We start from the raw sequence: 72,089 nt of genomic DNA, 5'->3' as shown, positions 1-72,089 counted from the left end.
AAAATATCAACCAACCAACCAACCCAAAAGCAAAAACCCAAAACCTAGGAAACAATATTCCAGACAAGATTAATTCAAGTTATAGGAAACAGGCAAACCCATAGAATCAGAAAGTGAGTGGTTATTGCCAGGGCCTAGAGAGAGAAATGGTAGTGTATATTTAATGGATTTTGGGTGGGTGATGAAAATGGTTTGAAACAAAAAAGACAGCTGTATTCGTTGTCCAATGGTGAGATATATTAAATGCCACTGGAGTGTATATTTACTTTTATGATATATACATTTATTCCAAGTATAAAAAGATTGTTTATTTTATGTGTATGGATTTTGCATGTCTCTGACATGAACTGACTGCCCTGCTCTTTGATCACCTCCCCTTTAGGGAGCAGCCTTACCAGGCCACAGAGGAAGACAGTGCAGCCAGTCCTTATGAGACCTGATAGACTAGGATCAGAATGAAGGGGAGGAAAACCACCCCTATCAGTGGACTGGCAGAGGGGCATGGGTGGAGAAGGGAGAGGGTGAGTGGGATTGGGAGAGGAGGAGGGAGGGAGCTACAGGGGGGATACAAAGTGAATAAATTGTAACTAATGAAAATTAAAAAAAATAAAAAAAGAAATAAAAAATAAACTCAATCGACTAGGATAATCTCTAGACTGGACAAAGAGCCCCATGAATTTATCTGATTGCACTTTTGCAATAGAGCAACTTGGAAGTTAATACCTGTTTCAGCTACCAGAGCTTTGAAACAAAAAAGCAGTGAAATTCAGGTGAGCAGGGCTCCCTGGGAAGCGACAGGACCATTTCAGGAGGATCCCTGGGATGCCCTGTTCTTAGGTGGAATCCAACTCTCTTGGGCACTCAGAGGAAAGCCCAAGGTGAACGCTCCCAGCCCAGGAATCCCAGAAACCATAGGTGTCTCTGAAGATTGCGCAAGTCTTTTCCTCCCCCGCCAGCTCGGTGGCATGTTTCTAAAATCCCAATCTGCACAACATAAACAGAAAACGTTCAGCCAGAAAGCCTCGGTGGTGCAAATTAAAAGCTTCCAGCAGAGGGCGGGAGAATCTTTGCTGTGCGGCCAGTGGCAAGCAGGCAGCAGAGAAGAGCAAGCTTTCCAGTGACCTCACGACCCTCCATGCCCTTCTCCCCCCACTGCAAAAGGGAGAGAGAAGGCGGAAGGAAAGACCCCTGATAGAGGAAAATAAAGAATAGGGGAGGGGGGCGTTGAGGCAGAGGGCGGCCTCTAAGAGCTCCCCCTCGGAGCAGCCGCCCACTTCCTGAGCCGAGGGTCCAAGCCGCCTCGGGGGAACCCGAAGGCCGAGCCCTCGCAGATGGGGCGGGGAAGGGGCTTGCCAGGCCCAGCGCAGGCGCAGTGCGCGCCTCCATTGTCGAGCGTGACGTAAGCGCCATTGCTATGGCAACAGCCGCCAAAGGGAAAGGGAAAATCCGTTTGGGTTGCGGCGGCGGCGGCGAGGGTTGGCGACTGGAACCCGCTTACCGGGCACGATGGCGGCGGTCGTGGCTTGGCTAGTGGACTACTTCATTGTGGAAGGCTGAGATCAGGAGAAGCCAGGTAAGGGTGTGGGGCAGGCGCCGTCCCGGGCTCCGCCTCTGTCCCCTCGGGCTCCGCCTCCGCCCCAGGCTCAGCCTCTGCACACACTAGGCTCCGCCTCTGCTCTCCCAAACTCCGCTTCCCTCATCCGCCGGGCTCCGCCTTCACCTCACAGGGCTCCGCCTCCCTCCGCTTCCGGGCATCTCCCCGTCTCTACCCCGAGTTCGCGTTCGTTCCCGGGCTCCGCCCCCCCTCCGCTAGGCTCCGCCTCTGCTACCGCGGGCTCCATCTCCCTCCTCCGCCGGACTCCTCCCCTGCCCCCCCCGGCTCCGCCTCCGCCCCTCGGGCTCCGCCTCCGCCTACAGGCTCATCCCCCGCTCTGCTTCTGGGCTCCGCCTCCGCCCCCAGCAGCCATCCAGTGGGCTAGGCGGTGCTGGGGCCTGGCATCGCGGCTGGGAGGCTGAGAGGAGAGAGGGTTGGGTCCCAAGGTGGAGGAGCCTGTTGGCCATCGCGGAGCAGGCGATGTGTGTGAGGGACGCGCTAGACGGCAGTTGCGAGGCAAGGCAGGGCTGTGCAGCTGGGGGCTGGAGGGCTGGGCGGGTCGGGAGAGCCTGTCTGAGTTCTGCCAAGAGCTTTTGTGGAGGATGCTGGTACCTGGGACCGCGCCCTCTTGCTGCCAGGGTTGAGAGGGCGGGAGTACACTCTGAGGAGTTTCTAGGATACCCTTGTGCTCTGCATCCTGAGGAAGAGTGATGCTGGGGCCAGTCCTCCAGGAATGGAAGTGCAGAGTCCGGTGCTGCCTCCTGCCTGCCCTAGGGTGGGTAGAGTGGGGGAGCTTGGACATCCCAGTCGAATGAATGCCTTAAAAATGTATTTAAAAAGGCTACAGGATCCGTGCACATTTCTAGGAATATTGTTTCAGGACGTATGTGCCAGCATTCCAGAATGAAATGACTCTTAAGTAAAGACAGCCACTGCAGGTGCTCTCTCTCATTTAGATTTCACGTGATTTAATTGTTCTCTTTATTCATCAGAGAATTCTTCATAAGGAACAGTTTGTCAGATACACTGCTGTTTATACTTTGATGGACTTGTATAACCAGGAGTTTACAGGGTTCATGCGGGCTTATTTTCCTATTTGTATTTCTTTGGGTTGCTATGTGTAGATAATCAGGATATAATAACAAGGTTACTGTAGAGCTGGGAAAGCTCTTTTATTTCAGGTTTATTCCAGTTTTACACTTGCAAGGAATTTTAGCTACCAGCCCTGCAGCCCCTTGTCTCAGGAGGTGCTTGGTTGTGTTTGGATGATTGTTAGTCGTTGGTAGCACTAGTGTACTAATGTTCTACTCATCTCTTTTTTATTATTTATTCATCCCTAAGAAATTGTTTAAGAGCAGGGACCCTTCACATTTTTTTCTCACTATTATCTAATTGAGGTCATTTAAGAGAATCACTTGCAGGTCGGTAGGATGGCTTGCTGGGCAAGCCTGGAAACCTGAGTTTGATCCCTGAATTCCTGAAAAGGTGGAAGGAAAAAATGATTGCACAGAGTTGTCATCTGACCTTCCCATATGTTCACTGATATTCATCCTTTACCCACATCATGAACACTCCCCCTACACACATACACAATAACAAAAGAAGACTGTGGGCAGTATTTAGAGAATCTTCTTGCTGCTCCAAAATGTCATGTCATTTCACTTTTCAGTCTCTTACAGACATAGTCTTACCCAGACTGCCAGTGTGGAGAATCAGCTTTGTTTTTAATCTTGTTCAGTTTTCAGTTACATTGTTCTTCTCTTTACAACAATTTTATTTAGTTTGTTTTTTTTTTTTTTTTTTTTTTGACACAAATTCTCTCTACAGAGACCTGGTTGTCCTGGGCTTCCCTATGTAGACCAGGCTGGCCTTGAACTTACAGAGATCTGCCTTCCTCTGCCTCCCAAGTGCTGGAGTTAAAGACCACACACAACTTCCCCACAATTGAAACAATAACAAACTTGAAGATAGTTCCAAGCATGTACAGTTAATTGTTGTTTTACTTTGCACATTTTGAAAGGAAGCTGCTGACCTTATGCCCTGTCACTCAGAATGGTCTAGTGTTGATTTTATACAAACAAGAACTTTGTCTTACATAATGACAGTTCAGTTATCAAATTTGGTAATTCACACTGACACAGTATTACATTTAATTTGGGTTGTGTTGACTATGTTATTACTCACATAATTGTCGAGGAAGTGGGTACATTTAAGTGTTGCATTGTTTCCTTATCTTTTTAGTCTCTTTCAATATGGAATAGTTCTGTCATCTTTTTCATAATCCTGTCACTTGTGATGACTGTGGGTCAGTTATATTTTTTCTTCATTAATTTATTTATTTGTTCATTTTACATCTCACAACCCCACTCCCTCCTCTCCTCCCAGTCCTGCCCTCATCCCACTCACCCATATTCCCCAGATAGCCCCCAACCAACCCACCCTGGCACATCAAGTTACATCAGTATTAAGTACCTCCTCTTTCACTGAGGCAAGACAAGGCAGCCCTGCAAGGAAAATGGGATCCAGAGGGAAGCAACAGAGATAGGAGCCCAAGTCAGAGACAGCCCCTGCTCTAGTTGTTAGGGGACCCACTTGAGGACAAACAGCCCATCAATTTCATATGTGGAGGGATCCTAGGACTAGTCCAGGCATGTACTCTTATTGGTTCTTCAGTCTCTATGAGTCCCCATGGTCCCAGGTGAGCTGGCTATGTAAGTCTTGTGGTGTACTACCCCCTCCCAGCTCCCTAAATCTTTCCTTTAACTCTTCCAAGGGACTCTCCAAATTCTGCCTAATGTTTGTTTGGCTGTGGGTCTCTGCAACTGTTTCCATTATCCATTGGATAAAGCCTCTCAGATGATAGTTATGCTAGTGTCCTGTCTACAAGCATAGCAGAGTATTATTAATAGTGTCAGAAGTTGAGTGTTTTCTATGGGTTGGGTCTCAAGTTGTGCCAGTCACTGGTTGGCCATTTCCTTAATCTCTGTTCCATCTTTTATTCCTGCATATCTTGTAGATGACAAATTTGGGTCGAGGGATTTGTGAGATGGTTGGGGTCCCCCTCCCTCCTCTGGCTACAGGATGTGTCTACTTCAGTTTCAATATCCCTGCTGCTAGGAGTCTCAGCCAGGGTCAACCTCATATCTTCCCAGGCACCTCCAAAATTCCAGGTCTTCATCTTATCTCAGAGATGCCTCAACACCAATTTCCCTTCTTTCTTAGGCCTCTTACTCCCCCATCTCCACTTTACCCACACATGATCCCCCCTCCTTTTCCTCTCTTCACCCCCCTCTCCCACCCACTTCCTCTCTCACTCCACTTCCCATGTCTGTCCCCTTCTTAGTGGGATTCAAGTATCCTCTCTTCTACCCTCCATGTTACCTAGTTTATTTAGGTCTGTGGGCTGTACCATGGTTATTTTGTGCTATATGGCTAATATCCCAGGTTAGTTATTTTTATAGACTCTCTCTAAGCTCTTTGTGTTCTCATAGATCAATACATAAACTGGGACAAGGGTATCACAAAAGTATAACACATTGTGTCCTTTCAGGTGGTACATATTTTGACCTTGATTACTTGTAATCAGTGTTTTTCAGGATTTTCTACTACACAGTTAATAACTTGCACCCCATGAGTGCCTTGACACTCTGTGTCTTGGTCCTCATCAGAATGTTAGTGCATTTGTCATACACTTACATCAATATGGATTCATGATTTATGTGCCTTCTGTAGTGGACTGGACTGTTACTGTTTGTTTTAGTCTGCTGCGGCTAAGTGACAAATGATTTATAAACAAAGGCTTTACTTTTCAGAGTTGTGAACTCTGGAAAGTCTAAAGTTAAATTATGAGGTCTAGTTTGGGGCATGCTTATCTAGTCCTGTTCTCACTTTAAACTCAGTGTTATAGGATCTCTTCAATAAGGTTATGAACCTATTTATAAGGGCTTCACCTCCCAGACCTGGGTACCTCCCAAAGATCTCATCCAGCTCCGTTACTTTGGGTCTTAGGACTTCAACATAGGAATTTTGGGAGGACATAGATATACGTATCATTTTGATGTTTAAATTGTTTTGTCATTTGACCAATGAGAGCTTATAAATCTGGCTTCTGTGTCTTTTATTTTCTTTCCATTTTTAATCTTAATTTTTACTCATTACCCTTTATTCACATTGAATCCCTCCATGCCCCCTCCCTCCTCCTCTCCCAATCCCATCCTCCCTCCTCCTTCTCCACACACGTGCCTCCCCAAGTCCACTGATAGGGGAGGTCCTCCTCTCCCTTCCCCTGATCATTGTCTATCAGGGCTCATCAGGAATAGCTTCACTGTCTTCCTCTGTGTTCTGGTAGTGTTGCTTCCCCCTCAGGGGGAGGTGATCAGAGAGCAGGCCAATCAGTTCATGTCAGAGACAGTCACAGTTCCCATTACAATGGAACCCACTTGGACACTGAACTGCCTTGGGCAATATCTGTGCAGGTTTCTAGTTTATCTCCATCAATGGTCCTTGGTTGGAGTATCAATCTCAGAAAAGACCCCTGTGCCCAGATTTTTTTAGTTCTCTTGTTCCCCTTGTGGAGAACCTGACCTCTCCAGGTCTTATTATTTCCTACTTCTTTCATGAAGTGCTCTGCACTCTGCCCGAAATTTGGCTACAAGTCTCAGCATCTTCTATGATACCCTGCAGGGTAGAGCCTTTCAGATTCCCTCTGTGGCAGGCTCCTATCATGTTCCCTGTTTTCTCCCTCTTCTGATGTCCATCCTCTTTGTCTTTCTGAATGTGGATTCAGCATCTTAGCTAGAGTCCTCCTCCTTCATAAGTTTCTTTAGTTGTACAGATTTTAGTATGTTTATCCTATATTGTATATCTAGTATCCACTTATGATTGACTATACACCCTGTGTGTCTTTCTGCTGCTGAGATACCTCACTCAGGGTGATATTTTCCAGTTCCCACCATTTGCCTGCAATTTTCATGATTTCCTTGGGTTTTTTTTTTTTGTTTTTGTTGTTGTTGTTGCTGAGTAATATTCCATTATGTAGATGTACCACAATTTTTTAATCCACTCCTCAGTTGAGGGGCATCTGGGTTGTTTCCAACTTCTAACTATTACAAATAAAGCTAATAAAGCTGTTACAAACATGGTTGGACAAATGTCTTTGTTGTATACTTGAGCAGCTTTTGGATATATGCTTAGCAGTGGTATAGCTGAATCTTGAGGAAGCAGTATTCCTAATTGTCTGAGAAAGTGCCAGATTGATTTCCAATGTGATGTACAAGTTTACATTCCCACCAGGAGCGCAGAAGGGTTCCTCTTTCTCAATATCCTCTTCATCATGTATTGTCACTTGAGCTTTAGATCTTAGCTCTTCTGATGGGTGTAAGGTGAAATCTGAGGGTTGTTTTGATTTGCATTTCCCTGATGATTAAGGGCATTGAGCATTTAAGTGTTTCTCTGCCATTCCTCTATTGAGAATTCTCTGTTTAGCTTTGTACCCCCCTTTTTTAATTGGATTATTTGATTTATTGCTCTTTAACTTCTTGAGTTCTCTATATATTCTGGATATTGGCCCTCTGTCAGATATAGAGTTAGTGAACATCCTTTCCCTATCTTTAGACAGTATCCTTTGCTTTACAGAAGCTTTTCAGTTTCATGAAGTCCCATTTATTGATTGTAGCTCTTAGAGCCTGTGTTTTTGGTGTTTTGTTACACCAGCAAATACACAAGACCTGAGAAAGAGATTTTCCTGGCACAGGCAAGAAGAGCATAAGAGTCCTTTCCAAAGCAATGGTTTGCTTCAAGAAAGCAAGCACTGGAATTTAACTTATGGCATATGGATAAGTTCAAATGTGGGTTTGTGTACTCAGAGACATTCTAAATTAAGTCCTATTCTGAATGTGAAAATAATGTAAAAATAAGAGATAAAAAGGCACTCTTGACATTTCTTGGCAGAAATAGATGTAAAAATTTTAAAATTATGGACAGAAATGCCTCTGGAATGTTTACTTTTGACCACAGTTCTTAGCTGAAAATGAAGTAAATGAGGCCATGAAAGTAGATTTCTCAGGGAGCAATGACATCTGGTAATAATATCTGATCTATGAGAGGGATATTACAATGCTACAGTTCTCACTCACAGAAAGGACAGAGAGCCCAATTTCAGAAAACTTCTAAGATCGCTGTGTACACTATCCCTCAGGAAAAAAATCTATTACTTGAAAGATAGTTTGCATTTTGAAATCATTTTGATACATGATATTCCTACATAGCCAGGCCTGTTTTAGAAGTGTCCGTGGAGTTGGGCATGGTGGCACACACCTGTAATCCCAGCACTCAAGGAGGAAGAGGCAGACAGATTTATGTAATTTTGAGGATGGCTGGGTCTACAAAGTGAGTCCAGAACAATCAAAGCTACACAAGAAAATTGTGTCTCAAAAACAAAACAAAAAAAACTGAGAATACAGTCTGTGGAACAATCTGGCCTCAGTCTCAGAGAGATCAGCCTGCCACTGAATCCTAGGTTTAGGGTGACAAGGATGCACTTCTGAGACAAGCTATGATTTTTAAGTCGTCTATCCTTGAATCAATAAATTAAAGGATAAAATAAGATGTACAGAGGAACCATTTTCCTTTTCAAGAACAACAATAAGTCTTCAAATTCTACAAATAATTTCTGTCATCTATAAGTGGCTCCATTGCTTTGTTAATTTGATCATTTATAACTGGATAGAAGGTATATAATACTAAAATCTGTACAGCTAAAGAAGCTAATCAAGAAGGAGGACCCTGGGTAAGATGCTCAATCTTCGTTCAGAAAGGCAAACGGGATGGACATCAGAAGATAGAGAAAACAGGGAACTGGACAGGAAACTACCACAGAGGGCCTCTGAAAGACTATATCCAGCAGAGTATCAAAACATATGCTGAGACTCATAACCAACCTTTGGGCACAGTATAGGTAATCTAATGAAAGAAGGTGGAGATAGAAAGACCTAGAGGGGACAGGAGCTCCATGAGGAGAGAAATAGAATGAAAAACTCTGCACACAGGGATATTTGGAGACTCATAATCCAAACAAGAACCACAAATGGAGATAATGTAATACCCGACAGATTTAGCCCATTGCAGCTTAGTGTCCAAGAGGGTACCCTAGTAATGGGAACAAGGACTGTCTTTGACATGAACTCAGGGCCTGGCTCTTTGATCACTTCTGCCTGCAGGGGGAACAGCCTTACCAGTCCACAGAGGAAGACAATGAAGACAGTCCCCATGAAACCTGATATACTAGGTTCAGATGGAAGGAGAGAAGTACCTCCCCTATCCAGTGGACTGGGGGAGGGGCATAGGAGAAGAAGAAGGAGAGAGGGTAGTATTGGGAGGGGATGAGGAGGGGTCTATAGCAGGGATACAAAGTGAATAAACTGTAATCAATAAAAATAAAAATGAATTAAAAAATGCTGGAGTGTGTTTGTGTATACATACATGTTATTGTGTATATGTGATAGAGTACAACTTATTGCTATTTATTATCTACATCCCATATATAAGTTCTTGACATGGAACACAATGAGTCTTTTGGCCAGTGACCACACTGGCCCTTATTTAGCCTGAAAATATATTTACGTATATGCTAGTGTGTGATTTTGCATATACAGCAGCCCAACTATAGAAACATTAGAAAAATCTATAGCACTGATATGAACTACTCAGGGATTGAGCTCAAATCATCAGGCTTAGCAATAACTAAATTTACCCACTGAGACAATTCTCTGACCTTCACTTGCAGTTTTGAGAAATTCTTAAGAATAAGTCTTTACTCCTAAGAAGGAACTAACACATTCCAAAACAAGACAGGAGTGTATAATTTTCATTTGCAAGTAGAATTTATTATTCAAATAATTTCTTTTTCTTCCATCCTCAGATGACAATATATTCATAATTAGAATAGAAGACAATATTGTACTGATGTAATTTTTCAAGTAAGTTTTATGAGTCTCAATGAGCTTAGTGGGGAGTGTTTGTGGTATGCAAAAGAGACCACATACCTTGAAGATCATAGAACCATGACGAAAATAGATCCCACACTCTTCGTATATCTGTCATAGCCTAAGAATGAATAGTCCATCACACACATAACATGTCTTTTTGAAATAAATCTTGTTGCTGTTACATTAACTTTCACTTCTAGATAAATCTCTAAGAAGGCAATACTTCAAGATGATGTGCTATATAGTAAATATGGGAACATGTAGAAGCATGAATCTTCAAACAATATATACATACATACGTACACACATACTATTAAGCATCAATTAATTATTTATATCCAAGCAAGGCTTAAAAAAACATCTTAAATGAATTTGTGAAAACATAAAAAAGTACAAGTTCTCATAGACCCTTTCTTGAAAACTATGATCTCACACTGTCTGATATAAATGAGCAATGCGCCACATAGAGGATGTGGATTCCATTCTATGCATTGCAGCAGAAAAATACCTATAACCAAGTGGAAATGCATTAGAACATGAACAGCCACCACAGAAGGAATATCAGAGCAACCTAATAAACTTCTGTGAATGGATTTGCTACACACAACAGCAAATTTAATACCTACTCCAATGTTTCAAAATTCAGACCACAACCACAATTGGTGATCTCCTCCATTATAATGAAGTGAACATGGTAAATAATTACTTCTTCTGAGGCTCTGATAAAAACAGATTCAAAATAGTTTCTTTTCTTGGAAATGAATACATTTATTATGTCCAAAGTAATAAACACTTTTGCATAAATAAGATTGCTCTCTTCTACGAATGCTTTTCTACTTCCTGACATCAAGATGATATATTAATATTTAAGATATTTACAGTATTGGATACATGGTTTTGCAGTTAAGACAAGTTCATTCCCAGGACCTAGGTCAGGTTTTTGACAACTTTCTATAATTTTTGTTATGAGAAAATCAGTGGGTCTGGTCTATATGGAAAGTAAAGTGGACAGGCACATGAACAGACAAAGACAAACTGTTATCACGTAAGAGAAATTAGAACAAATTCTTAAATATACTCATGTTTTACTTGTATAAGCATTCATTACTGAACTCAGGTGTTGAGGGAACTTCAGGCTTATCTACAAATGTCTTCATCATGAATTCCTTCATGTAACAGAAATCAAACATGTAGGTTTGAAATCAGAGAAATGAATCCTTTTCAGTTGGTGGTATCATTTTGGGAATGTTTAAAAAAATGTATCCCTGCTGGAGAAAGTATGTTACTTGGGGTGGGCTTGATAGTTTTCAGCTGCATACCATCTGTAGTTCCCACTCTCTGTTTCATGCTGCAGGTGGAGGTTGTGAGCTCCAAGCTTCCTACTTTATCTGCCATGTATGACATTTGTTTTGCCCAATTTAAAGTGATCCCATATCCTCTCCCATATCAAAAGGCAAAGTAAACACATTTGGAAGTTGCCATAGACATTGTGTTTGGTCACAGAAAATGCACTAATATGCACACATAAATTTTACAACTGGATGATTTATTTCATGTAATTGAAGTGAATTGTGAAAAAAAAATTGATTATCTTACTGTTTCAATCCATATGCCTTTGGTCCATGAGATTTCAATTGGAAACAAAATAAGGATGGATGTCACAAACACATGCATACATCGTTGACACTTCTTAGAATTTTCCTCCAAACTAATCTAGTGTAATTGAATGCAAGTTGGTGGGTCAAAGACCTTTACAAATCTTTTATTCTAATAGATGTTCTACAGAATGAGTTCTTTTAGGTTCTCAAAGGCTACTGTGATATGCAAAGGCTTTAAGATGTAGCCCACAGAGTAAAGCTTTTACTCTTATATAATGGTAGCATGAAGCAGAAAACCTTATCATACTGACTATATTCATGGTTTTTCTCTGCAGCATGACTTTTTCTCATGATTTCAAGGAAAACCCTATGAAAAGGATTTACCACATTGTTTATTCAGAGGTTTTCCCTGCAGTGTGTTTTCTTTTATATATTTGGAGATAACTGTATTAAGAAGAGGCTTTATCACATTGAAGACATGTATAAGGTTTCTCTCTACTATCTGACCGTTTGTATACTTGAAGATGACTTTGATATGCAAAACATGTAAAAGCAAATTGTATGTGGGAACATGCAAAAGCAATTTGTCCTAAGTATTTCCTTTTAGTTACCAGCATTCATTGATATATAGGGTGAACATAAGTTCAAGTTCATAGTCCCTAGGAAAGCTGTAGACTTCTCAATAGCTGACCGGCTTTAATTACTTAACTTTTGTTGCCCAAAATGACTGTTCCATACCATGATTTCTGGACCCCTAACATAATGACTGACCCAAACCACAAATTCTCTTTATTAAAACACAATACCTTTTCCTAACCACAAAAGAACAAATGGATATGATTGTTTTGACTGTTACACCTACATTTTGCATCAGGTGACTTCCTCTAAGACATAAACAAATCCCATATCCCTAAACCATGACTAATGGAAATAATTCAGTTGTAAAACGCTAAAGATGTTTATGATTTTCAAGCTCAGAACCTCTGTAACTTTCTGGCTCATTGGATGGGTAGGCATCACAGTTAAACATTATGTGTCCTTCATCAAACTGGATGACAATATTTTTTTTATCGGTATTGATCTGTTTGAGTTATAATGGATTCAGTGGACAGAAGAACACAAAAGCCTTACCATATTCATTATATTCTCAGATTTTTCTCTCCATTTTGAAACATTTATGATGATTTAGAATATAGATATGTGCAAAGGTTTCCCATTTTAACACATTTCATAAATTTTCTCTCTGTATGAATTCTTTCCTGATGACGAAGATTATACAAATGTGGAGTAGCTTCACCATGTAAATACACTCATAGTCTTTTGTTCCAGTATGAATTCTTTCATGACATTGAAGATAATTTTGAAGAGCAAATTTTTATTAGGAGATGACTGTTTTGTGAAAAGGCTTTACCACATAGATTACATTATTAAGGTTTCTCTCAAGGGTGAGGTCTTTTATGTATTAGGAGATGACTGTTACATGCAAAGGCTTTCACACATTGATTACATCCATAAGAGTTCTCTCCAGTGTGAGCTCTTTTTTGTATTAGGAGACTACTGTTACATGTGATGGCTTTATCACCTTAGTTACATTCATAAGGCTTCTCTCCAGTGTGCTTTCTTTATGCCATAGGATATTACTATTATGTCAAAATGCTTTATCACATTGGTTGCATTCATAAAGTTTCTATCCAGTGTGCTTCTTCTATGTACATGGAGATTATTATGGCATGCAAACTTTTTCACTCATTGGTTATATTCATAGGGTTTCACTCCAATAAGTGTTCTTGTTCAAGATAAGTCTTACATGAAAAGACTTCATGACATCAGTTATATTCATAAGGATTTTCTGCAACATGAATTTTTATGTCTTCGGAGAACACTGTTATCTGCAAAGGCTTTACCACATTGGTTACATTCATAAGGTTTCTCTCCACTGTCAGTTCTTCTATGTAGCAGGAGATGACTGTTACATGGAAAGGCTTTACCACATTCATTACACTCATAAGGTTTCTCTCCAGTGTGAGTTCTTTTATGTCTTAGGAGATGACTGTTCGATGCAAAGGCTTTACCACATTGGTTACGTTCATAAGGTTTCTCTCCACTGTGAGTTCTTCTATGTAGCAGGAGATGACTGTTACATGCAAAGGCTTTACTACATTCATTACACTCATAAGGTTTCTCTCCGGTGTGAGTTCTTTTATGTACTAGAAGACTACAGTTACGTGCAAAGGCTTTACCACATTGGTTACATTCATAAGGTTTCTCTCCATTGTGAGTTCTTTTATGTACTAGGAGACCAGTATTACATGCAAAGGATTTACCACATTGGTTACATTCATAAGGTTTCTCTCCAGTGTGAGTTCTTTTATGTACTAGAAGACTACTGTTCTGTGCAAAGGCTTTACCACATTGGTTACATTCATAAGGTTTCTCTCCAGTGTGAGTTCTTTTATGTACTAGAAGACTACTCTTGAATGTAAAGGCTTTATGACATTGGTTACATTCATAAGGTTTCTCTCCACTGTGAGTTCTTTTATGTACTAGAAGTCTACTGCTACATGCAAAGGCTTTACCACATTGGTTACATTCATAAGGTTTCTCTCCAGTGTGAGTTCTTTTATGTACTAGAAGACTACTGTTACGTGCAAAGGCTTTACCACATTGGTTACATTCATAAGGTTTCTTTCCATTGTGAGTTCTTCTATGTAGCAGGAGATGACTGTTACATGCAAAGGCTTTACCACATTCATTACACTCATAAAGTTTCTCTCCAGTGTGAGTTGTTTTATGTATTAGGAGATGACTGTTACGTAGAAAGGCTTTACCACATCGGTTACATTCATGATGTTTCTCTCCTCTATGTATCCTTTTATGTCTTAGGAGATGACTTTTATGTGCAAAGGCATTGCTATATAGGCTACATTCATAGTGATCTGCACCAGTATGCATACTTTTACATGTGTGGGGACTACTGTGATGTGCAAAGACTTCATATTGAGTATCTTCAGGGAGTTTGTCTGCACAATGATTGTTTTCATACCTGCAAAGATAATTGGCACATATGACACTTTTTCCACATTCATTACACTAATGGATGTTTTTGACACATGACTTAATTTTGCAATTTGAATTAAAGGTAAAGAAGAATTACATTTTGAGTTTTCATCATTATTTTTATATTTATGATGTTCTTCTCTAAGGGTTGTTTTGCATATTTGAAAATACCTGTGATGGTATAAATATTTTTTTTACCTGGCACACATTTATCATTTTCTTTCTTCTATAGGATGTTTTACCACATATTTATAGAAAACTAGAATACCTCAGAGCTTTAACACACTAACTGGATTAATAACTTTCCCTATACTGTGCGCCAAACTAAATATGTAAAGATAATTGTTAGAAAAAGAATAATTTGTATATTCCTAAAACTTATATTTTTTGCACTGTGATTTTGTGAGAATTCCTAATGAAGGTGAATAGCCAGGTAAATGATGTTAGTGTATATTCTGTGAAAATGTGCCAGTACAGGTGAATGCTGATTGATGAGCCAGCAACCAGCTAAGTACTGACAAAATCATATTATTGTTGGTTCTATGGCTGATCACCTGTCATATATTTTGTAAACATTTGTCCTTCCTTACTTATCTATTGGAAATAATAAAGAGCTAACAAGTGATAGCACTGCACAAAATGGAGGACAGAACTTCTGAGTGAGAGAGGGTTGCTGGGAAGAAAGCAAATGATAGGCTACTCACCAGCATGACAGTGAGGTTAACAGATGGACATGACCATGAACAAAGAAGTAGAGCTGGCCATGCATCCGGACACTGTGCTAGGTTTGTGTTAGGGAAACAAAGGGTTCAGAATCTGCCCAGTTAAATTGCCTAAGCTTTAAAATATTAAAAAATCTCTGTGTCATTATCTGTACTGCTGGCAGCTCTAAATAGCCCATATAAAGTATAATAGGTATCAATTTTTAAACATCCACTCAAAATGGGGACTACTATACCTTTTAGTTGTTCTGGGTAGTACATTGTTTCTTTCAATATACATATGTTATAATGACTTGTATACATTGTGATACATGATTATATCACTATTAAAGAATAATAATAAATAACATGATTTCATGATGCATTCACACATATCTGAGTTGTAGGAGACTAAACAAATTTCACTTTTACCTCATAGCGCTAATGAGTAAACCATTTAAACATTGATCTTGTGTAAGTATGATTTCCTTGCATTCTTTCTTAGAGGAGTGCCTTGCAAGCACACATCAAATACCTAACATGGAGGTACATGGTTTAGTAACAAATTAGACATCATCAATTAATACACTTAAAACAGTTCATTTACACTCTCCCTTCTCTTTCAAACTTCCAGAACATATTAAAATTTTCTCAGAACGATATTCATTCATAAAAATTACCTTGCATGTGTTCTAGAATTTTGAAAATGCTCTTCTATATTATGCCTTTCCCAATTGTAGCCTAAAATACAATAACACAATATGTATGATTCATTATCGGAAATAAGACAAAATTTAAGTCGTGCTCTATGGTCAATGAAAGAACCATTCACCTCATTCTTGCTCATCCTCAAGAGAAATTGCAGAAGCACTTCAATAATGAATAAAGAGTTTTCCGCATATTTTAAAAGGTAAAAAAAAATTCACTGTCCTACCTATAGCAGTGAGGTTCCTGTAGGTCTCCAGCATTACATCTTTGTAGAGATTCCTCTGGGAAGGATCCAGCAAAGCCCACTCTTCTCGAGTGAAATTCACATGCACATCATTGTAGGTCAATGCTGTCTAAAATATACACACACATGTACAACAGAAAGCATGATATTTAGAATACTGGAAATGTATCCTTCATTTAAAATATTTTTAGGGGGAGCCAAGATGGCGGCGCCGGGACAACAGCGTGTCTGAGAAGCAGGACAGCACTCTCCGTGCAGAGACCAGGAGACTGAACTCAGGGCCCTGAAACTACATCGATCGTGTTTCCCAGGTGAGGGGAGGCTCCCACAGCGTGGGAATCGGTCGGGTCCTCTCACGGCTACCCAGCCAGAACCCGGAAGAAATCCCAGGTAACGCAGGCTTTGGGAATCCAGGCTGGAGCAGCAAGCAGGCGTGTCCCAGTCACTTTCCCAGACTGATCTGTGGGCACAAGGGTACATGAGACTGGGAGTCCCAGTCGTGGGGGAACCCCACGGGGAAGCAGGGTTGCAGGTCTGATCGCAGGTCACCCAGTCTTTCCCCGGAAGGTCTCTGCCGCTATCACAGTCGAGCTCCTGCCGTGCACGGAGAGCTTTGCGCTCAGCTCAGCAGTACAGACAAGCTGCACGCCCCAGTACAACAGGGACTGGGAACCCCTGTCCGGAGAGGACCCCACAAAGAAGGAAGAAACCGTGCTGCTGGGGTCACCTAGGGAAAGTCTAGCAGACTGCAAATTGCAAACAGGTGAGTAGAGCCACCCATCACAGATCTGGGCCCAAACAGGGAACACAGAGTGATTGGAAACTCAGCTCCCGCAGACTAGCAGGTGGGCGCACGCTCCACCAGCTCAGAGGCCTGCTTCATAGCAACTACTCCTTACAGACAGAACTGAGTGCCCCAAGACACCGGAGCAGTACTCACCCGCCACAGATTATCTCTTGGGTTCTGGGGCACAGAGCCCCAACCTCAGACCTACAAAAGACCGGGAACCCTGAGATCAACCCCCAGATACTGCTCCAAGGGGCAACCAGTTATCCCTAACAAAAGCGACCAAACCACGGGACACACAGGTTACAGCAGCTGATCACTAAATTTACAGCAAGAAAATCCAGAAGGAGGGCAGCTGTCTCCAGTACTTCTCCCGGTGAGAGGAGAGCCCTCTTGACTAATCAGGACCACAGTTACCACCCAGGTCTCTATGTCTGAGGTGAGCTGTAGCAACTCCTGAAAAACACCAGACATCCAGGGACGATACCCAAAAAGCTAAGAAGGCTTCCTTCAGGAAAAAGCATTTTCCTGCCAAAGGGATTCTCTCCACTACAACAGTCCAGGAACAACCAGAAACTAAATTCAAAAAACTAAGATAGCCCAATGGGTAGAGGACAGCGTAAAAGTTCAACCAACAAAAGCCAGAGCATTATGGCATCTCCAGAAGCCAGTTATCCAGGGGCAAATAGCCCTAGACACCCCAGCATAAATGAAATTCAAGGAGACGACCTAACATCTATGCTCAAGAAGATGATAACAGAGGAAACATATAAAATATGAAAAGAAATAGAAGAAGCTACAGCCAAACGGTATGTGGCCTTTAAAGAGGAAATGTTTAAATCACTGAATGAAATAAAAGAAACAGTGGATTGTTCAAACAAACAGCTGAAGGAATTGACAGAAAAACATGAAAATACACTCAAACAGGGGAAGGAAACCAACAAAATAGCTAAAGACCTGAAGATAGAATTGGAAAAATTAAAAAAAAAAAAAAAAAACACAAATGGAAGAAATTGTGGAGAGAAAGAACTTAGGGAAGAAAGCAGGAACTACAGAGGTTAGCATAACCAATAGGCTATAAGAAATGGAAGAAAGAATCTCAGGTGTGGAAGATACAATGGAAGAAATAGATGTATCTGTCAAAGAAAATGTTAAATCTAAAAAATTCCTGACACAGACTGTCCAAGAAATTCAAGACAACATAAAAAGACAAAACCTAAGAATAATAGGAATAGAGGAAAAAGAAGATTCCCTGCACCAAGGCCCAGAAAATATTTTCAACAAAATCATTGAAGAAAATTTCCCCAACTTAAAGGAGAGGCCAATAAGAATACAAGAGGCCTATAGAAAACCCAATGAATTAGACCAGAAAAGAAAATCCTCCCGCCTCATAATAATTAAAACTGTAAGTATACAGAACAAAGAAAAAATACTAAAAGCTGCAAGAGAAAAAGGCCAAGTAACATATAATGGCAAACCAATTAGAATCACACCTGACTGTTCGACAGAGACTAGGGCCTGGACAGATATCATGCAGACCCTAAGAGAACACAGATGTCAGCCCAGGCTACTATACCCTGCAAAACTCTCAGTCCTCATAGACGGAGAAAACAAGATATTCAATGACAAAAACAAATTTCAACAATACCTACAAACAAATCCAGCATTACAGAAGACACTGGAAGGGAAAATACAACCCAAGAAAGCTAGCTACATTCAAGAAAACACAGGAAATAACCCTACTACAGTAAAACAAAAAACAACCAAGCACACAACCGTATGACCACAGCCAACATCAAGTTCAAAGGATCTAACAGCCACTGGTCATTACTCTCTCTCAATATCAATGGACTTAATTCTCCAATAAAAAGACACAGACTAACAGAATGGATGCGTAAACAAAACCCAGCAATCTGCTGTATACAAGAAACACACCTATGTCACAAAGAAGCAAATAGACACAAGAAGCAAGCAGGAGTAGCCATTCTAATATCTGATAAAATAGTCTTTCAACCAAAATTAATCAAAAGAGATGGGGAAGGACACTTCATACTCATCAAGGGAAAATTCCAAGAAGACAACACAATCCTGAACATCTATGCCCCAAATACAAGGGCACCCACATTTGTGAAAGAAACATTGATAAAACTTAAACCACATATAGATCCCCACACACTAATAGTGGGAGACTTCAACACCCCACTCTCAACAAAGGACAGGTCAACAAAACAGAAATTAAACAAAGAAACAATATCTCTAACAGAGGTCATGAATCAAATGGACCTAACAGACATTTACAGAACCTTACACCCAAACACAAAAGAATTTACCTTCTTCTCAGCACCTCATGGAACCTTCTCCAAAATAGACCACATAGTTGGTCACAAAGCAAGCCTCAACAAATACAAGAAGATTGAAATAATCCCTTGTATCCTGTCTGATCACAATGGAATAAAGCTGGACCTCAGTAACAACAGAAATAGCAAAAAGCCTACACATACATGGAAACTGAACAACTTGCTACTAAAAGACAGCTGGGTCAGGGAAGTAATAAAGAAAGAAATTAAAATCTTCCTAGAACTCAATGAAAATGAAGACACAACATACCCAAACTTGTGGGACACAATGAAAGCAGTGCTAAGAGGAAAGTTCATAGCACTAAGTGCCTTCAAGAAGAAATCTGAGACAGCGCATTCAAGCAACTTAATGGCTCACTTAAAAACCCTAGAAAAAGAAGAAGCAGATACACCAAGAAGGAGCAGACGGCTGGAAATAATCAAACTCAGGGCTGAAATCAATCAATTAGAAACAAATAAAACAATTCAAAGAATCAATGAAACCAAGAGCTGGTTCTTTGAGAAAATCAACAAGATAGACAAACCCTTAGCCAAGCTAATTAAAAGTCAGCGAGACACCATCCAAATCAGCAAAATCAGAAATGAAAAGGGGGACATAACTACAGACACTGAGGAAATCCAAGCAATCATTAGGACTTACTTCAAAAGTCTATACGGAACAAAATTTGAAAATTTAAATGAAATGGACAATTTTCTTGCTCGATTCCACTTACCAAAGCTAAATCAGGACCAGGTAAATCAATTAAATAGTCCTATATCCCCCAAGGAAATAGAAGCACTCATCAAAAGTCTCCCATCCAAAAAAAGCCCAGGACCTGATGGTTTCAGTGCAGAATTCTACCAGACATTCAAAAAAGAGCTACCTCCAATTCTCTTCAAACTATTCCACAAAATCGAAACAGAAACAGTACCAAACTCATTCTATGAAGCCACAGTCACCTTGGTGCCTAAACCTCACAAAGACCCAACCAAAAAAGAGAACTTCAGGCCAATCTCCCTTATGAACATTGATGCAAAAATACTCAACAAAATACTCGCAAACCGAATACAAGAACACATCAAAGATATCATCCACCATGACCAAGTAGGCTTCAACCCAGGTATGCAGTGGTGGTTCATTATACGGAAATCCATCAATGTGATCCACCATATTAACAAACTGAAAGAAAAAAAACCACATGAAAATCTCCCTAGATGCTGAAAAAGCCTTTGACAAAATCCAACATCCATTCATGTTTAAAGTACTGGAGAAATCAGGGATACAATGCACATATCTAAACATAGTAAAGGCAATATACAGCGAACCTATAGCCAACATCAAACTGAACGGAGAGAAACTTAAAGCAATCCCACTGAAATCAGGGACAAGACAAGGCTGCCCACTCTCTCCATATCTCTTCAACATAGTTCTGGATGTCCTTGCTAGAGCAATAAGACAGTTGAAGGAGATCAATGGGATACAAATTGGAAAGGAAGAAGTCAAATTATCACTATTTGCAGATGATATGATAGTATACGTGAGTGACCCCAAAAACTCTACCAGGGAACTCCTACAGCTGATAAACGCTTTCAGCAAAGTGTCCGGATACAAAATTAACTCAAAAAATCAGTAGCCCTCCTGTATACAAAAGACAAAAGGGCTGAGAAAGAAATTAGAGAAACAACACCCTTCACAATAGCCACAAATGACATAAGGTACCTTGGTATAACCCTAACCAAGGAAGTCAAAGACTTGTATGAAAAAAATTTCAAGTCTCTGAAGAAAGAATTAGAAGAAGATATCAGAAGATGAAACTATCTCCCATGCTCATGGCTTCGCAGAATTAAAATAGTAAAAATGGCCATTTTACCAAAAGCTATCTACAGATGCAGAAATTGTGGTACATCTACACAATGGAGTATTACTCTGCAATGAAAAATAAGGAAATCATGAAATTTGCAGGCAAATGGTGGGACCTGGAAAGGATCATCCTGAGTGGGTTGTCCCAGAAGCAAAAAGACAAAAAGCAGGAAAAACATGACACATTGGAGTACTATCATCAGGTAAAAATTTCTCCTCAATGGGAAGATGTAGAAAACAGAAAGTTATACTAGTGAAGGCTCTACCCATGAAAAGAACTGACAGAATAAATTTCTCTGTGTATGTATACAGCTAATACATATATGTATACACACACACATACAGACACAGAGATATATATTATGATTTGGTATTTTGAGACAGGGCTTCTCCTTTTAGCCTTTGCTGTCTTGGACTAGATCTGTAGACCAGGCTGACCTTAAACTCACAGAGACTGGCCTGCTTCTTTCTGCCAGAGGACTGGGATTTAAGGCCTGTGCCACCAAATCCATCTCAGATTTTCTGTTTTGTTTAGGCCTGTTATTGTCAACCAGCCTGAACTCACAAAGAACAGCCTGTGTCTGCCTTTCATGTGCCTAGATTAAAGGCTTGTGCAAGCATGACTGGCAAGACCTTAGGCTTTAAGGATTTGTTTAAGGGAGGGTTTCTTATATAACTAAATTTTTATAAGATTTTTGAGTGGGTGAATGAGGGGACCTCTAATTATTATTGTCTGTGCACAGACGTTAAATCAGACATTGCTGCCATCCTCACAAAACCTTCTTATATCAGAGCTTTTAATCTTATTCTTAAGAAATTTTATTTTATTTTTTTGAAAAACATCTCACCAGGCAGTGAGTTCTGTGCTGAGCATCAATTGCACTGTGGGTCCGGTCCTCTGAGGGCAAGGAATCATATGAAAGAAGAGAGAGTTAGTATTACATGGAGAGGACAGGAGTGCCACAAGGACCAATTAATTATATATGGGAACAGGGGTCCTTTATGAGACTATATCTCCAACCAAGGACCATGTATGGATATAACCTAGAATCCCAGCTAAGTTGGAGCCCATGGTAGCTTGGTATCTAAGTGTGTACCCTGGTAAGGAGAACAGGGTTTATTTCTGACATGAACTCAATGGCTGGCTCTTTGACCTCCCTCTTCTGTGGGAGGAGCAGCCTTGCTAGGCCACAAAAGTGGACACTGCAGACAGTCCCAATGATACCTGATAAGCTAAAGTCAGATTGAAGGGGAGGTGGACCTCCCCTATCAGTGGACTTGGAAAAGGGTAGGGAGGAGGGTGGGAATCAGAGGCAATGAGGGAGCAGGCTACAGCTGGGATACAAAGTTAATAAACTGTAACTTATATTTAAAAAATAAAAATATAAAATAAAAAACAGAGAACAGATCTCAATAAAGAATTCTCAACAGGAGAATCTCAAATAGCTGAGAAACACTGTTCAGGTTCAGCATCCTTAGCCTTTAAGGTTTGAGGTTTAATTTTACACATGTCAGAATGGTGAAGTTTATCAGGACAAGCGACAGCTCACTCATACTGAAGGTGGAGAGGTGGACCAGGTGCAGGCTGAAAGACTTCACCCCTATGTTCTAGTCTCTTTGGGGTGAGACAGTACTATACAGGCTCCCGAAAGAGAAACCTGGACACAAACCCAGAATAAAAACCACTCCACCTAAAATCTGTACTGCTTACAAGATGTAAAGGGGTGGTGGTGGCACCAAACTTGCTTGAGTGTTGAGCTAATGTTTGGTTTAACTTGCAGCCTAAGCCATGGGATGGAACCCACTCCCTGCATGGCCAGGAATGTCACAGAGACATAAATGGCAAGCATTGCATGTGCATGTCTCAGCACCAGGTCCTCTACTGAGGTGTCATGGCTGTTAGCTCTGTATTTTTGTGGGAATCCTAACATTAGGTACAGGTGTAGCTTTGACTCTCACCTGCTCTTGAGAATCTTTTTCCCCTATCAGGTTCCTTTTCAATCCTCAATGTGAGGTCTGTTTGCTTTATCGTTTTGTATCTTGTTTGGTCTTGTTTGGCAGTCCTATCTTGGAGGCCTGTTCTTTTCTGAAAAGGATACATAGTGGAAGGAGTGGATCTGGGGAAGAAGGGAGGTATGCTGGACGTGGGAGAAGTACAGGGAGGGTAAACAGTGGTCAGAATATATTGTATGAGGGAAGAATCCTTTTCAATTAAAAAGCATTAATTAAATTTTCCTACCTAAAAAATGGGAAAAAGGGATGCAATCAAAGAGAAGTGAAATAGTTACGACTAGGCAAACACAATCATGACGTACAGTTATTGTTCTCTGTGCATGGAGAGAAAGCATCACTCAGGAGTTTAACAAGCTTATTCTTTAGTCCCATCTAGATCTGTGAAATCAGAAGTTTTGCTCTCACCAATGTGAAATATATATCATGCAGGTAAAAAAAAATGGTAATTTTCTGCTGTTATGTGGAATTATAGGGGTCCCTGCTCACTTAATTCCAAAAGAGTACTCTTTCTTCTCTATAATAAAAACTAAAGTTTGGAGCTGGAGAGGTGGCCCAGCAGATAAGAACACTCTCTGTTCTTTCAGAGCTCCTGAGTTCAATTCCTAGCAACCACATGGTGGCTCACAACCATTTATACTATGGTCTGTTGCACTCTTCTGGCATGCAGGCGCATGTGCAGACAGAACATTAATTAAATAAATAAAATCTTTAAAAAGAAGCAACCAAAAAGAATGTTTGAATAATATTCACAATAACAGAAATAAATGCATAATGTTATACACTATACATTAAATATATAATACATTAAGTATGTACAAACTGATGTTTTAAAATGTTAAGTGTTTAGACATGTTTTTCCAATAAAAATAAAAGTATTACCATCTAAGACAGGTTAGCTGATCAGAACAAAACTAAGAAAAGTGTCACTTGTGTAAGACTATTACATTTTTAATCAACTGTAATTTATTGTCATTATTTCAATTCAAACAAAACAAGTCAGTCTGTTTCTTAACTCATTTTCACTTCGTGTAGCATGACTCATTGGCATAAAGCTCTCAGACCATCAAAATAAACCAACTATCTGCATTTTTATACTATACTATAAAAGCACATTTGCTTTTTTTCCATAACAACTTTTGCTCTAAAAAGTCTGATATTTGATTTTCCTTCTCCACATACCAACTGAAAAATGTTATAAAAATTCTTTGAAAGTGATTGCTTCACCTAGGTTGTGTTGTTTCTGCCCTTTCATTAGGTAGACAAGATAATTGAACGTCTCCTACCCAATGGACAAATAGAAATGCAGCAAGATTGAAATTAGAGAGAGAAAGAGAAGTTTGTTGATTTAACACTGTTTATGCTGTACTTATATCCTCTTTCATGACTAATACAGCACTGACTGTGAGAGTCTTTTAAAAGTGTGTAATCCTTTAACCATTGCTATTGTCTTCATTTATTTACCATACTGTCCTCCTGAGATACTCAGAGTGACCTCAACAAATGAAGAATTAGGTTATTTTGAAAGGTATGCCACCACGAACATAAATGCAATAAGCATGAGAATTCAGATACTTATTTAAAACCAATCTAAAGTACCTGAAAATTTACTGAGAAGACTGTTAGGATCCATAGCAATTCTGTCATTTTATGAGAGCTCTGTGCAATGTAGGCACACATAAACATGGAAACAATGAGAATGTGTAAAAACATGGTTTATTGTGTTGCTTTTGGTAATGAGGGTGTGTGGGTAGGGGTAATATCTGCAAAACCATCAGATTACATACATTAAATACTTGCAGTTTTACATTGACTCTAAAACTACTTGATGTTACCTAATTTTAGTTTGTATCCACAGGAAATCCCAAATTCTGCTATCAAGAGTTGATTTTGTATGCTAATACACGATCCCATATCACATTCAAATTTATAGTTCAATTCTGGACCATGTATTATTTTCACTTTTTGTCTTCTCAAATTATACTTGATGAGATAGCTTTTCTGACTGTAACAATGTTTTTTTCTGTCAGTAAACTCTATACTGGTCTTCTTTTTATAGATTGAAAATTATTTCATATCACTTTCAATTTTATGTACTAACTGTAGTTTGCTAAACAAATGATTATGTAGGATAATATCATTTACCCTTTTATACTAGAGTAAACGACACTAATGAAATGATCTATTTAAAAATACAAAGATGTTGGCTATTTTTCAACATGAATTCAACAGAATCTGAAGAAAATTTCTATGAATTTCTAAGAGGAAAGATGATTCCAAAGCTATATCCCATGAAAAATGATACAGAATTCCAAATAGGATTATGAAGTAAGAGTACACACATGGGCAGCTGTGACCTCAGAATGTATCTCAGAGCTACAACTACCAAGAATGTGTACAACAGTTTTGACAAAATTAGGAGATGAAGAGAAAAAGTGAAAACAATAAGCTTAAAAATATATTCCAATTTCCCTCAAAATTCCCAATGAAACTCTGCCAGGAAAAATGTGTACTTGACCAAGTTACCTTTGGTTATATATGTGTAGAAATTAAATAAACACAGACTTCAAAACTCTTACAAAAGCAACTCAAACTGACCGCTAAAGTATATTTGTGACCCACCAGCTACTATAGATTGTTCTTCCAAAAGGAGAGAAAACATGCTCTATGCTCTGGAGCTCTCTGTTAAAAAAAATGTGATCCAAAAAGTGGGCTACGATTCTACAGCCCCTCATGCACCTCATGCATTCTTGTGGTTTCAGACAAATCCAGCCCCAATGAAAGCCACACACAAACCGATGTGGTGAGTGTTTTCATGTTTGCTTACTCCCACATGGATTGTGCCACAAGATATGGAATCTGCATTACACACCTACCCAACACCATGCACACCTTAAAAACCTCTGCATTTCAGAAATTCACTTTGTGTCCTGAAATTAAATTTTCCTGAGTCACAACACTGTGTTTGAAAGTAGTGAAAAGATAAAAAGATTGCAAACAAAAATTGCTGGAGGATGCATATAGCCCCTTCTCTACCAGCTTTAAAACTATTTATAAAATTGTCCACACAAACCTGAATGTGGAATGCAAGGTTCAGAACTTCTAGAGAGCAGACTATTAGTTTTCCAGTCTGTCTTCCCAGTACACACCAAAGGCAATGTATGTGTGTGCACACTGGACAGTGATATTTTAAGCATCATTTTAAAATGCCAGGGCTGCAGAGGAATTCTCCCAGATCCCCACCCAAGGACCCCAAGAAATCCATACTCAAGGGAGAATCAGTGACAAAGGACCACTCCCCAAGTCACCACATAGATCAACAGAACTACAGTAGACTCACAGTCTCAGCATCACCATATCAGACTCAGAGAGCTTAGCAGACCTGTTCCTCCTGGTTTTTGGGACAGTGGCCCACAGACTCACCATTGCATGGTTTGTGGTTCCCCTCACAGTTCTCTTCAGCTGCATCAGAGAAGAATCCTGAAAAGAAAATATGAGCTACCTTCCAGTAGTGCTGCTGATGGTAGGTCTGCCCAGAGTCCCTTGTTTCCTTCAGCCACCTGGCTGGGCTTCAGGACAGTAGCAGCTCCTCTACTGGGGAATCCAATCAAAAGGCTCAGACAGCTGAGGCCTTCCCAGTTGGGCCCTTCCACCTTAGGGTCAGACAGAGCCCTACTATAAGAAATCTGTATTTTAGTACAACATTCCATTCTCCAAGACACAAGGAGACAGTTCCTCTTCCAAGACACAGGGTCCTTTGTGTGCATATTCCAACACACAATCAATGTTCAGTGCAGCTATCCCTACCTCATAGCTGAGAAATCCCAAAGCCAAACAAGTCAAAGTCAAACAGTAACAACAATTACAGCAAAAAGTGACCATGAATTTAAAAGTAAGGAGTGGTAAATGAGAAATGAATGAAAAAAAGAAAAAAAGGTAAGGATATGGATGATTCTAGGTATGTTACAGTAGAAAGTTTATTATACATAAAAGAGACAGAATAGCAAGAGGCAGGGATGTCTGGGAGAGTTCAGAGGGGACATGACTGCGAGCCTTACAAGGAAAGGGAGGAGAGGAGAGGGCAAAGCCAGACCAAGAGGCTAGGATATTAAATAATAGATGAAAAAGACCAGGTAACCAAAATGGTTGGATTACATTAGTAAGACCATCCAGGGGAAGGGGAACTCAGACCCTAGGCTAGAAGGCTGAAATGCCAACCATTAACCTATGGCAGGTAGAAACAGTTATGCTGGGAGAACCAGCAACTGGGCCTGCTTTGAGTTGTTAAATAGGTATCTCAGCCATTTGTCCCAGCATTTGAGACTTAACAGTAAGGAAGAATGAGGAGGCTGAAATGATTTAATTATAATCTCAAAAACTGTTGTAAAAGTTGAAACAGGGTTCATGCTCCAATAGTTTTCTAGGACTAGACATGCCTAGCAGGGCACACCAAGTATTATTCACTCCTTTTATCTTGGGACGCACCATTATTGTTAGAGTAATAACATTCCTGTTAGGCTCGGCCACACCATTTTGTCCAGATCTTCTGTGTTTGTTGAATCAATGTAACTACAGAAGTATGGTTTCTAGAAATAAGTTTAGTTCCTCTTCCAGAATCTTAATTGCCTTGGTATGTGAAATCCAAGTATTACTAGTTTGGACTTTTCCTAACCATCTAAAATTGAATAACTGACACTTCCTGTCCAAGCAGAAAAGCTCTCACCATCCTTCTTCTCCATCCCTTTTTGTGCTATGATGACACCAGCTTCATAGTTGGTCAGTGAACTCATTTCATACACAGGTCCCTCTTTATTTGTAATTGCCCACCCTATAAAAGCCAGGGATGTTTGAGGAACCTCATTCACTGGTCTCTTTTCCATTTCACTGACCAGGTTAAGGTCCAGCCTGAAATGAGTTGCAAGGCACTGGGCCACAGACACAGGATTACGTGTTCAAAGTAACTCTTAACTACACAGCCTGAAGAAAGGATGCATTTTGGGAGACAGTGCTCTAAACAGAAACTAATGAGAAATCCCTTTTTAAATGGGAATGAAATTCTTTTAAAAAAATCATTTAATATTATTTTTTGTGCAGTACTGTGAAGGTATCAGATCCCTTGGAATTAGCATTACATACAGTTGTGAGCTGCTATGTGGGTGCTGAGAATTGAATCTGGGTCCTTTAGAAAAAGAGACAGTGCTCTTAACCACTGAGACATGTCTCCTGTCCCAGGAATGAAATTCTTAATAACTGGGAAATGTTGGAAAAGAGAAACAAATAAGAGATTAGAGCAGTGATACATAAAGAAAATAAAACTTAGTAAGTAATACCAACAATTGACTTTTTTAGAAAGATAAATATAATTGAAAAATGCATAGGTATACTGACTTTTAATAAAAGCAGGCCCTTTTCTGGTAGAGCTATTGGCATTAATTGGATACAGTTTGGACTTGATTCTACCTGCAGTGTTAGCTGCTGAGATTACTGCCACTAGCACTAGTCTCAAATTTCTGAGCAGACATAGCCCTGTCCAAGAAGACTGCACATAAATGCATAGGATAGACCTTACTTGGAAATTCAATATTCACTGGCTCCATCTAAGGTACCTAAATTGAACACCCACCAATCTGGTCTATTTTCACTCACATGCAAAAGTTAATATGTGCTAGAAATTGAAAAATCTCACTAACCCTGTCGGGATCATGTCCTTCTTCATAGGGTGACCCCTGCAGCTGACTGCCTTAAATTTTAGTCCTTGATCTAGCTATTGCCTATCCTGTTTCACCCAGCAATTGTACATAAAAAAATGTTCTTCCTGTTCTGAACAGAAGGCAGAAACCATGCTCCATATGGAAATCCTTTCACTGTAACTACAATGGACAGTATATCACTAATTCAAATTATAAAGTTCTTTTTTGGTACAGCCCTTTAACTAAAGAATTTAGAAAGTTTAATCAAGAGGAAATCAAGGTCATTGCCCTAGGAAGAAACAGACTGGGATGAAGGTGACCTCAGTCTGAATAGCTTGTCTTGGAAACATTTATCTACCAGGCTTAAGATGCAGCTGGTCTAGAATTAATATCCCCTCCCAAGGAGAAATCACTGCAAACACAATTAAAAGATTAAGACAGCATGCAATTAATGACAGCATACATTCAGCTCTGGCCAATGCTCAAAAGGAGCCAGCTGAGGACAAAATTTTGCATTACACATATCTTGTAACCTTTAAGTCACTTTTAGGTTCAGTCCCCAGGTTATGTTTTCAACAATTTAAATGGGGACTGGAGACTTGTAAGTCTAGCCACTTAGAAAGATTTACACAGCAAAAATATTGCCAGAAGTAGACTAGTGCCCTCAAACAGCAGGTCATTCTTCAGTGACAGGGTCCTGAAGTGAGTGTGCCAGAAGAGAAAAAGGCAACATTGGAAAAAATAAAAGCTGGGGTGGGGAGGTCTTATACAAGCTATGTGTTAAGCTGAGTAAGCATTTTTATCCTTCAGTTCATTTATTTAATCACTTAACAGCCAGATGGAAAAATCCACCTTCCTTTCCTCCCTGTCTCATCCCCACACCCCACTCCTCCCTACCTCTATCCTCATAGGAGCAGATCTCCTTCCCCACTTAAGTACCAACATACCCTGATGCATCAAGTCTAAATGGAACCAATTTTACCCTTTCCCACTGAAGCTAGGCAAGGCAGTCCAGGTGGAGGAAAGTGATCCAAACCCAGGTACAGAGTCAGAAACAGCCAGGACTCCCACTGTTAGGAGAGCTACATGATGACCAAGATACACATCTGCTACATATGTGGAGGGGTTCTATGTCCAGCCCATGAATACTATTTACTTGGTGGTTCAGCCTCTGAGAGGTCCATGGCCATGTTAGCTTCTCAAGAATAACATCTGGTATACTACTTTCAAGGGTTTTGTAGGAGACGATTAATATTTACTATTGGTTTATCTACCGGTAATGCTTGCAGTTAATCTTAAACAGCTGTATAACCAAATCACCACACAGAGACTTAGCTTTTAGTTAACCTAGAACACAATGCTGGGCAATATTTACTCCCTCCTAAACCTCCAAGCCCTCAGTTTCCTAATATTTAGATTTCCCACATTAAACTTGCTTTTTGTGAAATCTTAGGTCTGGTTCATGTTCAATGTCCTCCAAGATCTCTCCTCCAGCTCTGCTCTCCTCACTCTCCTCTCACCCCTTCTCCTCCCACTCATTCCTGCTTTCTGGCTCCTCCCCTCTTTCCTGTCCTCTGCCTCCTCCCTGATCAACACTGTGTCTAGTTGCTTTATATTGTCCTGTTTACACAAGAGTTGAGACAGGATGCCTAAAATGAGTATCACAATGCAATATCCGGATTGAAACCAGAGAGTTGGGGGTGGGGTGCAGAAGAAATCAGTATTTGAATGAACAAGGGTAAGGTGTATACATTAAAAAAATATATCAACACAGGGGAAATGGAAGGAAATGGTTAACTTCTATAATGTCAGCAGAAAATATCATATGTAGGAACAAACTCATGAGGAGTCTAATGAAACAAAGCTGCATTAAGAGGAACACAGGGTCTCTCAAGAACATTATTAACTAAGCCTACAGTGGCCTTGGAAGTGACAACCACAGCCCCAAGTGGTGGAAAGAGCTAGTATCTTATGATCTGAAGCAATGCCCCCCCCCAAAGGCCGGGGACTCAGACTATTACAGGCTCTCCCAAACATGTTCCTCGCTTTTGAGAAGGAACTCCATTTTATTCTAAATACATGGATAACTTAGTGAAAGCTCCCAAGGCCTAGGCCCCTGTCTGTTACTGGCTATGCCAAGAATGTTAATGGGTTTGAGAAAGAACTATGCCATTCCTCTTACATGAAGGCCTCATGGAATGCCTTCATTGATCATGTCAGCCATGAACACAAAGACATTTTTTGTTTGTTTGTTTGTTTGTTTGTTTTTTCTGTTGTTGTTGTTTTCCTTTTCAAAGTATTGTCAACCAGTATAGACTTGCCCCTGTGGAAAAAACTATTCTTTTCCCAAAAACAAATCTGGACCTTTAGGTAAATGAATTTTAATTCAGAACATGACTGTTCTAGCAAGAGATCAAATCCAAAGACTTTCTAGGTCTATACAGTCTGGTTGGAATACAAACACAACTTTAATCACAGCAGAGAGAGATAAGCTGATCCTTGTGGACTAGGCAAGCCAGGTATAGCGCAAGCTTCAGGAAAGAAAAGCTTAGGTCTGGGTGTGATGGTATAAACCTTTAATCCTAACCCTCAGGAAACTGAGGCATGCAGATGTTTGAGTTCTAGCCATTTCTGCTCAGGCTGTTCAGCTGAGTGAGTCAGTGAGTTGAGAGGCAATGCAGTCAAGTTGAGTTTGCAGAATTCAGAAAAAAAGTTTTACTGGGAGACTTTTACAGACACAAGTTGAAGAGAGAAACTAGGCACAGGTAAAGACAGACAGAGCCAGAGAATGAGAACCATCTAGAGGATTATAACATATTGCCAAAGTTAGTATGAGGTCAAACAGAGCAATTCAGTCAGAAACTAAGAGAAGCCAGACTGGAGGGGAGTCTGAGCCAGAACAGCTGAGTTGAACAGCCTAGCAAGAGTTCTAAAAGAAGTAGAAAGGGTGAGTTTATTCAGCACCAAGTCTCAGAGGATGAAAACATTCTAAGCCTAGATTTGATTGTATGGAGGCTAGAAGCTTGCAGGCCTAGGCCTAGGTTAGCAGATGAAGGCACTAAGTTCCTGGAGGAAAACTACGTCAGGGGAATAAATGTTACTTTAACACCTTTATGTCACCACAGGCTATAATGTTGGTAGTGACCCTGAGACCGCCTTGAGCCACTCCGTAGAGGCCTGTTCTTTGATATGAGGATCAGCCCGGTAGCTGGTTGTAAATCACATTTATCTCTCTTTTTTGCTAGGGTTAGAGCCAAATTTCTGGACAAGCCCGGTCAGCATGTGTATGCTAGCATGCTAATCTCTAACAGGCCTGGTTAGCATACCTGTGGGGTGACTGAGAGGCAGTCCTCTCCCCTGGCTAAATTCTATTTAGTGTCGCCTATACTTCCCAATCCTTTACATCATCAATTCTACTCTTCCTCATCACAGCTTAATATTGGAGTGCTACCCAACACACGAGATGCCATTTCCAACCCCCACAAAACTACCTCTGAATGGATCTCACACCCAAAGGTTAAATGCTAAGAGCAGAACTTGTAGAAGACACTAGAGAAACTGGAACACTGAAGACAAACTCAAGTATTCTGAGTTTGGTGTCCAGCCACGAGGATGATTCTGCACAAGAACCCCTGCTGCAAACGCTCTGCGCGGATGCGATCCCCTCAGTGAAGTGACTCAGATGCCACCACTGGTTCCAGCGAGAGCTCAGGACCAAAAGGTTCCTCCCCAGGGGCCGCCGCTGACTAGCCAGTCCTGGAAGAGACCCCGCACACCAGCTCCCGCCACTCAGCCACCTTCTTCTCCCTGCACTCACCATGCTGCAAATTCGTAGCTTACCTCAGTTCCCTTACAGCACCCAAGCAGCGGCGGCAGCGATCAGAGCTCTTCACCTGGAACCCTGAGAACCTGCTCAGCAGCAGGAGCTGAACCCATACAAAGGCACACGGAAGAACACGGCCCCTCTCTTGACTGGCAGGTCCGGTCAGAGGCCCTGATTGGCCAGAGATTTTTGTGTGACAGGAGGGCTCCCTTAGGGTTAGGGTGTCTCCCTTAGGGTTAGAGTGTGTGGAAGGGACTCAGCCCGTTATTCCCTGACCCTGGCTTCCAGGCCAGGACCGTGCCTTCTTCAGGTCTAAGGAGATTCACATTTCAGCAGCACTAACGCCTGTCCTCCCAGCCTCGGGACCACCCAGCCCTCCCACACTTGCCGCTCAGCCACTTGCTGCTCTCCTCTGTGGGAGGGGACCCTAGGCTCCCAAATTCAAGATCTCAGGGCATGCCTGAGGCCCCACAGCACTCAGTAAGCAGTTCTCTTTCTTCCTCCTGGTGGATCAGGCTTCCTTAGCCCATTCCTCAACTGCAGTGGAGTTACCCATCTGTTCCACAAATGGAAGGTGCCCTTGAATATTAACAAGTAAAGAGCATTTTTTTAATTATTTATACATTTTATAATTAAAGAACAAAATACAAATTAAGGTGAATTCTTTATTAAATTACCATGGTGTTTAAATGCTTTAGCAGTAATATACATATATAATATATAATATAATATAGTATAATATAATATAATATAATATAATATAATATAATATAATATAATATAATATATAAAAGGTAGGAATCACATACACCAAGAAGCCCATTCTTGTGAGATGATTAATATGATTAATATGTCTAGAGAACATACTTAGTAGAATCAAACAATGCTGACAAAAATGATTGCAGGATTCTTAAGTTATGCTACATCATATTCATCTTTGGTGAAATGTCGAGTTTACAGTGATTTACAAGTACTACAGAGGAGTTTATTAGGATTTATAAATGACTCCTACAGGAGTCATATAGTCTTCTCAGAGAACAATATGGATTGTGTTTTGTAATAAATGCAAAATGCCCTCTTGGCAAAAAGTGTAAAAGCTGCTAACAAAATTTGGGTTGAGACTGAGTTCCTTATACATTTCATTTCTGAATATAAATGATTTTTTAACATTTTATTTTTTATAATATTCCAAGTTTATTCACTCTCTATCCCATCTATAGGCCCCTCCTTCAATCTCTCCCGATCTCACCCTTGCTCCCTCATTTCCATCCATGCCCCACTCCATCTTTTCTGAGACTTATTCTCCAACCAAGGACCATGCATGAAGATAACCTAGAACTCCTGCTCAGATGTAGCCCATGGCAGCTCAGTATCCATGTGGGAACTCTAGTAAGGGGAACAGGGACTGTTTCTGACATGAAATCAGTAGTTGGCTCTTTAATCACCTCCTCCTACGGGGGGCGGGGAGCAGCCTGACCAGGCCACAGAGTAATACAATGCAGCCAGTCCTGATGAGACCTGATAGGCTAGGGTCAGATGAAAGGGGAGGAGGACCTCCCCTATCAGAGAAATTTCAAGAAACAATATTTCTGTTTTGTGGCTTCATGCTGGGCTCAGATAACTGCACCTAAGTTTCACCTGGTACCTGTGAAAAACCGTGTGCCCGCAAGGACCAATGAGAGAGGTTGTGTGTGTGTGTGTGTGTGTGTGTGTGTGTGTGCATGTGCAGGTCTTGGGGAGGTTTTCCCTGCAGATAAAAATTATGCACAAAAAAGCCGGACACTTTTCTTTATTTGGTAAGGGTGCTTTGATGGGGAATCATGAGAAACCAGAACTTAAGGGCTGAAGAGCTGAATGGCCTTATCTGATTTAAAAACTCATGGGTGGGTGCTGGAGAGATGGCTCAGTGGTGAAGAGCATTGGCTGCCCTTCCAGATGGTCTGGAGTTCAATTCCCAGCAGCCCACATGATGACCCACAACTGTCTACAATGGGATCTGGTGCTCTCTTGTTTCATACAGGCATATATTCAGACAGAGTGCTCACGTATAAATAAATAAATATAAAAAAAAACAACTCATGGGTTTCTCTTTAAGGTTTAAAGCTTAAAACATATGCTCTGTTTGGTGCAGATCCAAAGAATTTGAAGGGAGCCAGTATGCTGGTGAACCACTTAAAAGACAGGCCTATCCACAGCCAGGTCAGGGTCACCTTGGCTCCCAAAGTACAAACCTTCCAGAAGTTCTTATCAGGGGCTGTTCTGAAAACACAGTCCTCACTTAAACTGAACAAGATTATATTGAACTTTGGAGGGGAAGTCGAAGCCTGTAATCTGAAAAAAAAGTTCTCACCTCAATGTCTCCAAAAGGAAACAGTGCAAATTCTGGCTGTGGAGGAGGCCCTTAATGAGATGGTTTCCCTTGGAAATGGACATGTTTGGGGAAGGTGCAGGAACTGACTATATGGGAAGGATATGGGCCCTGCATACCAGTTTGATTTTTGCAGGAAGGATATTAAGTCACTAGGTGAACTCTTGGTTGTGCAAGGACTCGCTTGAATGGAAACAAAAATGTTTCCTAGTGGCCTGATTTAACAATGCATTCAGCCAGTAAAAATACACAAGAGCAAGTTCGGCAGCACATAGACATATCTGAGATGTCTCCCCAGTCCTTAAAAGACACATTGATTTAAGTCCTTTTGGGATAATGGTGGTTTTGGTTGAGTTGCCCCTGGAAGTTGGTCCTACTTCTATATGTGTCCAGTGTCTCTGTCTATTTTGGCTTTTGCATAACTAGAACCTGGGTGGCGGCCTCCTCCTTTTATTCAGGGTAACAAGCCTGATTGGAGTCAAATGGGTTCCCGACAGTTGGAGGCCACAGTGAGGAGACAGAATGGAAGTGCTGGGAATGTTGTGTGAATTTGTTTCCATCTTAATCCTGAGTGTGGGATTTCAGTTTGCACATAGTTCATCCACACCTATTAATGGTCTCTCAGGACATGGCTTTTTGACAGCTGATAACAGGCCTGCCTCGTGCACTGAGAGGGCCTCTGCGCACATCCTGGAGTAGAGAGAAGGTGGCTGTATCTGCAGTTGATGGGGACTGATATGGAGACTCTCAAAGGACCCTTGATCAACAACAGCCCAGAGAAGTAAAGCGGTCTGTTTTACGTATTCCCCACAATGGGGAGGCTGAGGCTTAAACACCCCCAAATAAAGCAGAATTGTAAAAAAACAAAAACAAAACATAACAAGCACTTATAGGAAAATAGGAAAGAATTGCTACCCTCCCATGATTCAGAAGTCATGATGTGTTAATATTATAAAGCATTCAGTGAGCAGAAGCATAGTGATTTTTTCTTAATTGGGTTTACAAAATTTATTTTTAATATATTATATATATATTAATATAGATATGTGATATATTATATACTGCATAACATATATTTATATGTAATTGTATATATTATATATTTTTTATATTTATGGATTGTTATTTTATATAAATATATTAATATACTTATAGAGATATATTTATATATATATTATGTATACCATATATATTTATATATAATTATATATTATATATTTATTGATTGGTTTTATATACATATATTTATATAGATATATTTTATATATTTATGGATTGTTTGTTCACACAGTACCCTAGTAGTGCAGGACACCAGACTTATGTTACTAAAAAACAAACCTTTAATCGTCAGATGAGAGTGCATATAGAGTTGACACAGCCTTACACTCGTGTATGCACATCTTGAAAAGTTGGCAAAATCACAAGGCTCTGCTTTATACATTCCAAAGAACCACTGGATAATGTAATTCATGGTTATGGTTTCTTGTTGCTGGTGGAAAGACTACAGAGAGGAGTAGGTTGTTGGCCCATGACCTCATTCTAGTGAGCTCATCATCGAAGGGCAGGGACATGATTCATTGGGGTGCGGGTGGCAGGGAGGGAAAACAAGGGAAGAGAAATAATGGAACCCTTTGATGCCGCATCAGATCAGAATTGAAACCCAAGCCAGGGATGAATCCAAGGCTGCTCATGGCCAAATCGTTTCTCTTGCCTCTGATGCAACTGCTCTGTAGTGAATCCTATCTAAAAAGAGGTTCAGTTGCTGCCCTTTCCAGCCTGTCCTTATATGATTCAACTGTGAAATTGTTGCAGAAGAAATAGAAGAGAAATAGTACTCACTAGGACCTCAGCAGTTATTTTCCTCAGTAGGAGGCACTGGGGAACAGAGAGAAAAGTGAGTGTGGATGTGAAGGTTGAGTTAAGGCCATGACAAGATAGAAGCTGGGTTTATTTCCTAAATTTTATATAGTAAAATACATACAATTTCAACTTCCCATAGCAGCTGTTTGTGTTTGTCTGTTTTGATTTGTTTTGGATGGTTGGATTTTGTTTGTTTGCTTGTTTTTGTTTTTCTAGGCTGTCCAGGACTCTGTAGACTAGGCTGGCCTTGAACTCACAGGCCAGGCTTCAGTCAGATCTTACTGAAGAAAGGAAAAAGAGGCTCTATGTCAACAGTCTTTCACTACAGTGGCAGTTTCCCAAACTTGGCTTATGGGAAAGAAATATGATTTCCATTGTCATATTGTAATGTTCTCTGTGTTCCTTTGTGTCAGTCATTCTTCAAATACAAGAATAGGAAACTGAGGGACTTAAACAGAACTCGAGAAAGACCCATGAAGGAGCCACAGCATCTCAGCCCATGTGGAGGTCAGGCAGTGGCTTCAAATTTTTTCTCAAGAAATTGGCATAGTGAATTCAGGTGGCACTAACCGCTCTGGTGACTGCAGGGAATTCAAAACTCCTCCAGAACTGCTCTCGTCCAAGGGTTTGGATGAATTCCTCTGCGAAGGTTCCTATGTGTGTCTGAGCTTGGAGAGCATCCCTGAAGAGGAGGAGAGGGTCTTCCTCCCCTCACCCTTAAATGTCTCTCATCATCTACCTGTGCAGGCCTAACCCAGGTGCATTTACCATTTATAAAACCATGAGGGTGTGCATTTGTGGCCTGTGGTCTCCTTAAATGTCATAATCACTATGACACTATTCTATCCTATTCTATTCTGATTCCTGTAATCCTAGAGAAACTTCTTTTTCTCAGGGGTCCCGATCTGATAGTGAAATTGTTGTCATATGTAGCCAATATGGAGGAGGGGATGGGGTGGAGTGGGTAAGGTGTGTCTATGCAGGCTCAGAGTAAGATTTCTTTCCCTGATAAGAAACAGAGAATTCAGATAATCTCACAGATGGCTGGGGAAAGCAGTGGAAGTTGATTGCTTTGTTTTTAATGGCTGAGTATATTCTTTTGTGTAAATGTGCCACGGTTTCTTTATCCATTCTTCAGTTGTGGGACATCTAAGTGGTTTCCAGATTCTGACTATTACAAATAAAACTGCTATGAATGTAGTTGATTAGGTGTCCTTCTTATAGAGCTTCTTTGGGGGATATATCCATTAGTGGTATAGCTAGCTCTTTCCAAATTTCTGAGAAATCGCTAGATTGATTTCCAAAGTGCTTGTAAAAGTTTCCACTCACACCAGCAAGGAAGGCTTGTTCCCCTTTGTCCTCATCCTCACCAGGATCTGCTACAACTTGAGATTTTTGATCTTAGCCTTTCAGACTGGGTATGAGATAGAATCTCAGAGTAATTTTGATTTGCATTTCTCTGATGATGATGGAAGGTGAGCATTTCTTTAAGTGCTTCTAAGCCATTCAAGATTTCACTGTTGAAAATTCTTTTTTTAGTTCTGTAAAATTATTTAATTGGGTCATTTTTTATTGTAGTTTGATTTCTTGAGTCCATTGTATAGTTTCGATATTTGTTGAAAATAGGATTGATGTGTTCTTTTCCTAATGTGTAGATTGACATTTAGTTCCATTGATAGTGTTTACTCCTTACAGATCTGTTGGTGTTCTTTTCAGAAAGTTGTCTCCTGTGCCAATGAGTTCAAGGCTCTTTCCAGGTTTCTCTTCTAACAGATTTAGTATTTCTGCAGTTATATTGAGGTCTCTGATCCACTTGGATTTGAGATTTTTTTTCAGGGAGAAAAATATATATATATTTGCATTTTTCTACATGCAGAGATAGTTAGACCATCATGGTTTGTTGAAGAGGCTGTGTTTTTTCCATTGTACGGTTCTGGCTTCCTTGTCAAAAATCAATTGACCAAAGGTATGTGGGTTTATTTCTGGGTCTTTGATTCAATTCCATTAATCAACCAACCAGTCTATCTCTATGCCAGCACCATGCAGTATCATTACTATTGCTGTGTGTTTTCGCTTGAAGTCAGGGATGTAGATAACTCCAGAAGTTCTTTTGTTGTCTAGGACTGTTTAAGCTGTTCTGGGTTTTATTATTCTTCCATATAAAGTTTAGAATTGTTCTTTCAAGATCTGAAAAGAACTGCATTAGTATTTTGATGTGATTGCATTGAATCTGTAGATTGCCTTTGGTTAGATGGCCATTTTCACTATGTTAATCCTATGGATCCAGGAAATTGGGAGATCCTTCCATTTTCTGACATCTTCATTTTCTTTCTTCAGACCATTGAAGTTCTTTTCATGCAGGTCTTTCACTTATTTGGTTAGAGTCACACCAAGATACATTATAACATTTGTGGATATTATGAATGGTGAAGTTTTATTAATTTCTTTCTCAACACATATGTCCCTTATGTACAGGAGGGCTATGGATTTTTTTAAAACATTAATCTTGTATCCAGCTACTTTGCTGAAGCTGTTTATCACCTATAGGAGTTCTCTTGTGGAATGTTTGGGGTCGCTTACATACACTGACACCTGGTCCGAAAATAGCAATATTTTGACTTCTTCCTTGCTGATTTGTATGCCCTTGATCTCCCTTCATTGTCTTACTGCTCTAGCTAGAACTTAAAGTACTATATTGAAGAGGTACAGAAAGAGTGGACATTCTTCTTCTGTCCCTGATTTTAATGAAATTGCTTTGAATTTTTCCACATTTATTCTGATGCTTGCAATTAGCTTGCAGTATATAGTCTTTATTATGTTTAAATGTAGATATTGTATCCTTAATCTCTCTAAGACTTTCATCATGATGGGATGTTGGATTTTATCAAGCACATTTTCTCCATCTAATGAGATGACAGTGATTTTTTCTTTAAATTTTTTAATGTGGTGGATTACATTGAAGACATTTTGTATGTTGAACCATCCCTGCATCCCTGGGATAATGTATATGATGTGTCCTTGGATTCAGTTTGTATTTTATTGAGTTTTTTTACATGGAAGTTCATGCATGAAATTGGTCTGGAATTATCTTTCTTCGTTGGGTTTTTATGTAGTTTAGGTTTCAGCATGACTGTGGATTCATAGAATGAATCTGGCAATGTTCCTTCTGTTTCTATTTTGTAGAACAATATGAAGAGTATCTGTATTAGTTCTTTTTGAATGTCTGACAGAATTCTGCACTAAAACCATCTGGGTCTGGGCTTTTTTTTTTTTGATGGGAGGTTTTTGATGATTCCTTCTATTTTCTTAGTGGTTATTGGACTGTTTAAACTTTTTCCTGAACTTGATTTATCTTCGGTAGGTGAAATCTATCCAGAAAAATCCTTTGTTTACTTTAGATTTTTTAATTTTGTAAAATACAGGCTTTTGAGTTAAGTCCTAATGATTTTTTTTATTTCCTCATTGTCTGTAGTTATGTTCCCCTTTTTGTTTCTGATGTTTACCTGGATACTCTCCCTCTGTCTTTTAGTTAGTTTGGCTAAGGGTTTGTTTATCTTGTTGATATTTTCAAAGAATCAGCTTTTGGTTTTATTGATTCTTTGTATCAGTCTCTTTGCTTCCAATGTATTGATTCCAGCCTCAAGACTGAATATTTCCTGTCAACTGCTACATGTTGGTGTGTTTGCTTCCTTCTCTTAGAGAGCTTTCAAGTATGCTGCTAAATTACTAATTTGGGATCTCTCCAATTTCTTTATGAAGGCACTTCATTTATCAAAAGGCTGTGAGCTTTTCTCTTAGGACTACTTTCATTGTGTCTCATAAGCTTGGGTATGTTTTGCCTTCATTTTTATTGAAAACTAAAATGTCTTTTATTTCTTCCTTTGTTTCTTCCATGATCATGTGGTGTTTCTCTTGTTGAAGTCTAGCTTTAATCCATGGATGTCTAATAAGATTCATGGAGTTATTTCAATCTTCTTATATCTTCTGAGGCTTGCTTTGTGACTGATTTTATGGTCAAATTTGGAGGTTTCCCGAGCCACTGAGAAATGTTCTGTATATATCTATTAGGCCCATTTGATTCAAGATGTCTGTAAGTTTATTTATTTCCCCACTTACTTTCTGTCTTGATCTGTCCTTTGGAGAAAGTCTGTGCTGAAGTCTCTGACTATTAATGTGTGAGATCCAATGTGTGATTTAAGCTTTAGTAATATTTCTTTTATGAATGACACTACCCTTACATTTGCATCATAGATGTTCATTATTGAATGGTTGTAGTGGTGGATTTTTCCTTTAGTGAGTATAAAGTGTTCTTCCCCATCTCTTTTGATTAATTTTGATTGAAAACTTATTTTGAGACATGAAAATGGCTACTTCGTCTTGTGTTTTTTTTGGGGGTCAATTTGCTTTCAAAACCTTTTCCAGCCCTATACTCTGAGGTAAGGGCTATCTTTATGCATCATTATTTTTTAGTGTAATCACCCACACCTCAGAACACTCTCTTGATAGTATCCCTAATGACCTATCTATCAAGGCACACACTCAGAAGAATTCTCTACAAGACAATAAACAGCCAACATCCTTTCCTAAGATCCAGAGAGAGAAACAGAAGTGAAGAAATTAAACATCATAAACCTAAAATAGACAAGTGAAGATAGCAACAACTAGAATCACAATTATCCCAAACCCAGATAACTAGACACCAGAGTGAAATCAAAATCATTAACACCCAAGACAGCAAATCACCACAACCCTACTAGAGGAGACCCTGAGGAATTCAATATAGCCACAGAACAAACAATGATTTCAAAACAAAGATAAATCAAGGATATAGCACAGGATATATATAAAACCTCAATGATGTCTGTGGAAACAAAAAGTGAAATAAAACACTGAAGATAGTTGAAGACATTTTATTACAAAAGGAATCGATAAAATGAAAAACTGAGATATATCTAGAAATAAAAAATGGCTGAAGAAGTCTAACAAAAACTCAAGTGATAAGCCTCACCAACACAGTCCAAAACATGAAAAAGACATTCTCATGACTAGAGAAAAATGCTATTCCTTAATTTCTCATCCATCATATTCTCTGATTCTTGATTTTACTGAGCTCTTTAATCTATTTTGGTGAGTTTTGTTCAGAGTGATACATAAGGATCCTTTGAATTATTTTATGTGCACACTTCTAGTTTGACCACAACAATGTGATGAAGATGCTGTCTTTTTTCCAGTGTTTATTTCAAGATTTCTTATTTTAAAAATATTAACTGTCCATAGGTATTTGGATTTCTGCATGGGTTTTTCATCTCATCATCAAGCAAAGTGTTTGTTACTCTGCCAGTACCATGCTGTTACTACTATAGTTTTTAGTTCAATTTAGTCTTTGGATGGGTGATCCCTCTTGCAGTTCTTATTTAGGATTGTTTTAGGTTTCATGGTTTGTTTGTGCTTCTATTTAAAGCTGAAAATTGTCCTTGTAACAATTGTCCTTGCAACAATTGACAACAGAATTGTCTGGAATTTTGATGAAGATTGCACTGAATGATTGCAATGAGGATTGCATTTTTTTATGATGGAGAGTTTTGCTGTATTAATCTTAGTTGTCAATGAGTAGGGGAGATCTTCCTAGCCCTTGCCCAGGCATAAAGATAAACCATCTTCAATATTACAGCAGATAACTGAAAATCTTCTTCATAACAAAGGACCGCCATCATTCTGAAAATGAAGAAGTGTACAAAAAGCTAAAATACGTTCACCAACTACACACCCAAATATATTCTAATATTTAAATGAATAAATAAGTCAAAAGAAAAATTAGATATCAAGAAAATATACAATACGAATAATACACAATATAATTCTAAATAAAGAATTCTTTATTACTATCATTAATTACAGTTAATTCACTTTGTATCCCAGGTGTAGCACCCTCCCCATCCCCTCCCAATCCCACCCTCCCTTTTCTTCTCCTATGCCCCTCCCCCAGTCCAATGATATCATAGGACTTCATCCTCTTCCATCTGACACAAGTCTATCAAGGCTCATCAGGACTGGCTTCATTGTTTTCCTCTGTGGACTGGTAAGGCTGCTACCCCCTCACATGGAGGTGATCAAAGAGCCAGCCCGTGAGTTCATGTCATGTCACAATTTGCAGATGATATATGGTAGTAGACCTGAGTGACCCCAAAAATTTTCCCAGGGAACACCTACAGCTGATAAATCTATTCAGCCAAGTGCCCGGATACAAAATCAACTCAAAAAAATTAGTAGCACTCCTGTATACAGAAGACAAAAGGGCTGAGAAAGAAATTGGGAAAAAACACCCTTCACAATAGCCACAAAGGACATAAAGTACCTTGATGTAACTCTAACCAAACAAGTGAAAGACTTGTATGAAAAAAAAAAAATTCAGTCTCTGAAGAAAGAAATAGAAAAAGATATGAGAAGAGAATTCTTAAAGAAATAATTCAAATGGCTGAGAAACATTTAAAGATATGTGCAAGATCGATAGTCACCAGGGAAATGGAAACCAAAAGTAGTTTCAGGTATGGTGTAAAGAGAGTCACATTGCCTAAGAATATTCAGACATTGCTAGTAGGAGTACAAAAATGTATAGCCAGTAAGGACATATTTGTGGCTTTTCCTCAGCAATATGGAGAATGTTCTGCCTCAAGAACCAGCTATACCACTCTTGGGCATATATCCAAAGAATGTTTCATCTTTCCATGGAGACATTTATGCAAACATGTTTATGATTGCTTTAATCAACACTTCCAGAAATTGGATAAAACCCAGATGTCCATAACAGAAGAATAGATAAAGAAAATGTGGACATTAATACAACAAAACAGTACTCAGTCATTTTACAAAGTAAATCATGAAATTCGAAAGAATATGCATATCTGCAAGCAAACTAGAAAAAAATCATTCTGAGTATATAGTAATACAAGTTCAAAAATACAAATATGGCACGTATCTTCTCACATGTTAATATTACTTTTAAAATGAATGATAAGCAATGTACAGCACATAAAACCATGTAGGATACACACAGAATAAGGGACTAGTGTTTGAGAACAAATAACTAGATCTCACTAGGAGAGGTTAATAAAATAGTTATTGATAGATGGAAGATGGGCTCATAAAGAAGAATCGGTTGGAAGTGGGGAAAAGGACATTATGGAAAGTAATATGAAGAGAGACAGTGAAGATGAAATGTCAATTGAATATTACTGTAGTAACCTAATACAGCAAAAGCTGCCTAAAATGTATACATATCTGAAGGTGATCCAAATGAAATAATACGAGAGAGTCCCAACAGCATGTCATTTGTCATCAAATGAAGTATGTGTTATATCTACTTGAGGTGGTGGACAAAAGAGTCTTATTAGAATGTCTAAACAATGCACACTTTTATCAAGATTATAATTTGCTCTCCATAAATTTACTACAAGTCTCTATCGCTGAATACAGCATTTACACAACTCACTGAATATAGAGAAATTAAGCTAGTGCCTACATAGAAATTTCACTATATAGGTACATTTATCTATATCTGAATTGATATATATATAGAGAGAGAGAGAGAGAAAGAGAGAGAGAGAGAAATAGATTTATGTGTGTAATCTGTATATGTATTTTTAAATTCCAATAACCAAATATTGCAAGATTATACATAGGAGGCATCAATTAATTATTTTGTTTGTTTATATATAAGAGTTAACAGTACATCATTTTTTCACTTTCCTACATTCAAAGCCTCTTGCAGTTTTAGCTCTTGAAATTTCATGGCTGCGTTTTCATGAATGGAGTTTACATAAGTTAGATGTCAAATTTTGATTTGCATTATATTGTATATATCTCATTATAATAATGTATATAGTAAAAATACCATGAAATTATATCAGTAGTAATTATGATAAACAGTATTACAGTAAACTAGAAAAGTATAGAGATGAAGTACTTTTCGTTTTGGTTGTTGTTATGAGATAGTTGACTGAGCCCAGCCACATCAAGATTTCTGTTGCCAGGTTCAAAACTGAGTTCATAATCACAGGCTTCAAAACTTACTCCTATCCTGATTCTTAAAGTGATTAATGTTTGTCTTTTAATCAGGAAAGAATGTAAAGAGGAAAGTGGCTGATAATCTAAGCTAAGCATAGAACTTATAAATTTGTTGTCTGTCTTGATTTAAATTGCTTATGAGCAGCTTGCCCCCTCTTTTGGTCCTGTATAATTCTGAATTTGGTGCCAGACTTCCAGGAGGAAATCTGAATACAAAAGCTGAGTTGAGAACCCTGAACCCAGGTGTCCTGCATAAGGCTGAGTCACTGGTATTTACTTTCTTGGTCAAAACCCCATGTCAAAATATGAATGAATTCTCTCCCTCTCCAGCCCCCACACCAATGTCCCTATTCTAGTCCACTGATAAGGGATGTCCTCCTCTTCTACTATCTTACTGTAGCCTATCAAGTCTCATCAAAATTGTCGAGATCTACTTTCCCTGTTGCTTAGTTTAGCCACTTTGACTGAAAGAAGTGATCAAAGAGGTAGCAAAGTGATCAAAGAGTGACTGCCCCTGTCCCCTTACTAAAGGAAATCAAATGTTCAAAGTACCCTTCACAACAGCAATCCAAAACAAACAAGCTGTTTTTGTTTTTTTTTTTTTTTTATGACCTACAATTTTGTCTCAGACCCTGGTGTTCTCCAAAGTCACTGTGGACCATGATGAAATCATACAGGTTGTAGAAGAAAGAAAGAACCAAACATGTTTTTCACCTGGAGGAACCAGGTGTAGAGCCCCAGGGCTATGGGATTCCAAGAGTACATGGATGACAGGGAAATAGAACAACAAAAAGACAGCAAATTCAGAGCAAGTCTGGCTACAGTGACAGAAATATCTCAGTACTATGACCCTCAGTTGTCTGGACTTTGCTACAGTGTCTGTACTGACCTATCATGTAAAACTTTGGGTATACACAGACTAAGAGCCTGAAGCAACAGTAGGAAGCAGCTGTAGCATACAAAGTCTTCTCTAACACTGCTGAGGTCTGAGCCTGTTACAGGACCTAAGCCAAGAATCTCCTTGGATCAGCCTCAATGCAGGGGACTGTCTCTGCATAGTGAAGAGTCTGACATGTCCCTTCCTTTGCTTTGTCTCAGCCTCCTCCTGAAACCTTTGTTCACATCAATGAGGATGCCTCTGCTCAGTTGTGGTTATTACTGGGGGCCTAACAACTACATGGAGGCAGACGTTAACCTTGTTACATTTATTCCCATTTACATCCCACTTGACCTACATTATAAAGTCCGGAATGTTTTTGACAGAAAACCAAGTCAACTATGGAATGCCGATCTGTGAGTACTTGCTTGAATGTGCTATGGTTGTTCTGGTTAAAAGACAGTACATGACCTGCTAAACACATGTAATTCCATTGAGAATAATGAACTAGATAGAGGACAATGTGAAAAACAGTTTCACATTTTTTTTTTCTGCTTCATTGTGCATTGCAAACATTTACACTTCTCTGTGTTATGTTTCCAGCCAGAAATAAATCAGGGATAGGTAAAACCTAACTTTTGTGTCTGATCCATGGTGTGATTCCATGGTCAGGCTTATATATTAATAACACACTGACTCTAATATGTCCTGATAAGTTTCCATTCTTCTCAGGTCTATTTAGCCATCTAAAGATCTGATGTTTGAATATCTGTTTCTTTCCAGAGACTTGGAGAGTTCTGCTAAATTGAACTTGAATATCCCTATGTCTTCAGTACAACTCTTAGGATCTCATGTTTCTCATATTCTGGCTTTAGTATCTTTAAAGTATCTCAGAGTTTAGACGCTGTGGTCATAATCATTACTTATTTATTTATCATTGACATTGTAATATAGTGTTCTGAAATTCGTGTGTTTCATGCCCATATTCTGTCTTCTACTTAGATCTGCTGGAAACCCAGTGTTCTGTGATTTGATTGGAAGCTCTATGATTTTCTTTCCAACCTTTCTGTCTTTCTCTTCCTTCAGAATATCAGTTTTATCTTAGGATTTATTTTACATGGTACTGAGCATTGTCTGTGTATTTCTGTTTATTCTATCCTTCATCGAAGTTCTCCTGGAAACTGTTGATTCTTGTCTCAATGCCCAGTTGAATTCATTGCTTGATTCTGTCTTCTTTTCTGTTGTTCATCTCTTTACTTTCTGAAGTATTCATCTTCCACTTTATCTCTCTGATAAACTGTGAGTTAGGTTGTTGGTTATTCATGATACTGTAGAGGAGTCATTAGGCTTTTTCATATTTCTATTGTTTAGTTGATACTATAAATGGTACACATGTTCATCTGAACATCAATTTTGAGATTAGTGTGGTCCTTTGATGAAAAGTACCTTATTGAAACCTCAATACATATTTCCTCTTTGAGCAGGAAACAAACATACAAGCCTGTGGTCCTGGTACTTGTATTGTTATGGAGTACTTAAATAGAAAAACAGACACACTAGAATTCCTAATTTATTTTGGAAGTAAGGGACTCTTAGGAATGATTTCACAAGATGGAGAAACCATAGTTCAGTAGCTCACTGCCGCTGGAGAGAGAAGGGATTCCAACACAGGAGGAAGGAAAGAGCCAATCCTCAGAGATAGACAAGAGACAGAAAAGACTGAATTGTTAATTGACAGAAGTCTTAATCTATATTCTGTTTGTCCTGTGATAGGTGGATCTAGTCTTAATTCCTTGAAGTAGTTTACACAAAGAAATAAAATTTTAAATATATTAACATGTCCACAATCTGTAATCTATTCTGAAATCCTCACTTTAGGAAAAGCAAGTATATGTAAACAGCTGGGTTAGACTCATGCTTTAGAGCTAAAGCTGGGGTACCAAAAAGGATGGTTCTGGGCTACAAAATGAACAGCCTTTCCTCTCTCTGAATGTGTAATGGCAGATAAGATTTCAGCACAATGAGAAGCATTGAGGTATATCTTCAGCAGGAATGAAAGGACATTAAAAAGTTTGATTTTGTAACTATGACAAGACTAGCCATACTGTCAACATGTCAAGAGATCTGAGAGAAATTTGAGCAGGCAGTATAATCCAAATTTCTTTTATATCTGTCAAAATGACAGAGACTTAACAGATCCCTGGCACCCAGTCAGAGATCCTCCATGGCAATCTCAAAGACTTCATAGCCATCAGAGTTTGGCAGTCTTTTGATGCCACACCAAACAACATTAAGGCTTCAACTGCCACACAGGCCATCATCGGCCTCCAAACACCAGACTCATGAGGCCTGAAAGATTTTTTTATGAAGGAGGCACTTGGGAAAATCCACCTACCCTAGCCAGGCAGAGTATGGCATTTAATTCTACAATTTCCATAGGTTGGGCAGGGACAAACTGGTGGGAGAAACATGTGGCAATTCATTGTTCAGTTTTCAGCATTACCGCAGTTAAAATATGATCAAAGAAAAGGCGATTTCTGTCCATTTTATTTGTGGATAGGCATAGCTAATGACTCCAGATGTCTGTCAGAGAAAGCCTTTTTCATTAAATTAATTCCATATTTGACAGAGCTCTCTGGGATTTGAGGAGGAGCATCTCATTTATTACCATACCTTTTCACTTGAATATTTTTACTAATTAAATCAATTCACATCTTAGTAATATGTTGCACCCTTCTTTACTCCCAATTCCACCCTCTCTCCCACATCCCCCTCCCCTATCTTTTCCCATAAATACACACTGCAGCTCCTGTAGTCTTAGGGTAAGTGAGTTGTCTCCATCCCCTGTGGTCTGTTAGGGTAGCACAATCAGGGGAAAGTGATCAACAATCAGAAAACATATTGCATGTCGGAGTTATCTTCCTCTTCCCTAACTACTGGACCCACATGAAGCCTAATCATCCCTTCAACTACTTATATGTAGAGGACCTAAGTTCAAGCCATGCATTGTCCTTGGTGGTGCTTCAGACACTGTAGAACCCTCTGGGCCCTGTTGCATTGGCCCTGATAATCTTCATGTGGAGTTCCTGTCATACATATATACATGAATGAGTATATGGATATAACCAACTGAATCAATTGTTTACTCTTTAGAATTACTTTTATGTGATTGGAAAAAACATCAGCACTCAGCTCAAATGGAAAAAATGGAGAACAAATTTATTGTTGAATAAATTTGAGAGTCTGGGAACACAATTAAAGTCATCCCAAATCCCATGTTTCAATATGCAAGTAGATTCATGCATTTTTCATAGTAAGTGAATAAAGACAGCTATAAGTCCAATATATCACTGGAAACATCAGAGAGGAGGTAGACAGAAAGATGGAGAAATTTATCATACAGGCCTAAGATGCTGTATGATGTAATTCTTGTCTTTTAGAGAGGCAGAAGCCAGTGGTGTTCTGGGTTACTGAATTCCAAAATGATTTTGTTCACTGTCTGTAAGAGATCATCTCAACATTAGAGGTGTCCAAAAAACGGCAACTCAGGATGTGTCAGGTAGTCTGGACTATGGTAATGAGGCCCCAGAGCTACTACATTCCAATCTCTCCATATCATTAAAGTTTTGATAGCCAGTCTTTGCAGACACAGCTGTTTCCAGGAGTTCTCATTGATACATGTATACAATCATACAGTTCAATATTACTTTGGGATAATCCCTGGGAAAGACTAATTTTCTTTCTCTCAGTTGTTCCTCATTGCCTGGTGATGACCAATAGATTCTCTCTTAACATAGCATCTGGCCATATATCTCAGATTAATGCAGTACAACCAAATGGTGTTTCTTCCCAGTGATGGTAGGGCTGAAAGCAGAATCGTTCCTTCAGTAGAACCTAGTGGCCTATAGACTCATGATTTCTGTTAAGCTCCCTCTGTAAGGGTTACCCAGACTCTTATCTACCACAGGTTTTGAAAGAAGCTTCTGAAGTCCCTTCCCTAAACACTGAAGGCCATGAGTGAGAAAGTTCAGCCCACCTATGTGCAACAAAGTTACACCTCCTCCCAAGGACGTTCAGCCAACCAACCTGCAACAAAGTTACACCACCTCCCCTTGAGAGCACTTTTGTACTGTCTTAAAATGCTTGGGGTTTTCCTCCCTTTTATATGCTAGTATAACTTACTTTTTTCTTTCACTGCCTTACCTAGGAAACTCTAATTCTTTATTTAAATTGCAAGCTTCATGAAATACCTTTTCTTTAGTTATTACTATTTACATTTTGTAAAGAAAATTAATTTTTACATTAGATTTACATGTGTTTTGCCTACATGTCTGTGTGTGCATGGTTACTTCAAAGGCCAGTGAAGGATGTGGATACCCTAGAAGTGGTGGTACATATTTTTGGAACCTAAAACTGGCTACTGGGATTTGAATCAGGGTCCTCCACAAGAGCAGCAAGTAGTCATAACATATCAGTCATTTCTCAGGGCCCTAGAACACTATTTTACACAGGTTTATTTATTTTTATTTCATGTCTTGAGTGCTTACCTCCTTGTATATGTGTGAATGCCCAGGTATGCTGGTGCCCAAAGATGCCAGAAAGGATCTTATGACCTAGAGCTACACATGGATCCAAGGCTTCCCAGTGGGCACTGAGAACTGATACTAGCTTTTACTCAAAGGGGTCTGTGTGCTTAAATGCCTGGGCATCTGCCTATCCACCAAAGAGATACTTTAACAGTAAGAGTGCATACAAACTTGTTAAAATTTTTAAGTAAGTATAAAATTAAATCATTTCAAAATAAAAGGACATGAAGTGGTTAATCATATTCCTAGTGAACACCTTAGTAACTCTTCCATACCCCAATGCCTCCACAAACAGAAAGATCATCAGCACCTATATATTCAGCAGTCATACGACATAGACAAGTGACAATGCACAGAAAAAAAAAAAACTATTACTAGATGCAGTTTAATTTCTTAGGTTTTAGGAGCCAGTCTATGATGTTCCTAAGTTGTCTGGGCTCATTCACAAAAGCTTCAAATGTCACAGGAAAAGTCATGGCCTAAGACCTCTAAGTTTCTGAATTTGATAAAGAATTTCTGGAAAAAAAATTGACTGACTATACTCATTGCTCTATCCCTATGTGTTTAGAATGAAATGGAAAAACTATCAAATTTTGCTGACTGTATACTTTGCCATGGAGGAGATCAATAAGGACAAACAATTGCTTCCTAATATAACCATGGGTTTCCATGTCTACAATTCCTTTAATTCTAACAAAAGAACCCTGGAGGGCCCTCTGATGTTCTTGTCTGGGAGGAGTGATTATATCTCTAATTACAAATGCAAAACAAAACACAAAGCTCTAGGAATCATTTCAGGAACCTGGCCAGAATTTTCTGCTGCTATTGGAACACTTTTGGAGCTCTACAAAGTCCCACAAGTAAGTTAGGAAAGTATTTTTGTTCACAGTCACTTAGGAAACCTGACCAAAAGAAAACAAACAATTGTTTACTTTAGACAGATTTCAAAATCATTGAATGAATTACCTTAGTATGGCAATGATTAGTAGGGGAAAGAGTGTGGTGAAAAGCATGAGCAGGACATGAGCAGTATATTCTGATAATTTCAAAGCAGATAACTTAATAATACTCATGATTCTATCTCTAAATGCTGGCAAGATGTTCTGTGAATACTGAGGCTGTATTTGCTCACAAGTCAAATTTTACAACACCTAAGTGCCAAATCTTGCATATAAATATCTCATAATGCATAGAATGGTCAATGTCTGACATAAGAAAATAAAAAGTACAGGACATGTTACTAAATTTGCAACAATCCTCAAATGAAAAATTTTCAAGGAATTTTTATGATATCATTCAGGATAATACACCTCAGAGAGCAAAGAATATCTACATTGGTATATTCCAAATACTGACTATTGCCAGCCTATACTGAAGCAAAGCATCCATCAAAAGGCATTAGTATAAACAAAGAAAACATTGGGTGAGTGTAAGGGTAGGGAATAATCAAGATCACAAAACCCACAGTGTGGCTCTGATTGTTATCACTCAGTTAAACAATTCATATGTGAAGAATGAACCTATTTCCTCTCTTAAGGTGATGGCCCCAAATACATAGAACATCAGAATCACTTTTGTTCCTGTGTTTCTTCAGGTCACATATGGACCTTTTAATGCCGAGCTAAGTGACAAAGTTACATTCCCATCCCTTTATCAGATGTCTCCTAAAGACAGAGGCCTAATCCATGGTGTGATCTCTTTATTGCTGTGCTTTGGCTGGAATTGGGTGGGGCTTTTTGTGGTTGATGATCTGAATGGAAAAGAGTTACTCTCTCACCTGAAAGCAGAAATGGCAACAGAAGATATCTGTGTGGCTTTTACACAAAAAATCCCTGCTTATTGGAAGCTAGGGTTAAAAAATATTGCTGGTTTGGTGGACCTGAACCAACATACACAAGTGAATGTACAGGTATTCTATGGTGATATAGATGACTTGTTGATATTCTGCCTTAATAATAGAATATTTTTAGCCAGAGGGAAGGTGTGGATCATGGCAAAGCAACACTTAATACATTTAGATTCTGCAGCAGATGAGTATTATTTGATATACTTTTTCAGAGGAAGTGTATCATTTTCAAAGAAGAGAACTGTCCCTGGTTTCAAGAACTTTCTTGAGGATCTTACACCCTCCAGATACCGAGGAGATTTTTATTTCTCTAAATTCTGGATTGACAATTTTCTTTGTTCACTTCCTTCTTTGCCATGTAAATCTCTTAATCCCTGCCCAGCGAATATTTCCCTAAAGATTAATCACAAAAAATTGATCTGATGACCAGTTCTGAGTCCAGCTATTCCATATGGAATGCAATGTATTCCATGGCCCATGCACTCCATAAACTGCTATTGAACAAAACTGAAATGGGATCTACCGAAGACAGAAACACAGACTGGCTTCTACCATTGCAGGTAAGTCTCACTCATATGCAAGGGAAGCTCAGGATCTAACATTATTACTAAGTAATTACTGTGGTCAAGCCATTAAAACGTTTTTCTCATTTTATAATTAAAAGTATAAGTTAAAATGGAAAAGCTTCTGTCACAGTGTATGTGTATACATCTGTAATTATCTTATATGATTTTGGGACTGAAAGCACTGACTTGAAGACAGTAAGTTTGAATGTCTTTTAACAAATTCTTTCATAGTTTGAGATGAAATTCTGTAACATATAAATGTAATCCATGTAAAGATAAAGCAAGTTTAATATTAAAATTTATGTGCTTTCATGGAATATGCCAAGTTCCATGAGGTATAGACATAGTGACCACATCCAAAGCTGCTTTTTCACATAAAATGAAATTTAGGTTAATAATACAAGAATATAAGAAGAACCTTTCATGGAAAATAAATTCCCTGTTCTAGAGTCATGAGTAACTGAAAAGTAATTGCTTGTACAAGTTCTTTATTATTAATTGCATAAAATGAAGTTAAAACCAAACAGTGCTTCCATCTTAAAGGTTAGAGCATAAACCAGTTAATAAGCTGAGACTATATCTCCATGCATTAGAGATAAATGGATGTGTTTAGGTTTTAAACCAAAAAGATATAAACAGGAATCATCCACACACATACGAGCCTTGATGATCACCTTCAAATAGGAACATTAAGAAGACTGTTGAACAAGTAAATTTAACTTTAAATTCTATCAAAGACAGATGAACAAAAAATAAATTCTGAATGTATCGTGTACTATGTAATCTTGAGTATTATGGAAAGCAATAATATTTAACATAGACATTGTCACAGTTTCTGAACATGGTCTACCAGAGATGTGATATTAGGTAAGTTTGTATAAGCCTTCTCTAGATAACAGAGTACCTAAGCAACAGTTCTATAACATGAGTAGGAATTAGGTAACAAAATATTGAACATCATAATTTGAAACATTAACCTGTTTAATTTGTTAAATATGGAATTAAATCACGCTAGGGGCATGATTTAGCAAGTATAAGCATGTGTTTCTCATACAGGGTCCCTGAGTTTGGTTGTCAGCACACATATGGTGGCTCACAACTGTCTTAATTTCAGCTCCATGGAATCTGACACAGTCTTTTGCTTTCTGCAGGAGTCAGATATGTACTTTGTGTACATGTATACACACTTGTAGGCAATAAACAAAAACAAAAATAACACATATGTAGGGGGCCTGAAGTGGCTCAGTGTTTAGAAAAACTTTGTGCTATTTAAAGACCCACAATTCCTGTTATCTAGATAAAAGCTTACAACTATCTGTAACTCTACTCTGGGCAGTACCGTCTTCTGGCCTCCAGAGGCACCAGACACATTTGTAGTGAACATTGTACCAGATAGTGTTCATATCAAAGCTGAAAGTCAAATGTTGTGACAGAAAACAAACCAATGAGAAATGAAGGCAGGTAGTGGGTCTCTTTTCAGTTTCCTGAATTATAACTGACATAAAGTTTGCACATATTTATTGTACATTTTTAAATGAATCTGGAGTTTTGCATAAACTCCTAATAATATTATCTCATTGTAATCTCATATACATGTATACCAATTTACCAAATTGAAATACTCTCATATTCATTGTGTGGCATCAGAAAAGACATATCTTAAGACATATGAATCCACTGATTTTCTCTAAAAAAATTATATTTTCTAATTAGAAATATTTTGCTGGTGCTGGGGAAAGTTACAGGGCCTTGTTTACTCTAAGAACATGCTCCACATGTTCCATACCTTAGATATTTCTCTTTGTGTTCAGTAGCTCTTGTATTACTTTCATGGGGAGAACTTTTCATCTCACTAAAACAAGTGTGGGGGGACACCTAAACAAAGTAAGCCTCTTCAAAAACAAAGCTATGTTAGAGAGAGAAAGAGAAGAGAGAGAGAGAGAGAGAGAGAGAGAGAGAGAGAGAGAGAGAGAGAGAGAGAGAGAGAGAGAATGGATTTCTCTTAAAGGTCATCAAACAGTAATTTGTATGGGCCACTCATATCAAATGATGTCTCTCTTCAGCTGCATCCATTTCTGAGTAAAATTAAAGTGACAAATGCTGCTGGAGATGAAATAAGCTTCGATGAGAACAAGAAAATTATGGAAACGTATGATATACAAAATTTTGTAGAACATACTCAGCACATTTCATTACTAGTTAAAGTGGGAGAGTTTGTCTTCAAGAGTCCACAAGATCAAGGCTTTTTCATCAATGAAGTTCTGATTAAATGGCCAAGCAACTTCAATCAGATCTGGAAGTTTTCAATATTTAATTTGTAGAGAATATTTGTAAAAGATTACTAAAATTAATTGTGATGTCTTTTAGATATTTTTAAATAAATGTTTTTAAATTTCAGTTCACTTTCTTTACATCCCCCAAAATGGTTCCTCTTGCCTCACCTCTCAGCTTCCCCTCTCCTCCTTTTCCTCTCTCCTACTCTCTTTCCCCCAGAAAAAAAAAATGATCTCCCCTCCCACCATATCAACCCTCTCCAACACATCAAGTCACATCATAACTGACCATATCTCATCCACTGAGGCCAGTTCAAGCCAGCCTGCCAGTGGAAAGTGCTCCAAAATGAGGCAATAGAGTTCATGTTTGAAACAGCCTCCGCCCCTCCAACTACATTTGCCAGGCTACAAAGATGAAGAACAAACTACTCATTGGCCAACTATGTGCAGAGGGCCAATGCCCAGACCATACATGCTCCTTAGTTGATGTATCAGTCTCTGTAAACCCCCATGAATCTTAGTTAGTTGTCTCTGTTAGTCTTAATTTGGAGTTCCTGTCCCTTCCAGGGCCTTCCAACACTTCCACAAAATGGATAGAACTCCACCCCATGCTTGTCCCAGTATCATCAACCAACTACAGGGTGGAGCCTCCCAGAAACCTGTTCTGTAAGACTCTACTGTTGTGGTGTGTCTCAGGTTGGGTCAATTATTATTTGGAGTTTTCCCTCAATCTTTATTCCTGCACTTCCTGTAGGCAGGGTAAGTTTTGGATCAAAGGTTTTGTTAATGGGTTGATTTCCCCTCACTCCACTAGTCCTGCCTGGCCAAGAGGTGGTCACTTCAGGCTTCACGTCTCTCCCTGTTAGGGGTCTCAGTTATAGGAACACCCACATACTCCCACCGACCTCCATCTTGACAAATATATTACCTTAGTTTCCCTTCTTGTTCCCAGCCCTAGAACCTCCCACTGACATTGTCCCTACATCTGATCCCAACTCTTGTTTCTCTCCCAATTACATCTCTTATCCAGTCCCTCCTCTTTATCCACTTCTGCTGTCTAATCTATGTCCCCTTCTGAGTGACATTCCAGCACTCTCCCTTAGACCTTCCTTCTTACTTATCTTCTTCGTGTCTGTGGATTGTTGCCGGAGCCTGCCAGCAGAGTTGAATGGTTCTTGAGTTGGGAGTGAGGATTAAAATTAAAAAACTAACACACAACACACATGGGCCTTTTCCAAGAGGCTCCAGTGGAGATATTAGACTCGACCAGCCAGCAGCCTGACTTTATTGCAGAGAGCTTTTAAGCCAGAGTAAAAACAGCTCAGAAAAATGGGTTAAATTTATGAGGAGGTGAAACAATAGGTGTGATTTTGAAAAGCTCTCCCACCTGCTGTCACAAACAAAGGGAGATGGACTTGCAAATTCTTCCCTGGCTTCAGTGAAGGCCTGGTAAAAGCAGTCTTCCTGTTGAGATTTAAATATCAAAGCAGCTACCAGAGCAATGGCTTCCAACAGATCGTGGTAGGTTTATCCTGTACTATAGGTCTAATATCCTCTTGTAAGTGAATATATACCACATGTGTCTTTCTGCTTCTGGATTATCTCACTCAGGATGATCTTTTCTAGTTCCCACCATTTGCCTGCAAATTTCATGATTTCCTTGTTTTTAACAGCTGTGTACAGTTCCATCGTGTAAATGTAGCACAATCTCTTTACCCACTCTTTGGCTGAGGGACATCTAAATTGTTTCCAGTTTCTTGTTATTAAAAATATACCCTGTATAAACATAGCTGAGCAAATGTCCTTGTTGTATGGTAGAGCATATTTTGGGTAAATGCCCAGGAGTGGTATATCAGGGTCTTGAGGTAGAACTATTCCCAGTTTTCTGAGAAATTGCCCGCTTGATTTCCAGAGAGGTGTGTAAATTTCCACACCCATCAGCAACGCAGGAGTGTTCCCCTTTCTCCACATCCTTGCCAGCATGTGTTATCACATGAGTTTTTGATCTTAGCCATTCTGACAGGAGTAAAATTGAATCTTAAAGTCATTTTGATTTGCAATTCTCTGATGGGTAAAGACATTGAGAATTTAAGTGCTCCTCAGCCATTTGTGATTCCTGCTGTGAATTCTCAGTTTACCTTTGTACCTCATGTTTTAATTGGATTATTTGATATGCTGATGTTTGATTTCTTAAGTTCTTTGTGTATTTTGGATATCAGCCCTCTCTGTGATGTAGGGTTGGTAAAGATCTTTTCCCAATCTGTAAGCTGCTGTTTTGTTCTTTGATTTCTTTGGTTTACAGAAGCTTTATAGTTTCATGAGATCCCACTTATTAATTGTTGATCTCAGAGCTTGTTCTATTGTCATTCTATTGTCTGCTATGCTAATGAGTTCCAGGCTTTTCCTCCATTTTATCTTCTAATAGATTTAGAGTCTCTGGTTTTACTTCAATGTCTTTGATCCACTTGGACTTGAGTATGTGCAGGATGATACATACAGGTCTATTTGCATTTTCTACATGCAGACATCTAGTTAGACCTTCAATTTGGTTCGGCTGATCAACCTGTCTGTTTCTGTGCCAATACCATCCAGGTTTTATTTCTATTACTATGTAGTATAGCTTGAATCAGGAATGTTGATACTGCCAGAAGTTTTTATTATACAGAATGTTTTTGGCTGTCCTGGGTCTTTTATTTTTCCATATGAAGTTAATGGTTGAACTTTCCAGGTCTGTAAAGAACTGTGTTGGAATTTAATGGGAATTGCATTTAATCTGAGGATGGCTTTTGGCAGGATGACCATTTTTAGTATGTTAATCCTAACAATCTATGATCATGGGAGTTCTTTCCATCTTCCAAAATCTTCAGTTTATTATTTCAAAGACTTGAAGTTCTTGTCATACAGGTCTTTCAATTGCTTGGTTGGTGTTACCCCAAGATATTTTATAGTATTTGTGGCTCTTTGTGAAGTGTGTGTGTGTGTTCACCTACTTTCTTTCTCAGCCTTATTGTTGCTTGTGTACAGAAAGTCTATTGAATTTTTTTGAAATAATTTTATATCCAGACACTTCACTGAAATTGTTTAGTAGCAGTAGGAGTTCACTGGTAGAATCTTGGGGGTCACTTATCATCTTCAAAGAATGATACTTTCAGTTCTTCTCTTCTTGTTTTTTATCCCTTTGATCTCTTGTTTTATCAATCTAGGTAGAAATTGAAGCACTGTATTGAAGAGATATGGTGCAATTGGCAGCCTGGTCTTGTCCCTAATTTTAGCAGGAATGCTTGAAGTTTTTGTGCATTTAACTTGATGTTGGTTATTGGCTTGCTGTATATTGCCTCTATTGTGTTTAGGTATGTGTCTTGCCTCCCTGATTGTATGATGTCTCTTTGAAAATTTAAAATTATTATTATATTCTATATTCTTAGCTCTATTGTGATTGTGAGCTTGTGTGTGACTGAGCACATGTACTTGTTAGGGCCACACTCAACACTGGTTATCTTCCTCTGTTGCTCTCCCTTTTATTTTTAAACCGGTTATCTCTCTGAAACCTATGCTTATGGTCTTGCTGTATTCAGTGGAAAGCATATCCTTGAATTTCTCACTGTCTTCATGACCACAAAATTTCTATTACAGGAATATATTCTACACCCAACTTTTCTTTCAATCCCTTCAGGATGATCAGTTCAGGTATTCATGTTCATGTGACAAGAATGTTAAATGCTAAATCATCTCTTCAGTCCAATTTGATTATTATCAGAAATAAACCACTACTTAACTACTTCTTGCAGATTCAATTAGATGAAGTAAATTTAAATGTGTGTTCATTCATGCTGCAGTTAATGAATGAGTGTTCATGGTTATGTAGGTGTGTAGGTGTGTGGTTTATGTGTACATACACATGCATACCAATGTATGTACATATTGACATATTTATTATACATGCATGATCATGCTCAAGCGTCCTTCCATTTATACAACTCATACTCAAGCATCTCAATAATTTTGCACATTTGTGAATTAGCGTGAACAGAAAATAAACTATGGATTTTGATAGAACACTTTTCTGTAACAAATGTATATGAGTTGCCAGATATGTGTGCCAGGAACTGAACTTATATTTCTCTGCAAGAAAAGTATGAGCTCTTAACTGCTGAGCCAGTTATCCAGAAGTATATTCCTGTTAATATATTAAAATTTATGAGATAGAAAATGAATCCAAATAAAGGCAAAAAAGAGGTCTAAGAATAGATAGAAATGTTTGTTCCTGTCCTACACAATTTTTAACATATAACAAACTAAAGTTGTGCTAGTTTAGTAGTTAATGTGATTAACTAATGTGCAACTGGTGAAAATCCTATGTAACAGTGTCACTAATATTTAAAAAGAAAGAAGTATTCCTAGCATTGGGAATTAAAGGTAAAAGTCACAGTAATAAATCATAATTCACCAATGGCCAAACCATCTTTCATGAGAAAAGTAAACTTCCTTTTGCAGCTGAATCAGAGTGCATGGGTATCACTACATGATTGGAAATGTAAAGGTAGAAATAGATGAGGAAAGATGGACTGGGTTTCTGTCTGACAATCCAACTGTTTCATAATTCATATGAAAAATGAGTTCTGGCTTGCTGCCTCACAGGAGAAAATATATGGACATTGTACACATTTCACAAAGGCTAGGAAGAAGTGAGTCACAGATTAGTCACCATAAAAGGATGTTGAACATTTAGCATTGGAAAGTGTGCTAACTTCAAATTTCCATTCTACACTCTTGTATTAAACACTCTGATTTCCTCATAAACCCATAGAATTTCCATAAGATATATGAATTTAAGTTATTTAGCCTAAATTATTTTAAATTAATGTACAATATTACTACCAGTTTTTCTGTGTTTCCCTCAGATTCCTCAATCTGTATGTTCACAGAGCTGTGGTCCAGGATTCTTGAAAGTTCCACAAGAAGAGAGACCTATCTGCTGTTTTTCTTGTGTATTTTGTCCAGAGCAGCACATTTCCAACCAGACAGGTATGAAAATAATATCTTTTCTCAAAGATATATATTATATGTTATATGTTAATATCTTACATGCTTGGGAATGTAGAATCAGAAAGCTAAGAAGTGACCATGGTATCATAATGTAGTGCTCTTCTCTATGTCTCTTTCACTCATCCCTGAATCCATTAGTAACCACTGCTGATTCCACACGATGTGTGAAGGTTTGAGTGGCAGTTCTCTTGCTATTGTGTCAAAATCAACCTACTTAAAAATGCTTCCTTTTGGTTCATGAAATGGCCATCTCAACTCTTGCAGTGATACTTGCTTTAGGCTACCCATTGAATGTGAGATATCCAGTTGTTCAAGACTGAATTATATTTCTGTAATAAGCAAATGTAATGATCGGTGCCTGAAAGTAACTCCGGGAAAAGTAGATGTGTTATTGTTTCCTCAATACACAAGAAATGGAACTGCATTTAAAACACTTAAAAGTTGACATTTCAAGTACCAACAATAGCAGAAAAAGCCAGTCTTCATAAATGAAAGTATGGCTGCCTGTTTAAGGTTATTGTCATCCATGTGATAACATATACATGTAACATCACATGGAATGAGCAATTAGTATTTATGAATAAAAAGACAAAGACACAAATACAACATTTAATGAGAAAGAGTCCATGAATTTGAGAGACACTAAATATAAGGTGGGTCCAGGAGAAGGTCTGGAAAGAAGAACAAAGAGGTATAGTGAGGTAAATGTGTTATTTTAAAAATGAAAAATTTTATTAAAAAAATAAAATTCATAAGGAAGAAGCATTATTATAATGATGAGAATCTATTATTATTTATTAAACTGAAAAAGGCCAACCCTTAGGCAATTTTATAAGGCTTGTCTATGCTGTTGATTTTCTCAAAGAAATAAAAAAATGGTTTTGTTGGCTCTTTGAATCATTTTGGTTTTAGTATATTGATTTTAGCACTGAGTTTGATTATTTCCAGCCATCTACTCCTCTTCAGTGTGTCTATATCTTTTTTTTATTTACTTAGGGGAGATAGGCATATTTAATTTATTTACTTGATCTTGATTTCACTTTGGTAAGTGGAATCTATCAAGAAAATTGTGCATTCTATATAAAGTTTTTGTAAAGTATAGGCTTTTGAAGTACCACTTAAAGATTCTTTTTTATTTCCTTTGTGTCTGTCCTTATGTCCCCTTTTCATTTTCAACTTTGTTCATTTCAGTACTGTCTTTCTGCCTTTTGTTACTTTGTTTCAGGGCTTGTCTATGCTGTTGATTCTCTCAAAGAAGTAAAAAAATGGTTTTGTTGGCTCTTTGAATCACTTTGGTTTTAGTATATTGATTTTAGCACTGAGTTTGATTATTTCCAGCCATCTACTCCTCTTCAGTGTGTCTATATCTTTTTTGTTGTTTTGTTTCTAGGTCTTTCAGGTGTGACCTTAGATTGCTTGTATGAGATGTCTCAAATTTCCTTAAGAAGCACCGAGTGCTATCAACTTTCTTGTAAGCACTGCTTTCATTGTGTCCCATAAGTTTGGGCATGTTGTGTCTTCATTTTCATTGAATTATAGAAAATCTTTGATTACTTTATTTCTTCGATTGCCCTGACCCTCAGGGCTTCAATGGGGTTCCTAAGGTGGATAGATTGGAAGGAATGGGGGAAAAAGGAACAAGAGAAGCAAGAAATGAAAGCCAAGTCTGTTCATCTGCTCAAGGCTTCTGTTTATTAAAAATTTTTACCCAACTTATATAGGGAGAAGGCAGGAAAGGGGGAAGGTTACTCTACTGCTGCAGGAAATAGGAAGAGTGCTTTCATGGGTTAAATATTGTACCTGCAAGATACCATAAGGATGTTCTCTTAAGATATCTTACAGATGCTCTAACAAAGGATGTCCTCACAAGGCACTTCTCTATACAAGTTTCACAGTAAAAACACAGACTAATGATTACACAAGTGATTCAGAGTGGGTGTATGATTTTTTTCAATTACATATCCAGGGTTACAAGTTCAGTTGCAATTTAAAAAATACAAAAGGAACAGATATTATTGTTAGCTCAATAACTCTACTTTAAGGAATCCAAAGGATGTCTCCTTAAAAGAAAACACATTTACTATATTACAGCCTGCTTTTAGGCTGGCAGTGTTTGCAGAATGATTGCAGTCTGATTGCAGTCCAGAGATACAGAAAATACATGAACTTGTCTTTTATGAATAGAAAATAATAATAAACAACTCCTTTTACTAAATGTATCATCATCTATGCTATAAATTAGATTTAGTCTATTTTAGTCAATTCTTATTTATTAAATTTTATTTCATCAGGAATGTATGCTCCATTGCCTCATATCTTTAAACAACATTTACAGGGAGTTCTCAGCCTATAATAAAAGAAATATAAATTTTAACACAAATCTCTTGGCTTCTCAGGGTTTGCATATTGTCTTTGTTTACCCTGCACCAATATACTGTTTAGGGGCATATAGCCCAAGAAAACTCCTGAAATGATGGCCTCATCTCTCTATCTGTTTGTCTGTGCTTAATGATCTCCAGGGCCTATAGAAGATTTCCAAACAGTGGACAGATATAGTTAAGTTTAGACTTTTCATAAAAAAGACTCAAACATAACTTTTGTGTAGGAAAAACAAACAAACAAACAAACAGAAATTGAATCATATTGCAGAAAGTCCCCTGTAATACAACACAAGGAAAAAGAGTTAGATATAGAATAACAGTGATCCTAACAATCTGGGATTGTGTCAAGCAACTGCGCTGGCTTCATGACTCTCAACAATTTCAGTGAATATGGCTGTGTCATTCTCCCTTTTTGATTTAATATTTATAGATTTATGGCACTATTATATGACATGTAGGTCATTTTTCAGTCTTCAGAATATTACTGAAAGAACAAGACTGAAAATTAGAACAATTCCCAGGATTATTTTGGAATTAATAATGAAATATTAAGAGTCCTGTCCTGAGTCAAAGGATGTCAAAGACTATAGAAATTTATTTGCAACTTCCACATCTGAGATAGGTACTAGTTGATCTGAGCAGATAGCTGCTCTTTGTTGATGCAAGTGTTGTATATTTACTGCCAAATCAGAATTGCTCCATAGTCTATGGAGGCCAGATATAACTTATTCCCATGTTACCTTAGAAAAATTATATAGAAGTGGGGTAACAAATATCCATTAAAACTGTGAGTAACCAGAAAATTGAGAAGAACCCACAATGGCACAATGGTGGAATTAATGAAGTATATTTTTATACATGGAAGTGATCAAAGTACTTTGTATTGTATACATACTTAGAAACTCACAGTATATAAAAAAGCATTTGAAGGATTGCTTGACAGTGTTACTGCATCTGAATATGAGTAATATATATTTCACTGCCCTAGAGAAATTGATAAATTCTTCAGCAGAAAGTGTATTGTTAATTAAAGAAGATAAAGAGTAAAAATGGGAATTATAAAGATTTCCTTCCTTGGCAGTATCAGAAAGCAGAATATGCCAGGCTACACTTATCAATGGAAAGCACTCTCATGAATTAAATGTGCAATGACTAAATAATTGTAAAAGCTTAAATGTTGATTCACTTCCTCCCCTCAGATCAGCAGGTGTGTATCCCTTGCTCAAGTCAAGAGTACCCAAACCCTGAGAGAAACTATTGCCTGCCCAAGAGATTGACCTTCTTGTCCTTTGAAGATCCTCTGGGCATGGCTCTAGCCTGCACAGCTCTATGCTTCTCTGTCAGCACAAATACAGTTTTGGGGATCTTTCTTAAACACCGAGAATCACCCATTGTTAAGGCCAATAACCGGACTCTCAGCTACATCCTGCTCATCTCCATCCTCCTCTGTTTCCTCTGCTCTTTTTTCTTCATTGGCTGTCCAAACACAACCTCCTGCATACTGCAACAAATAACATTTGCACTTGTGTTTACCTTGGCTATTTCCACCGTTTTGGCAAAAACTATAACTGTAATTCTGGCCTTTAGAGTCATGAAACCAGGGAGAACAATGAGAAGATTCTTTGTCTCAGGTGTCTATAATGCTGTCATTCCCATCTGTGTCCTGATCCAACTTATTCTCTGTGGAGTCTGACTGGGAACCTCACCTCCCTAAATTGACACAGATGCACACTCTGAAAATGCTCAAGTCATCATTTTATGCAACAAGGGCTCAGTAACTGTTTTCTACTGTGTGCTGGCCTACTTAGGGTCCCTGGCCCTAGGCAGTTTCACTGTGGCTTTTCTGGTGAGGAACCTGCCTGACACATTCAATGAGGCCAAGTTCCTGACATTCAGCATGCTGGTGTTCTGCAGTGTCTGGGTCACCTTCATCCCTGTCTACCAGAGCACCAAGGGCAAAGCCATGGTGGCTGTGGAAGTCTTCTCCATCTTGGCCTCCAGTGCAGGACTTCTGGGATGCATATTTTTCCCTAAGTGCTACATTATTCTCTTAAGACCTGATATGAACTCTTTGAGATGTATTAAAAACAAAAAATAGCAAATAAAAATTGATTGTTTTGATGTATTAGTTTTCTAATAAACCCATTAGTATACTAAAATTAAATTATTTACATACTTTTAAGTAACCTTTTTCTGAAATGTATATTTAAACAAAAATAAGAGCTCCTCACTTTGTCTCACAATCACAGACATTCTATTTCAGAATAGAAGCTGCTGCTGAAATAATTTTAGTAAGATATTCATGTTACTTATTAATTTGTGGACAATATTAAAAATGTAATTACATGATAGTAATTTAGATAAACAGTGCATGAACTAAATACTTGTTTTATTTCTTATTTTTGGGAGTATAACAGGGCTTTTGGTGGTATTTGAGATTCTTCTATAGAACAGGCATGAAAATAGATCTCTGGAAAGGGGGAGGGTCTTTTAAACAGTTCAGTCATTCCAAAAATCAGAGTAGAGAATTTTCTAAAAGAAAAAAAATAAATCTACTACCTGGCCCTGCTCTCCTTTCCTAGATTCAGCACCCCACTCTAGAAATACTTGCTCAGTCACCTTCATTGTTATTGTGTTCACAATAGGTAGGAAATGGAAAATTATAAATATGTTTAACATGATAAATATCATACACATAATTAGTTGTAAGTAGAAAAATTATAATTTAGGTAACCCATATCCAGAAGACAAATATCTCTCATTCTCTATACTGGGGCATCTAGATCCCATGTTTCAGATGTGAGTATCACCATGTAGAAACAAGAAAAAATGTTGGGCAAGCAATAAAATGGCAGGTACAATTGATCTGATTGGGATAATGTGGGGAAGGTCCCCTAATTATCAAGGTGGATAAATATGAAAGAAGGAAGCAGAACAAATAACAGTAAATATTTGTGAAAGGGTTTTAAGCAATCATACTGGGAATTTATCTACATAAAATCCCTATAATACATGTAAGTCCATGCATGAATATGTTACATGTTACAACCTAAATATTTTTAATAATGCACACAGATAAGTATAGTTCACCACTGTCAGAAGAAGCTTTTCTTTGCAACAGCAATCATGACTGAAAAACACAACCAATCACAAGGCAGAATTCTGGAGAACACTCACACCTGATAAATCTACAAAACAATTCCCAGATCTAAGGCTCAGAGATTATGCAGAACAGATGATGAAAAATTATATAAGGCAGAGGATCAGAGTATGTTCTGGTAGTGTGTCTCCTAATAATACCAGAAGCTACACCCATAAGATGAACCAATATTAAAAGAAAAAGAAAAAGAAAAAAAAGGCTTACCAATGTACCTGCACAAACATGAAGTGAAAAATGGAAAACGCCAATAGGCATGCAAAAGTGGTCCAGGAAGAAACCGTTGTCTTTAATCCTATGTAAAAAAAAAAAATATGTAGGGAACTAATAAAAGCTGAGAGTGTGAGAAAAAAAATCTTTCCAGGAAAGAGCATAAAATCAGTTAGTTATTCAACACCAAACAATCAACCCTGAAAACATACAGGGGACCCAGAAATATCCTGAAAAGCCCTTTCCAGTTGCCACATTGCACACAGAGTTTCCCCTGGTTCCCGGTGTTATGTAAATGTCCCCATCCTTCACCACTGGCTGTCTTCAGGATCCAGAGCTTTCAAGGATTCGGGATTCCTGATGCCATCTCCCCGCCTATCTGCTTTCAGAAGTAAACAGGCCCGGATGCTGGAAGTCTCATTTGTGCGAAGGAAAAATGTGCCCTTTGATTTCTCCTGATCTGACATGTTCCGGCTGGTCCCTGGTCCCTGGAGAAGGGATTCTGGGGTCTCTGCCCACCTTTTTTAGTCATTTTGACTCTCCCAGTCAAAATAGAGCTGGTCTCTGGAAGGCAAAAAGGCACTAATACAGATAATAACTCTGTTTTAAAGATTAAAAAAAAAGCTGGAGGCTGGAAAGATGGCTCAAAGGTTAACAGAGCTGACTGCTCTTCCAAAGGTCCTGAGTTCAATTCCCAGCAACCACATGGTGGCTCACAACCATCTATAATGAGATCTGGTGCCTTCTTATAGTGCACAGGCATAATGCTGGAGAATGAATGAATGATGAATGAATGAATGAATGAATCTAAAATAAATAAAGAAAGAAACAAATCACCGGACTCAGTGTCTCATGCCTGTCATCCCAAAAGCCAGGGGGCTCTCTGAAGCAGAGAATCCCACTCTCTTCCCTAGGTGTCTGGTTCTATCACCACGGATCACAGCGTCATCTGTCAAGGGATGTGGTGCCCTCTCGTGGCAAGCATGTGTCACTTAATAACGAGCTTTACATAGATGCTGTAATTAATTTAATACTATGTATTTATTTCAATTTAATAAGAACAGAGCAAGGAGTGTCTCCAGAGCCGGCCTCCTCCTCGAGTCCTGTGGGGTTGGAACTCAGGAGGATTCTATGCTAGATCAAAACAGGACCTGGGAACCACCTAACTTGAGTCCACCCTCTTCTGCTCTCCCAAACGTGATGGTAAGATTCTATTGCTGAGAACAACACCTCCGTTCATTGGACACAGAGAATCCCAGCTGGCACCTACCTAGAACCTTCACCTCCTTTGGACTACTGTTCATGATACTGGAACATTCACTGAGTGCCACCGGAAGAGAAAGGTCCACACCAACCCAGCCATGCAGCCTTTGCTCTCTAATGCTGACATGCCTACAAGATTTGCTGGTGCACTTGTTGTACAAACATCATGGAAGTGACCAACTAATATCTGGTTGGGTTTCAGGAGGCCCACGCCATGAGAAGGAACCTCGATCCAATACTGCTTGGGTACCCAGGAGCCTGAGTCTACACATGCCAGGAATATAAGAGAAATCTAAATGCTACAGTTACTCTAAAGGAGAATAGCCATAGTCACAGATCTGTGCCTTCTTTGGACATCATTGGGAACTTCCTCCTGCAGCAGATGGGAACAAATAAAGAGGCCCATGTCCAGTCGACCTGCAGAGAGAGAGAGGCCTTGAACCATCCCACCCTAAATGAGATGTCTCCAGCAAACTCTCACCCCTAAGGGCTCAAGGTACTCTTGTGTCTAGAGTGTAAGTGCCAGAGGGGATGAAGGACAGGAGGGTAACAATGCCTTGTAAACACTTCAGGACCAACACACATAAGAATGCACCCTGACCCACAAGCTATCTTTTCTATCACTTTCCCCTTTCAGGGCTACCTCACCAGGCCACAGGGGAAGAGGATGCTCTCAGTCCTGATGTGACTTGATATGCTGACATGGGTGGACTTGGGGTTGGCGGATCCCATTCTCTTAGGAGCCAGGTGAGGGGTGATAGGGGAAATAGGGAGGGTAGGCCTGGGAAGAGAGGAGGAAGGGGTCTACGACAGGGATGTAAAATGAATAAATAAAAATAAAAATTAAGGGAGCTGGAGTGATGGCACAAAGCTTAAGAGCACCAGCTGTTCTTTCAAAGGTTTGGAGTTCGATTCCCAGCATCCACGTGGCAGTTCATAATCATCTATAGTAAGACTTGGCGACTTCCTCTGGCATGCAGACAGAATACTGTACAAATAATAAACAAATCTTCTATAATAAAAAGAACTACACCACGAATCATAAATAAAGTTTCACTCCAAAAAGAACACTCTTTATCTCTTTAAATACTACTACTACTAATAATAATAAATGAAACACTTAGTTTTCTCCAAGAGAGTCTCATTGGGGCAACAAACCAGACTAAAATCCTAGGTCCCACGAACAGCAACAGATGGCAACAGAAAAGCTCAAGGGTATACTTGTGGTTTGTCAATGCTTTATATATATATAAACACACACACACACACATATATAAACATATATATATAAACACACTTCTGCCTACATACACACACACACACACACAGATATATTTATATACTGTTCCTTTGTGTACATTATGGCTTCTGGTTTCATGCTTTTATGGTATTTCTTTGTGAATGGACATCTGTATCTCTGCACCCACATGTATCCCATATGTTCTTTCTTTGCTGTTTTATTAATTACAATAGACATGTAAATCATTTTAATGATTTCTGGAAAACTGGAGCCTAACAATTTCCTCTTCATGAAATAGGAAAGTGTGTGTCCATGAGATAAAGCCACTTCCCCAAACAAGTGATCTGCCCCACCTTTTAGGGTCCTCTGGTTATCACTTTGGCACAGCTCTGTTGGTCTTTGTTATCACTGCTGTGGGTTCCAGTCATTGTGTAGATTACTAAGCCTTGACCCTTTGTTGATGGTCCCAGAATTCTAAGACATATCTTGATTATCTGGTGCTGCTGCTGCTTCATCTGCAGTGATGTGATGATGTTGGTATATCCAGAGCCTAATAACGATTTGTGTTGGGCCATCTTTAGCCCTTATTGGCCATTCTTTGCCAGCCTCTTTGGTGGACCTACTCTACTAGGACTGAGGAATACCTGTACGGTTGTGCTAACTGTAACACAAACTTCTACCAGACCCGGTGTTAAGAATTTTACCTGATGGCACTGGAGGCCCATAGCTGAGTTTTCTATGCTCTGCCATAACCCACTTTTGTAAGGTATAACTGAGAGAATTTATGGCTGTTCTTATAGTAGAAATACTTTGTGTGACTACCTCAGATGTGCTCAGTTCATGAGACCACAAAAGACCACCAGGAGTTGAATCCATTGCAGAACACATGAGGATCTTTTTATTACAAGCTATAGGGCCCACACCCTCACTGACTCAGCGGTTGAGAGTAGAGTACCTTGTGCTTAGGGTAGGCAGACTTGACTCCTTTCTGTTACAGAGTGCCAACTCTCCTAGTCAAAACAGGGCTGGTCTCAAAAAGGCAGACACATACACAGAGAGTATAAATCATTTTTAATGATTATAACAAGAAGCCAGGTGTGGTGTCACACACCTGTGACCATCAGTGGGGCAAGCAGAGGCAGGTGTCAGTTCCAGGACATCCAGGTTTGTAAAGCAAGTCCAGGACATGAAAGACCACACAGAGAAACCCTGTCTCCAAAAACAAGGGCTTGCATCCCCTGCCAGCTCATCACACTCACATGTCTAGACATGTTCTAAGTTACATAGTATGACTTTAACCAGGCTATAAGAGCATGCTGCCAAGCATGGTGGCACAGAACTTTAATCCCAGCACTGGAGAGGCAGAGGCAAGAAGATGTTTCTGAGTTTGAGGCCAGCCTGGCGTACAGAGCAAGTCCAAGACAGCCAGGGATACACAGAGAAACCTTGTCCAAAAAATTTAAAATATTATTAATATTAATATTAATATTAAACCAAACATCAGAGCCATGCCTGCAGGCAGTTTGCAGGGTTCCTTTCACAAGGAAGGCACACAGTAGAGTTAATAGAAAAAATGGCAGATGGAAGAAAGATTTAAATCTTGATTTTATTTCAATATTTAAATCTCCATTATAAGAAATTCTTAATGGGTTGAAAACAAAAGAAGTCAAAGATGGCAGGAGAAACTACAGAAGACCCATGGGGCAAGGGCTAGGGGGAGACACAGGGTTCTATTTTTATTTTGTATAGAGAACATGTGAACACCTTCTACTGAAGAAGAATGGTATGAAACACTTGAGGAAATATTCTGCACATTAAGGTCACATTATCACGGTGCTTCTCAGCTACATCTCTTCAAAATGTGCTTTTCTGGTTGTGATGCCGATTACACATTTACTTTTTAAAAGACACATTTGTTCATATGTGTGTGTGTGTCCCTGGAGGATAGAAGAGGATAGTGGATTCCCTGGAATTGGAATTTCAGTTGGTTAGGGGTTGCTTGACATGGCACAGTGATACATTTTAATATCTTATTAAATGTGTGAGACATATTAAACATATCAAGTTTGGAAATCTTTTTTTTTTTTCAATGCAGTTTATTCAGGAACCTTGAACAATCCTCGGACCCCGGGGAAAGCCAGCCCACAGCTTAAATAGCCTCTGGGTAGCCAATCCAGGCGTGCCACGGGGGCAATGCAGATAGGTCCACATACATGGAAGCAAGCCAGATCCTCGGCCTTAGCCAAATGTGGAGTTGTTCGTGACAGAGAGCACTCACCATCGGAAGGTGGAAGGCAGAAACCAGCTCCATCTTTAAGGCATAGCATTCCGCAGCTCTCTACAGTTCCCCCTTTTTGTTTTAGACGCATCAGGCAAGAGTAGAGGTCTGATCTCTGATATTAGAAATAAATTGGGACTTTGTACAGATGTTCATTTAGGTGTCATCCACCCAAAGAGCATCAGACCCGTCCGATACCTTTTTCTCAGAGGCGGGACCTGGGGCATCAACCCGCATGCAATCAGACATGCTCTTCTCTGGGTCCAAAGCGGCTGACCCTGAGTGCAGTGCTTAGCCTCGCATCCTGAGCATATCATTTTAGCTTTTTATGGTATGGAAGGAATGGGCGGGCATGGGAGTATTAGCAGGCCTTCTGGTGTTGGTCTCCTTGGTTTGCCTGTGGTATATAAGCAAGATTAGACTCTCACAACAGTGTGATGCAGCCATGATCATTCAGGCCTTTACAGCCATTGAAGCAGGACATTCTCCCCAAGTTTGGAAATCTTAAAAGGTGATAATCATCACAAACAGATAAATATACCATCTGCTTCAGTATTCTTACTTTAGTGGCCCAAGCTTTGAACCCCAGCATTCAGAAGGCTGAGACAGGAGGATCACAAGTTCAAGGTTGGCCTCCCCACCTCCTGATGAAAAGGCACAATTTACTCATCATCCAATTAGCTCAGCTAAGGCAGCATACAGCCTCCTAGTGGTCATGAGTAAGAAACACCATCCTGAAAACACAATGATAAATTTGATTCACCACATGGTGATATAAACTGTTGAGATATACTCGACAGTATTCAAACTTATGTGTGACCATAGTAAAGAATCATTAAGACATCTGTTAATCATCTTTTCATTTTCTTCCTTGAAAAAAAAATGCCTCCTTCTACATATGTTTGTAACACATCATTTATGTTTTAGAAAATTTAAGTAACATGAAGTAAAGAAAAGTGAGACCAGGGCTAGAGAGGTAGCTCAGATGTTAAGAGCATTGGCTGCTCTTGTAAAGGTCCTGACTTCAATTCCCAGCAACCACATGGTGGCTCACAACCATCTATAGTGAGATCTCATGCCCTCTTATGGCTTGCAGTGGTACATGCAGGCAGAACACTGTAAAATAAGTAAATAGATAGATAGACAGATAGATAGATAGATAGACAAACTAATAAATCAGAAGAAAGAAAGTAGGAAAGAAAAAAGCACCATGAACAAATTAATACCTTAAAATCCTTCTTAATGTTTTTGGATGATGCTGGAGAGGTGGCTCAGAGGTTAAGAGCACTACTCGATATTCTTCCAAAGGCCATGAGTTCAATTCCAAGCAACCACATGGTGGCTCACAAGCATCTATACAGAGATCAAGTGTGCAGGCAAATGTTGTATAAATAGTAAAAAAATCTTTAAAAAGTTTTGGAAATGTGATCCTCCTGCCTCTGCCTCCTGAGTGCTTACCTTGCAGGTGTGTTCCCCACACCTAGCCTTACCAGGCCACAGAGGAATACACTGCAGCCACTCCTGACGAGTCCTTATAGACTAGAATCAGAGGGAAGGGGAGGTGGACATCCCTTATCAGTGGACTGGGGAAGGGGCACTGCTGGGAGAGATGGAGGGAGGGTGGGGTTAGGAGGGGATGTGGGAGGGAACTACAAGGGGGATACAAAATGAATAAACTGT

The sequence above is a fragment of the Meriones unguiculatus genome (assembly GCF_030254825.1).
Source record: "Meriones unguiculatus strain TT.TT164.6M chromosome 13 unlocalized genomic scaffold, Bangor_MerUng_6.1 Chr13_unordered_Scaffold_41, whole genome shotgun sequence".
Classification (NCBI taxonomy): Eukaryota; Metazoa; Chordata; class Mammalia; order Rodentia; family Muridae; genus Meriones; species Meriones unguiculatus.
The sequence above is the reverse complement of the archived record's forward strand: the minus strand, read 5'-3'. Positions refer to the sequence as shown.